Raw genomic sequence first — 72,089 nt, forward strand, 5'->3', positions numbered from 1 at the left:
TGGTGGAGTATTGATACAAGAAATTGGTGGAGTATTGATACAAGAAGTTGATGGAGTATTGATACAAGAAGTTGGTGGAGTATTGATACAAGAAATTGGTGGAGTATTGATACAAGAAGTTGGTGGAGTATTGATACAAGAAGTTGATGGAGTATTGATACAAGAAGTTGATGGAGTATTGATACAAGAAGTTGGTGGAGTATTGATACAAGAAGTTGATGGAGTATTGATACAATAAGTTGGTGGAGTATTGATACAAGAAGTTGGTGGAGTATTGATACAAGAAGTTGATGGAGTATTGATACAAGAAGTTGGTGGAGTATTGATACAAGAAGTTGGTGGAGTATTGATACAAGAAGTTGGTGGAGTATTGATACAAGAAGTTGATGGAGTATTGATACAAGAAGTTGATGGAGTATTGATACAAGAAGTTGGTGGAGTATTGATACAAGAAATTGGTGGAGTATTGATACAAGAAGTTGGTGGAGTATTGATACAAGAAGTTGATGGAGTATTGATACAAGAAGTTGATGGAGTATTGATACAAGAAGTTGGTGGAGTATTGATACAAGAAATTGGTGGAGTATTGATACAAGAAGTTGATGGAGTATTGATACAAGAAGTTGGTGGAGTATTGATACAAGAAGTTGATGGAGTATTGATACAAGAAGTTGGTGGAGTATTGATACAAGAAGTTGATGGAGTATTGATACAAGAAGTTGGTGGAGTATTGATACAAGAAGTTGATGGAGTATTGATACAAGAAGTTGGTGGAGTATTGATACAAGACGTTGGTGGAGTATTGATACAAGAAGTTGGTGGAGTATTGATACAAGAAATTGGTGGAGTATTGATACAAGAAGTTGGTGGAGTATTGATACAAGAAATTGGTGGAGTATTGATACAAGAAATTGGTGGAGTATTGATACAAGAAGTTGGTGGAGTATTGATACAAGAAGTTGGTGGAGTATTGATACAAGACGTTGGTGGAGTATTGATACAAGAAGTTGGTGGAGTATTGATACAAGAAATTGGTGGAGTATTGATACAAGAAGTTGATGGAGTATTGATACAAGAAATTGGTGGAGTATTGATACAAGAAGTTGATGGAGTATTGATACAAGAAGTTGGTGGAGTATTGATACAAGAAGTTGGTGGAGTATTGATACAAGAAGTTGGTGGAGTATTGATACAAGAAGTTGGTGGAGTATTGATACAAGACGTTGGTGGAGTATTGATACAAGAAGTTGGTGGAGTATTGATACAAGAAATTGGTGGAGTATTGATACAAGACGTTGGTGGAGTATTGATACAAGAAGTTGGTGGAGTATTGATACAAGAAGTTGGTGGAGTATTGATACAAGAAGTTGATGGAGTATTGATACAAGAAGTTGATGGAGTATTGATACAAGAAATTGGTGGAGTATTGATACAAGAAGTTGATGGAGTATTGATACAAGAAGTTGGTGGAGTATTGATACAAGAAGTTGGTGGAGTATTGATACAAGATAAATATGGTGTGGATCATCCAGTGTGTTGTTTTTCTAAAAGGCTAAAAAGCACCAGATCTGTGTTGTTGATATCAGAGAGAATCCAAGAGGAATTATTTATTTAAAATATTCATTGGAATTACTATATGGCTCATTAACTGTTAGATTTATACTACTTCGGATTTTTGTGAACTCATTCAGAGACATTCTGGATTGCATCATTGTGTTATACCAGGACATTCAATACTACTGGAATTCATTCTAAACATTTTGGATTAGTGACAGAATATTTATGATTATTTGGAACTTAATTCACTATATTATATTAGTGTCTTTTGAATTTTCATTTTGTATTGTATGGAAATATATTGTTTCTTGATGTTACATACAGTGTTGGTTTCATTTTCTTTCTGTTACATAATTTAAGACCCTGAGTCATAACAGGTGAAAGTGAGATGACATAAATGGAAGTGTATATCAAATTGGATAAAATAAGACTTCCATCTTGAATTTACACTGAGGTGGCACTATACAGTTTCGCATTTTGCATAGGTTAAGATTTTAAAGAAAAAGAATTTCCCCGGCTTTCCTCACTGGTTATACTGGCTATTTAAAAAAGACCTTGTATACCTTAGGTATAAGTAAAAGAACCTTTAATTCCCTTTATTTTGATGTATGATTGATGGGTGTACTATGGGTTATAGAGTATACAGCTTGGCCTTACTTCAAATGTGAACCTTTCAAAAAAGTGCTAGCTCTACTTGGTCATTTTCACTTCCTGAACTTCAAAGGTAAATTGTAAAAAAAAGAGCCAATAACTTTTTTTACATTTTATATATTTGGTAATTCATTCATTGCACTTTCAGAAGCTGGTATTGTCTAGTCTGGCAAAATTCATTTTCCTTATTTTAATAGCTGCTATGTATAGTGTACTTTAGACTAATTCAGGCTGATTTTTTAACACAAGGGAGCAGTCATTTTAGTTAGCAGTGTGCTTAAATCATGTAAAATTTCCAAAAGTACAATATCCAAAGAAATATCATCCACATTACATTACTGTAGCATATAGGTATGCCAACATTCTCTCCATTGTGCATGTTTTAAATGCAAACTACTTCACCTTACATACGTCACTTTCTCTAAAGTACATATTAATTGGTGAGCGCCCCCTGAACCAGTAATGCCAATGAAAAAAACAAAATGTCATATGGCTGAATAAACTCTATCCTTTATATACATGATATCTTTGCTAATATATACTATATTTTAACTTCTTCTATCAAAGTTCCAATTACACAAAATTCAAATTAATGAAAATGTATTTTATTTCATATTAGATGGTATTTTGATACTATTCCAATGCAGTCTAAAACAAGTTTTTCTTCATTTAATAATAGTTTTAAGTCTTTGTGCAATGCAAGTGACATGAAAATCTTGATTATAATTTAATTGAAATTATGGTCATTTGGGGGAACCTGATGGCACTATTGGGCAACTATATAATTTGCAACCAAGGTTTTTGAAAATCTGTCCAACCTAATTGTAAGAAAATATTTTTTTATTGAACTGTGACTCCAATCTGTCACCTTAAAATCAAAGTATTTTTCTTATGCAAGGAGAAATTTGTTTTGCTTTTTGTTCAGTTTAATGAAACTTTTAAAATATTTTTGCTATGTCATGCCTAGGACATGCCGTCCACAAAGTTTGATCAAGGTGAATGTTCCAGAACTATAGTTATTATTTGCAAGCAATTAAATTTGCTCACATTTTTTAAACTTGCAAAATTGTTTTTCTTTCTTTCTTTAATAAATAAATGATAAATATCTTACAAGTAAACATGCATAGACTTTTTGGCAACATCTTACCAGAAGTTATTCCAGCATTAAGTATGGTCAGAATGAAAATGACCCAGGGTAACTTTCCTTCAGTACAAAAAGACATTCTCATATGCATCTCATACTGGATTCAGTCCTGGAAATGTCAAAAGAATTCTAAAGTTAGTCAGTGCACATCAGTTTAACTCTTACTAGTTACTGAATATCACATCTTAAATTACTGTTTAGCATTTAACCCATGTGAACTCCTTTGAAAGTATAATAAGGATAATGTATAATATTCCAGAAATAATGGTTATTCATGCACAAGTGAATGGTCAGCAGTTTTCAAAAAGTTCTTTTCAAGTTTTCATACTGTCAGTAACAGCAGCCTAGCAGCACTATTGTGTGATAAATCAGCCTCAGTTGTAAAACTTTGAAAGGTCTCCATACCAGAATGTGTTCTGTCAAGTTTATTATAATTATATTCATCAATTTTGTACAAGACGTCATTTACAGGTCATGTTATCAACAATGCCATTATATCTGATGGCAGACTGGCACCATTTATATAAAATATAAAGGCCTCCTTGCCATTATGTTTTCTGTCAAATTCAGTTTTTGAGAGTAATCTGTATTTTTATATTCGAGTAAATTACAACCTTGTTTGATGGTAGGTTAAGTCATCATTTGTATGAATTGTAAGACCTTCTTTAAGATTTGCGTGAATCTGTTCAGGCAGTTATTTTTCTTTCAGAAGAAGCCATTCACCTGCACCTTATAATAGTGGGCTTATCTGAAGGTGATTCAGTATCATTTGTATGAATCTGAAGGATCATCATGCTTGAATGCCTTTTGTCAAATTTTATCAAATTCTGTTCAGATATTTTTTAAATGTCATCTGAATATAGTTAGTAATAGCAGCCATACATAAATCTGCATCATTTGTAAAAACTTGAAAGGCATTCATGAAGTCTTTTGTACAAGCATTTGGTCAATTCTGTTCAGCAGTATTTGAGAAAGTAATTTTGTTATGTATATTTAATTTAATTGTTTATTAGTTAGTTATATTATTTTTTATTACATGCTGTTGTAATGTAACATTGTATGTTGGACTTGACCTTGTCCAAAACTGAGTTCATTTCTGCTTGACCCAAGTTGACTTTTTTATTTTATTCATTATAAACAACTAATACAGTACATAGCTAAATTATTCTCTCTGTGTATGGGTTTAATATCAGGATCATTATTAATAGAAGAGGTAAATATGTTTATTTGGGTCAAAGTTTTGGAGTTTCCTATGTGAATTATACATGTGAATTATACATAATCCAGGTTATTGTTTTGTAAACATCAGGATCATTTTAGAAGGTTATTTTCTACTAGGTACCGGTAATGAATTTGTTAGAAAATGCTAATTATAGAGAACTATATAATCTTGTGATTGTGAGGTCATGGTCAGTCATGCTTTAACATCTAGCACTTCAAATTGTATTATGTTGTGACAAGTTTGGCTGAATTTTATTTTTTTCAAATTATTGAATTCAAGTGATTATTTTCTTTGGAAATACAAAAGTGCTCTGATAAAATTATTGGATAGAGACATTCAATGGAATTTATACTGAATTGAAACCTGGAATTATATTACTGTCATTCCACAAAAGACTGTTGACACATCAACACTCTATAAGCTTTAACAGACATGTCATTGCTTCAGTTTTTGATTTCTTCGGGGACTTGTACTGAGCTTTATTATTAAATTATTAGAACCTGTATCTGTAACTCTTGGATGATTTGGGGATTTAATTTGCAATACCAGAAGTTCTTTTTTTTCTTATTTTCACTTTGTATTATAGGGAAATTAAATTTGTTAAATTTTACAAATCTTGTTGTCTTTCACTCCTTTCTGTTTCTTATTTTAAGAGCATAGACTTGTAACAATTTTAAGTTATATTTTTCTTCTGTTGTAATAACACTGGTCATATTTAACAGCCAATCTACTTTTACTATATAAATCTGAGAGCCCTCCATGATTTCTTTTAATTCTGATTAAATTATGCTCTTTATTGTGGGAAAGTCATATCAAGGTTCATCTATGTTAGATCAAGCAGCCATATTTTTGACAGTTGATTGTGATTATTTGAACAAATTTAAAAGTTTTCCAAAACCATCACAATTTCCATCATATCTGGTCAAATTGTGTTAGGCAGTTTTAGACTTTAGGTGGTCTGAAGATTTTTCTATTTTTATTAACTACATAGAGACTTGATGACTAGTCAGCATTATTTTCACAAAACCTAACGTATATCTCCATGCTTTAATATTTTCAGTCAAATTCTGTACATGGTCTTTTGAGAAGTAGACATTTACAATTTGCTATTTTTAGTAACAACAGACATAACTAATGGTAGATTTGCAGAATTTATATAAATTAAAAAGAATTGTGTTGTAGCTCCAGAGATATAATACATTTTGGTTTGTTTTCAAAGGTATGCAAATTATTGTTGATTATCTGAATCATTATGTACACCAAATAAAACAACAACCAGATTAATGTTATTCAAGAACCATGAAACATGATATATCCTATTTTACATAAAGTTATGAATCCTGAAAATCAATTATGCACTGCATGAGCATGCAAAACAAAGTGACCGACATTCAAGCTTCATAACCTTATGGCCAAAGGGATTTTTGTGTGAGAAAAGGCAAGATGAATAAAAATATCAGAATCAACAGTTACCATTATCAGGTTTCAAATTAGCAGCAGGGAGGAGGAATTTGGAAAACAAAGCAACATTAGAGACAGCCGAGTTGTGGGAGTGAGGATTTCAATGTCATTTGTGGAAATGGAGCCATTTTCTTCTTAAATGCTAGGTCACCATCATTTAGTTACTGGGTGTTCTTAATGGCCCACTGGTCATTTAGTGATCGGTAGCCAATTACATTTTGTATTTAGTGGAGGGATGGAAAAGGATTAGTCAATCATGCCTCATGCAAGCGCCCTTGGACTCCTCTACTCCATTCACATGGAAGCACCTTTTGATGCCTCTACTTCATTTGCATGGAAGCTCCTTTTGACGCCTGCTGTAAACATCAGCCATTTTAAGCCGATTTTTTGAAGCGCCACCGTTGGGGAAAACCCCCCATTAAATGCTACATTCATTTCTGTGAATGACAATTACGTCAGATCACGTGGTCACTGTTTATGCTCTGGTAGACATCTGCTATATAAAGTAACTGGGTCGTAATCTCCACTCTCCAAAATGGAGGTCGCGGATTTCATTCAGGACTTACAATTTTTAACACATAGGCCTATGGTTGTAACCTCTTAAACCAATGATTTCTTAATTTGAAACATTTTTTTTTTCTGTTACTTGTTTTAAAAGAATAAACTTGTAACAATGCTAAGGAAACAGATCAGAAATAAAATTTAAAAACAAAAAAATTATTAACACATATCATGATGATTCATTGTTATGTTTTCTATTACTGGTATTTTATGTCTCATTATTTTACTCATCTAAATGATGGCTGCAGGTGGCAAGATAATCAACTGTTCTGAAAGAAATTGTTACGAGTCTATGCTCTTAAAATAAGTAACAGAAAAGAGCAAAAGGCAACATGCTTTGTGAAATTCAACAAATAATTTATTTCCCTAGAATACAAAGTCAAAATGAGAAAAAAGAACTTATGGTATTATAAATTAAATCACCAAATAATCCAAGAATTACAGACACAAGTCCAAGTAATTTAAAGTCCTGAATAAAATTCAGTAGAAGTCCAGAATAAATCCAAAAATTGAAGGCAATGATGTGTCTGTTATAGCTCCTAGTGTGCTGATGTGTCAACAGTCTTTTGTTGAATCACATAAATGTAGTTCCAAATTTGAATACACTATAACTTCCAGTGAATGTCTCTATCCAAGAATCTTATCGGAGCACTTTTGTATTTCCAGAGAAAATAGTCAATTGAATTCAATAATTTGAAGAAAAGATTCCAGCCAGAAATTTTTAAAAATAATGGACACAACATACAACTTGATTCTGCTAAAACTAAAAGCAAAAATGATAAAATCCGCTCAGTTACAATATATATAGTTCCCTACTTGACCTCAGGTCACAATTAACATTTTCTAAACAAAAAAAACATTACCTGATGGAAAATGACCTTCTAGAACAATCCTGATGTTTACAAAGTAAAAAAGTAACCTGGTTTACACTCAGAAAATTCAAAAACATAGACCCAAATAAACATATTTACTTCTTTTATTAATAATGATTTTATTAATAATGATCCAGATATTATTTTCATATACACAGAGAATAATTTAGCTATGTATTAGTTGTTTACACAGAATAAATAAAAAGTCAACTTCGGTCAAGCAGAAATGAAGTCAATTTTGGACAACAACAAGTCTGGACTTTGAGTCCTTAAAATTATGCAGCTGAGAAATATCATAGACTTTTGCTAAAGAAAATAAATAAACAAAAAAGATCCAGTCTTAAAAGAACCTAACATTACAAATACATCCAGTAGAAAATGCACATCATGTGAGTGAATAATGTTTATTCTATTTGGATTAGTACTTTTTGTGAACAAGTGTGCTTTCTGCATCTTGAATCCTATACTTAATATTGTTTCTTCTCACTCTTTTCTATTACTTATTTTAAGTAGTTTAGCATCATGATAGTTTTAATGTTCGTAATCCATTTAAAATCATTGAAATTTAAATAGATTGCATACATGTATGTAAGTTTTTCTTTTTTTCTATTACTACATGCTCTGGAATTGCTGAAAGCATGCTGCATGTGATGTCATCTATTATTTTGAACTGTAGACAAGATATTTTATTGATATAAAAATTACATTGCTAAGCGCACTTGTTACAGACAGATGTTCATTTATTTAATTGCAAATGGGTGTAAATGTTTGAGATGCTTGTAGATAGGGTTAGGGTTACAGTCTACTTCTTCTGTAACATGTAGATACTCCATTTTACACTTTCTCAGGACCAAAGTAACTCCAATATGTATGAAATGTACACTAGAACTGTCCCATCATCTACACAAGGATCATGCATTTCACCAGAGAAGATCTACACTGGCAATATATATATTTCCCAGAACACAACATGGAGTGACAACAGTGACAAGACTGTCACCTTTGTCTGCAGGATTGGGTACTATGATCCATCAAAAAACATCACCTCAGGAGCATCAAAAACTGTCAGCTTTGCTGGTAAGGAAATATACGTATTGCAGGGTTTAAAACATTTTGAGAACATTCATGTAAAATGTTATGGAGATATCTAACAAGTGTGTTTTGACATATATATCCACATTTCAAGAAGATGCTGATCTCCGTCTGTTACAGTGTTCTGTATCATAATACATGAATGTTACTTGTATGGAGTGCTAAGTTTGGATATGTACCTACAACTAATTAAGAAAAGACCGCATACCCATTATTCAATAGTCAGCTGCTAAACATAAACCATAGTGTTGCAATATTGCCTGAGTTCATCATATTTTCTCACTTTGATACATTTTTCTGTTAATTATACAACAATAAGTTCCTTTCTAATGAACAGAAAATAAACCTGTATGTGTAAATATTTTGCCAGCTGTGACTTGTGGGAATTTGAAATATTTTGTATTATTTAATCATTTCAGTCCGAGTTACAGAAGCATTTTTACAGCAAAACAACCAGAACATCACATCCACCCTGTCTGCCACCTCTGGAGAACAATTTATCTTGACGTGTATGACAGGAACCAGTCGACCTGCTCCTAATATTGGCTGGTATATAGGACCTCGATCAATGGGCAGTGGAACCAGTCTGATCTTGACTCCCAGTAATACAGACCACAATGAAGTGATCTACTGTCAGGTGTACAACATTGGCCCAAATCTTAAAGTTGACTCAAACAAACCCAGTTTGTTTGTTAGAGGTATATATATCTTGTGATGAAATTAGATACCCGGGGAGTGGAAAGCCTTAATGATAGAGCAGTTGTGTTCTTCCTGTAGCATTGGTTTGAATGGTCAGGGTTGTCATTTATAATGGGACTTAGTGGCTGATGGCAGCAATCCTAGAGAGAATTATATTGATTTTTCTGCTGAATGGATGGTGGCCATATCAAGATGGAATTTTACTAAAACACAATCTTTGATGTCTGCTTGGTTCTAAATGATACACATTTTATCACAGTGTGTAGATGTTAAGGAATAATGCTTTCTATTAGCAGCATTAATTCCCTTACACCTTTCTAGCCCCTAATTCCTTCGTTAATAATAATAATAATACTTTATTTACAGAGGGTTACATTTCAAGATATCTGGAAAATTACCACTCATTAGGCTTAAGTTTATGATATGCGTTAATGATTTGTTTTTACTGGTGCAGCAATTTTAAGATACTCAGTTTTACTGATACTCAACTTATTGGGCATATGAAAAACATCAGCATCACTAACATTTTAGCTACTACAAATATTTCAATCAAACATGTGTTTTACGTTATGACACTTTGCAATTGTGCACCATCCATAACAACCATCTGCTTGTGAACATCCTTACAATCAGATTTTTGCCGGACATGAATCCACTTGCCCTGTGACTGGGATGAGTTCAAAGTTGGCTTGGGCAACCTTATGTTTTGCAACGTGCATGCCTGTAGGCAAGTTCAAAACCTTGTGAGAGAGATTTTGTTCAGTTCATGTTTTATGTTCTAGAAGTTTATGCTCATTTATTTCACTACATTACATACATTAGCATTTGTATTTCAGTTTTACATGTACAGCATGTTTAAATTGCATAATTTACAGCAATTTCTTTCCTCTATCAGAATGTTATTTCACACTATATGCTGTCAAAGTATGTCATTTCCATCTTGTAATCAGTATCAAAGCCTGTCTTGCCTATGGTCATGCAGATATGATAATGGGAATATTTACTATTCAAAGCAAGTTTTGTTAACAGTCCTAGTATAATCATATTTATATGTATACATTATTCACTGACTTTAAAGTTCTAACCATGCTATGGGGAGTTTGTGAGGTCCAAATGTACCAAGTTTGCTGACTCTGAACAATCAGTTTGTCTAAGATTGTTTTGATTCATGTCACTGATTTTTATGATGACTAAACGATAATTCCAAATAATATATATTTTAAGCATTTGTTGACATGCCATTTTTTAAATCAGAGGCATATCTGAATCCTGTACCTAATTATTACAGGAGACTTTCCAGTTGGTAAATAATTGCTTTGGCCCATACTTAGAGATATTTTAAGAGTTGTATAAACAAATACTATAAGGTGCACAGCAACTTTGCAGAGGTGATCAAACTCCTTCCACTGGATGTAATATTAGTATTAATGCATGCTACACACATTCCAGGGCTTGTGGCTTGGAGACTTTATGTGCATGCCTCAAGAAAGAAATACTAGTCTGCTTAGAGAATGTCTGGCTAGCTGCCATTATTAATTACAACTTTAAATGTTTATACACTGTGATGCACACATTTTGTAATGGCACACACACATCAAGCATGCATATTGCATGACATATTTGAAGCACTGATGGGGAGTTTACCTTCCTACCACAGGAATCACATAACAGTGCAAAATCTCTGAAAGAAAATTGGCTCCAGTAGCAACTTGTGCACAATATACTTGGCTTGAGAAAGCAGAGTACACTGAGCAGACTGTGGCCACTTGGGCATTCCTTAACTTGAGCATCCCAAAGTTCCCATTGACCTTGACAAGATAGTGCCATACCCTGCTTCCATTCCCAAAAACCTAGACCATAAATGTTATCATCATCTTCATGATGCCAGGGAAGAATTTCAAGTTGGCAGAGCTGCCTGTAGCTTTAGAATGTTTTCATGGAAGAGGATGATCCACTCATACTTTGTGACCCTGATATTATATGAGTGTACCATGTTCAAGGTAATTCCAAGATCTTGAATGGCTAAATGAGCAATATACATGCAGCTGCTAATCTTGTGGCCCTTCTTTTCATTCTGACAGAAAAAGGTATTTCATTGTCATTAGGTCCACTGTAATGTGTAATGATGATAAGGATGAGTGGACAGTAGAGACAGTCATGACCCAATGAAGACACAACACCACAAAGGCATAAATATTGTACTGATAAGCCTTAATATAAAAAATGGTTACCTGGTGGTGGCAATGGTGTATATCCTCTACCCCATTCAAGAGCCTGACCTTGACAATCTGTTCTCATTGAGAGATAGTGACCTAAGCTGTATTATGCAGCATCAAGTAGAATCCTTTTAGATTGACATTAGAAGAAAAAGCCAAATTAGGGGCTCAGCAGCACAAGTTTGTGATATGGGTGAAGAGAGTGCATGGTGCAACCATCAACAATGTGGTCAATCTTGAACAAAATCCTTAAGCATGCAATTATCTTGAAGTACAATACTAGTAATGATGTGTATAACAGTGGGAATTTCTACTCAAGGGTAGTTAAGTTCATTGTCCACAACTGCATTATAAATGTTTAAAATCTATCTTTACATATGCTTGAATGTGTTACACTTTTGTAACTATGGGAATTCAAATCTGTTTATCTTTTATCATTTCAGTCAGAGTTACAGAGGCATTTTTACAGCAAAACAACCAGAATATCACATCCACCCTGACTGTCACCTCTGGAGAACAATTTACCTTGACCTGTTTGACATCAACCAGTCGACCTGCTCCTAATATAGACTGGTATATAGGATCTCAGTTGGTAGGCAGTGAAACCAATTTGAGCTTCACTCCCAGTAACACAGACCACAACAATGTTATCTACTGTCAGGCATATAACCCAAGTCCAAAAGTTGACTCCAACAAAGCAAATCTATTTGTAAGAGGTAAGTCAATATTTCTGATTATCTCATTTGTGCATCAGAGACCCTCCAAATGTTTAATTTAACCTCAGTTCTGACACAAAGGTTTGTTTCTGAACTCACTCTGACTTCTAGTTCAGACAACAATGGGATTTTGGACTCACAATCATGCAGCCTCAGGGAAGCATTGCAAACATTGATGCTGCTGTGTCTGTTTGTGCACATACATGAGCTATTCAGAAGTAGATTGCAATATCAGTGTAAATAATGTGAAGTTTTGCTTTAAAGTTTTGTTTTTTTAAGTTCTCAAGCAGATGTATGCTTGTCACTCTTGTTTATTTCATATATTGTGGAAAAGAAAATTATTCAGCACCATTATTTTGCTCTGTAAAGAAACAATAACATTTGAAAAATAGATTTAAAAATGAAATATTTGAGATCTTGCACATTCAACGGGGAGACCACATTGATAAACAAAATACCAACAAAACTGAGGAATGTATAGTCAGAATCATGATGTGATGTTGATATGCCAATAGGATTACTTTTTATTGTGCCATGATCCTAGTAAATCCCATTGGGATATGGTGAGATTTTCTCAAAGGACAACGGAAATGACTATGATGCAAGTCATTTTTAAGGCATAGGCTTCTGTATCATCATTTACCTGTCAAATTCTAAAATTCCAAATGTATTCATCATCTGATCAAGCCAAATCATTTAGACTTGTTGTTTGTTATCTTCCCACCTTTCAGTCTTGACAAGAAAATGTTAGTGGCTACTGAGATGTCTGTACATGTTTATAAAGTCTGTAGCCAGGTAGATCTAGGGTGCTGAAAACAGTAGAGCAGTTAATGGATTTATTGAAAAAGCAGAAAAGATAAGTTCAGATTTTTAGGTCTGTTGCCTGTCACTTTTCCTCTTAAACTACTTGGAGGATTGCTATGAAATTTTCCACACAAATTTATCGCACAGGGTAGTTGATCCTACATGACAATGGTGTCACTTAGATATCCAATATGGACACTACAGTGGACATCTTAGAAATTGAATGACTGGTCATATAAACATGGGGTTTTCAACGAAAACTTGTTATCATATCTAATTGGTCCTCAATGAAATTGGTGTTGATCTGATGTCCAGTTTGTTGGCTACATTGGTCATCATGAATGCTTTGTTATTGCTACTCATCTTGAATGGTTAATCATATTGCCTTTCATCACAAAACATTTTAGGATGTCAAGTTAGTCCTAACTGAAAATTGTGCTGATGTTATGCCCAATAATAGCTCTGCTACATTGGCCATCTTGAAATCCTTGTTATCACTACTCTTCCTGAACAGATAGTCATTGCATTGGAATTTTCACCAGAATTGTGCGGATGTCCATTTAGTCCTAAAGTGGCCACCAGAGTGGTCATCTTTCATTACAACTATATCTTCAGAATGCATTGTCACATAAACATCAGGTTGTCAGAAACAAAATACTGACTATGACTGTTGTCCAAAATTGAAGAGTAGCTATCTGTAAAGAGGTCAGTTGCGACTGGTGTATAATTAGAATGCTTCAAAAGCAGTATCTTTCTTAGACATCAGTGAATCTCAATTTTAAAAAGTTGAATGTTGTTGACTTTGTTCAGCTAGTAAGAAGTACATGGAACAAAAATGTTTCTCAAGTTGTCAACTGTGGCCTTCTTAGGGCAAGATAATAAAAGTGCCTTTTGAAAATGCAGTGAATCAATATAATGGTTTGTTTGGAAAGTCTTTCTTCTGTACTTATGAATGTTATGCATATTTAATTGATATTATGTGCTTGACTTTAGTCCATGATTGTGGATATATTTTTATGTGTACCTGACTTTTGCCATGTTTGAAAGTTATAAATAGGTTGTTTACTGATATTTGAGTTCATAGTCTGGCCTTATTTACAAACTTAGAATGTTCTGACAGTGAAAACAGTATCCTGGGTATTTTATTATGTCTTAGATCAAATGAAATTAGTAAAGAAGAATGAAGTAAACACTATTATTCATTCATCTTTTCTGTTCAGTCTGTGGAATCATTTACTCTAGTGTATTACTGGATCTCTTAGGCCATCATGCTGTACCCAACCCTGTAGGGTTTTGAGTTCACTCATATTCAGTATCAATTACAAGTGACTTTGGATAAGTCTTTTGTGTCAAGGAAGAAGCCATACCCTAATATAGCGGGACATACATATTTTTTAATTTATTATCTAAACACCAGTTGTGGATTTTTATCTTTGTGTACTGATAATGGCTTTTGAGACTTGTTTATTGTGTGTGTGCTTGCAATTGCTTCTTAATAAATAATTAACAATTAAAGATCTTATTTTACTATATACAGAAAAGACAGGTAAGTTTCCATTGTTTACCTTGTACACAAACTGAGGCCTATGTAGCACACAATATAAACAACAGAACAAGTGAGTTTTCTGTGATGTATTTTAACATGCTGTCATTATTCGTTTTGTTTTTTATCGATTAAATTGTATTTCAATAAACAGAAGTTGAGGCAGTTTATAGAAACATGTGACCACAAAGGGCCCTTGGAGAGAGGTCAGGTCTTTTAGGAATGAGGGACTGAATACTTGAGGAGTGTGTTGCTTCCTACTTAGAGAGAAAGGGGAAAAATTGAGCACAACTCACAGAGTAGCATGTTCCTCCCCCTTGCAGTGGAGAATGACCACATGCCACACATCATGGGTAGCATGCCAGATCCTCCCATAAGGGAGGATTTGTACATCATACAGCACTTCTGGGATGGTGTGTTGCACCCTCACAAATGGAAGGAGTAGCACTGCACCACGTGTTGAATGGGACAAACAAGATTCTGACATACCTCTGTTGTCTGATCAGATGCTGATCAGTGACCAGTTAGTTCACCAAGGTGAAAAGTCAATGTCTTGTGACTAATCACTTGTCAGGCCATCCTGTTGACCAGTTAGATTGTACCAGTTATAGGTCACTTGCCACTGATTAACTTGAATTGGTCATCAATTGTTAGCCATCTGATCAATTTCCCCTATCTTCTCTATCTATCATCACATCCTATGTAGGAATGGAATCTACCTACAGGGTTCAAACTAAGGAAGTGGATGGAAGGGTTAAGGTGTCGCCCCTTCCTTCTTATCCCTATGAATCCTTATGGGATATGGGGCCCTCCATCTCAAGAGAATTGGTCCTTTTTCCCTCCATGGAATACAGCACCCTGGACCTAGAGTAGAGCTCATCCTGTGGCTCATGTGCGATGATCACCTCCTCATCAGGTGCCATTAGTCAAGGAGGCTCCAGACACAGCATAATCTGCACCATCCAGGAAAGATGAGCAGTCTTGTCTTACCATTGGAACTTCACGTGCTGACAAAATCTTACTCAGAATGATGGGATGTGGGCAGTGTTACCTCTGCCCCCTCATGTAACATAGTACTGCCTAGCCACTCTTTTGTTTGGAATGTGCTAAACAATGATGATGCCCTGTCTCTTCTTGTCAGCTGCAGTAAAATCAGTCTAGAAGCAGCTCCACTCATGCCTAATAGCAGTACCACAAAGTCCTCTCAGTTGGAAAAAGAGGATATGATCTTGTCCTTGGATAAGATGGCAAATGACAGTATGGTATGGAGGGTTTAATGCCATTTTCAGCACACTATTGGCTGGGCAGCATACTTTCTGGAGGAAGAACCTGAGAAGGCTCCAGGAAGATCACCAATCCATATGAAGTTACTGCAGAGAATTCTCACGTGCCCATGTTGGTTGAACCAAGACTTGAACTTATACACAGACAGAGGTGGTAAGTATGAGTGTTCTCCAAAGGCTTTAGATCACTGTGCCATCAAGGGCACTACAAGTAAAGATATTGTCGGTTTTCTGTTATATATCCCTCTTGGGAAACTTGACTGTCCTCGTATTGGCTTCGCATAGGATATCTCCTTTTGCGTCCTCTCCAGTTTCTTTTTCTTGCAAGGTGGAAACTACACAGATTATTTTTGAGATTTGATTTGTGTCACCCCTTGCATTAATGAATGAATGGAGCCTCATACATGCACCCAACTCTCACTCCTGTCTGTTTCCCAATGTGTCGAATTCCAGAAGGTTTAATTCTCTATGGTCACTGGACTCTGTCAACAAATTGTTCCACCACATCAGCAATCTAGAAAATGTATGAAGGCCAAATTTCTGGCTTTGCAAGGAGCATCAGCAGAGTAAGGGGTCAGTGTGTCTAGTTCTCATGCAAGAATATGTCTGTCATAGCATATCTCCAGTATCAAGGAGGCGCACTTGCTGCTTCATTTTATACAGAGGTCGGGAACCTTCTCCACCTGGCAACCTCAGAGAACATCACCTTCTCAGTTTGCCACCTTCTGGACAAGAAGAATGTATTACTAAAACATTCCTTATGGAATGGTTTCTACACTGCATAATAACAGAGTCCTATTTCATACTGTAGGAAAAGCCTCTTGTGTGTTTCTGTGCCACCAGGCTCAACAACAGACTTCCCTTTTATGTTCTCCAGTTCCAAATTGTACACTGTTCATATCATTTTCACCATGGTCCCAACAATCATGGTTTTATGTTCTTCACTTGTCAACTAGGACCCTATCCAATACAGGGGCTGTCTTTTACACAACGACCCTCACATTCTCTCTCCTCACTCTTGGCTCTCCTCAGGTGATATATAATATTCAAGTTTTCAGCCCATGTTACCAGTTGCATAATTCAGGCTGTTAGATCCAAGATCAGTGATGCCAGGTGGAGAATCTTTTGTGAAGTAGCATGCATGGTGATCCATGTTGGCCTTCTATGAGTTATGTTGCTGATTTCCTTTTTTTTTTTTTCAAGAAGAAAGGATGCTTAGTATGGACTATCATGATCTGTAGAGCTGCCATTTCTAACAAACTTGTACTCTGTCATTTCCATGGTATTTGGTTCAGATTCATGCCTTGATGGTCTCATTATTTTGATTCGTGTGGATTCCAGAAACCTGTCTACCACTCCTATGCTCAGATGAAATCTGATGTTTTGTAGTCTTTAACCAAAACTCCCTGTGAATCACTGAATGAAGCTTTATTCTAAGGCCTCAGATTATGGACCCTATTTTTATTCACCCTTGTGAATTGTGATTTTATTGAAAAATCAATTACCTTTGTTTGCTTCAGTACCTAGAGAGATCCCCACTCTCAGTCAAATTGGTGCTGGGGATGATTAAAATAGACTTTTATGTCTTCTTATGGTACTACGTTTCTTAATTAAACTAAAATTATAATCTTAAAGATAATAAGATTCAAGCCATCACTTGTTCATGGGCCTATTTTAATCATTCTTTATTGGAATCATTTTGGTAGCACATACTACATTCTTCTACCTCCACTATCTTGTACACAGAGTAATTTTTACTCTGTGACCCATAGATGTGGCACATCATGTGGAAAAGAGAGACACCAACATTGAGTAAAGTGTATCTTTGTCTCTCAAATGGTGAGTATATTCCATTTTTTCTGTTTTTGATCTGTATTTAGCACATCAGCCTACCCATCTGACAAATTAAGATATGCAATAGCAATGGGTTATATATTGCTGTTATTAAAATGTAATTTTTGGAGGTGGGTCAGACTTATTTTAGTTATGTAATACTTACCTATTACTATTGCAGAATGCCCTCCTCCCTCCTAACTATGACCTACTGTTGTAATAAGGATCTATGAAAAATAGGTTTGTTCTGGTCATGGGCATATAAGGTGCACAAGTGGACTATGTCTCATGGACATTTTCTCCACTCTGTGGGAGACATATTCATATCAAATAGATGTGCTTTTCTTGGTATGAGAAAGAATATGCTACACAATAGTGATGGGTAAGTATTGCATAATTAAAATTAGTTCTAACTCCCACCAACCCCACACAAATAGCTACATTTGTGTATAGTCCCCAAGAAGTCCTTCATACATTTACTATTCAAGCTTAAAAATAGCATGCATAAATAGTTACCTTATCATGATGCATTTTTTAAAATATAGTTATAACAATGTTAATTTATGCTATACACAAAGCAAGCTATTATCTTTGTACAAGTCATTTAGCTAGATTGTTGCATTTTCTTTATTTGAATCAAACATGAAAAGCAATTTATGGTTGTTGCTGTTACCACCCAGATTTAATTTTCATGTGTTGTCTTGTTGGCTGCCAGATGTATCTTGATTAAGACCTGTTTGGCTGTTGTCTAGATGTATTTTTACCACAACTATTAAATATCTTTTAAGATTGGTAGACTACATGTAAGGCACTTTAAGCCCATACAACATTTAAAAGGATGACATAAAGAGTCTGTAAATGAGGTTAATTGCCCCACCATGCAATGTTGTTAGGATACATTGTAAATATCACATAAATCAATTAGTTTTGATAACAGTTTGCAGTAATTTATGTCTAATATATTGTAGGTATGTTACTTGTATCATTTGCCATAAGTTTGTTTTCTTTTGTTTTCTTCTCAGTTGCTGTGTCCTGGATCATTTTGGATGGTTCAACGGCTGGAACTATTGTGTTTAATGAAGGATATCCTCAAACACTGAAGTGTATCAGCAGTCCTTCAAGGCCCATGCCAATAATCAGATGGTTGCTAGGCAACAAACCAGTGACAGATAATATTACCAACAGTGACATACTAGATGCAAATGGACTGCATATTTTGACCAGTGAGATTACACTTGCACTAATGAGGAACAGCTCAAATCAGAAAGTATACTGTGAGGGGTTCATTAGTGGTCAGGGAACCCCAGCAATGTCCACTCAAGTCAGTGTGGATGTCTGGTGTAAGTTGCATATTTTGTTCAATTATTTACAAATATTATAAATAAAAACCTATAGATTTTTTATGATTTTGCTACAAAAGGGTCAAGTATTTAGTGCATATGCTCACAGAAAGGGTTTATTCTGAAGTAACTTGTAATTATGTCATTCTCTTTCTGTAGTATTATCATACTACACAGGATTGCTTAACATAAATTATTGTGTCAAGGTGATATGTCTATTGCTATGACATCAAAAGTCCTTGTTTTTAGATAAAAATGAAAATAAAAAGTTCAAATTCAGAATATTGATTTTAGAGTTGTGAACTCATGTCATGAGTTTTTATTTTAGTAATATGGGAAAAACTACAGCAGATTTGCTTTCTTTTATATCTCCCAGTCATTTAAAATAGATTTTGATGTTGGGGACAGTATAAAATGTACTACCACTGAGTGTTAGCAATAATTGGAGTAACACTGATAATGCTGTAGCATTCATAAGAAGTAATTATATGTTTAAATTAATTGACTAATGGAGATGAGGAAGAAAGAATGAGACCAGAAAAACCAGCTATACAAATGCAGAAAGAAACTATTCAGTGAATAAACACAGACAGCAAAATCACTATATTGCTTAAATCAAAGATTAAGAGATCACATTTGGATGCACAGTATTTAAAAGAAAATGGATGGAGATTTTTCCCCTATATTCATCTAGTAGTTCAGCTGCCACTATATATTAATGTAAGAAACTTGATAATTGCTACCTGCCTTCTGACAAACAGACATCTTGCATGTACATTCAAACCTGTGTGGATGGTCACCTTTATATAGTGGTTACCTGGTCTCAACAATCATTATAATTTATCCCTGGCAAATGTCCTATATAAATATCATGTATATAATGGTTACCTGGTTTCAGTGGTCATTGGCCTGGTCTTTCCTCATCAAATAATGGTTTCTCACTGCTTTAAGTGGTCGCTGGAGCATATGTAAAGTTACCACTCAGTGTTTGCGAACTAAACCTTAACTTCATGATGAAGGCATTGTTTTGATAAATGGATATGCTGTGAATCAATGTGCATATATCTCTTTTCTTGCTTGTACATAATATGCTTAAATCACATTCTCAGTACAACTTAATGATGTCATTATGTCAAGCACAAAAGCAAAGAAGCTTTATCGTTAGGATGGAGGGTAGAAGCAATTAATTTGCTGGATGAAGAGAAAAATAGTTGTGTGCACAAATCAAAATAAAATCAATAATTATTTTCAGCATCAGTGATGATTTAGTTTATATTGTTTATTAAAGTGAGCAGGACACAGTAAACCTATATGGAAATGTTTTTTGAATAGAATAAAATATACATGTATTAAATATCAGTAATAATGACCTGGTGCTGTTGAATTGTTTTTGCATAAGTTAATATTTTATGGATGGAAAGCACAATAGACCAAATGATGAGAATTCACCCTCCCTCAGGATGACTTTTGAGAGAGATCTCTGGTCCAGTTACCCAATTGGCCCATCCTCAATGTTACTTATATTGAATTTGCATTTCTTGGCTTTTCTCCATGAATATATTATGTATATCTATATGCTGTAACTGACCATGATTAGTAATCAAGATATTATTGAATTCCACTTGTGACTAGGAATCAGCATATAGATGTCAGTTTAAGAAATGGGATCAGATTGCCCACCTGTCCTGTAATCTTACTTAGTTGCAATGGTATGTTGGACCTTCCAGCACAGGGAAGTGATTGGCCTTTCCCCTGCATGCTGTCATAGCCTTCCAGGTCTTGGGTCCATGGTAGAGAGGTTGATGCTGTAGTCGATTGACATCTTTCTCATATGACATGGAGTGAAAAAAAAGAACTAAGAGGGCATACCTCCCCCTAGCATCTCAGGAGGGTTGAAAGTCTTTTTCTCCCTCCTGCCATGCTTGTTACTTTGGACAGTCCCTTCAAGTTATGAGAGTAGTTGCAGGTCAACAGCCCACTTACCCTAAAGATTCCTCTCCAACAGAGAGACATTTTATCACATAAACCTGCCTCCCAGGAGCAGAGCAGGGTGGCATCCCCTTCCTTTGAGTTCATCTCCCTCCCAACCATTGGTCAAGGTGACAGCAAAGGAAGTAATATGAGGCTTCTTTTGATGAAGTGGTTTATGAGATGTACCAATTTTTGTCTGCCAATTTATGTGTCCTAAGTTTTCAGGCTCCAAGTACACTAACAATTATCTCCAGCTTGAAGAAGCACTCTGGAGCTACCTCTCAATTTGCTCTCTTACTGCTACCTCATTCTGCAATATTTAAGGAACTTTACCAAAAAAGTGAGTGTTGCTTTCATAAGCTGGAAGCTGATCATCCCACATGCACTGGCAGATAAATTTGGAAATATCACTTAAAATTAGATCTGGCTTATGAAAAAGACAAATACAAAAGCAAAAACCACAAAATGATAATTCCCGGCTGTACTTTTTCCATCGTATACTCTGGAAAAGGATGGAATACGATGGAAAAACATGGAAAACCCTGGAAAACGATGGAAAAATGAAATACTCTGCAGAATTTAGCATGGAAACCCTGGACATTGTGCATGGAAAATGCTGGACATGCCTGGAAAATGCTGGACATTTTGGACTTTGAAATTTTTCAGCATGGAAAACCCTGGAAAACGATGGACATTTTGGACTTTGATTTTTTTCAGCAAGGAAAACCCTGGAAAATGATGGACATTTTGGACTCTGAATTTTTGTCAGCATGGAAAACCCTGGAAAAGCATGGACAGTTTAGACTTAGAATTTTGGGGATAAATTTCAGCATGGAAAACCCTGGAAAAGGATGGACAGTTTGGACTTAGAATTTTGGGGATAAATTTCAGCATGGAAAACCCTGGAAAAGAACTTAGTCAATTTTCAAGATTGGTACAAAGAATTATTTTGAATTACCTAAAGAAAGAGCAGTCATGACTAAACTGCGCTGTAACACAGATTTTTGAACTTGAAACTAAACTAGTATTTCAAACCTATGATAAATATATACTGAGAAATAGAGGATACAAGTCAAATAAACAAACTAAACCATACACACACACACACTTGACCCCTGCTTTAAAAAAAAACAAACAAGTGTTGAAGTAGTACATCATTTATTGTATGTACCACATATGTAATTAAATGTTCATTATCAAAAGAACATCACTATACAAAAATGTTGGTGTAACACAAACTATACATGTATGAAAAGATATCCTGAAAAATTAGTTAAATCCTGACCAGAAAATATCTGGTGCATATAAAATCATAAATATGTCCAATCTGTTCACCACTTGAGCTTGACACTACAGTGTATAAGTATGAAATTCTGCTGTGCAATGGTGACAGCAATTTTAGTCCTTTTCATGATGATTGGGGAGAACAGTACCATAAATTGCATTTCCAATTTCAACAACAATAATAGGTTCTCAAAGACACTTGATCCTATTTTTGATGATGAAAGGAAGCCTTCTTTCTTCTCAGAGCCAACTTCATTCCAAAGAGATGTTTGCTCATAATTATTAGTTATGTACACCTGTACAGCCCCCAGTTTCACATATTTCTTCTTTATCGGAGTACAATTTTTTGCAGATCTCACAATAAAAATTGTATTTGAGATACTCCTTACTGAATTCACATTTTTCCTTCAAATCTTTGACAATTGTCAATCCTGTGTTTGCTGAAGGAAGATGCAACTGAATTAAGTCCAAAAAGTCACATATTTAGCATCTGACAAATTATGTCTTGTTGGCAAAGCCCCAAGGACAATAACATGTTCAGACTTTGTGATTTCACTACAATATATATCTTGTTATGGGGCTATGACATAAAGTGGGGGATCTGTGACATGGGATGGGTAAGACTGAGTTGCTTCATTCACCTGATGATACTGTTCATCGTCTGAACTTGATTAAAACTCTATACTTTCTTCTGAGTCAGATGAAAAACTCATGTCACTGTCACCATATCTAGTTGGTTCATCTGTTGATATTCTCATTATATTTGAAGATTAGTATTACGTACTGTCACCAATTTCATAATATCCAAGACCAACAGAACTGGATTCACCTAGATCAACAACACTGTAATGAGAAATACAAATTTTAGTGAACATGTATAATTCATATTAAAATCTTAACATTCAAACATTATTGTTTTGTTGTGGGAATTGAATATGTACAGTTAATATTACACTGTTACAGTAGTTTAGTTTGACAAATCCAATGTTAATGCATGCATCATTTAAACATGAGTAATGCAAACATGATACACAATGAATGCATGTAAATGACAAGTAATTGATACACAATAATATACTCAATCATACAAAGTACATGTGATACAACATACACTTCATAAATGTATGTGACGTTTTCAGAAAAACTACTCAAGTTTCATAACGTTTTAGGGCATTATAAGAAAAATGAAAGTAAAAATTATATTTAACATTTTAAATAATTAAAAACTGAAGTATGACAATGCATAACAATACATTATTATATCTTGTTCTGCAAGAATCAATACTGATCAGATATTTCCTGGAATTTCTGTAATTGGCTGATTTGGTTAAATATGGTGTACATTGTGCATATATCGTGTATGGTGTGTTGGATAACCCATGCAGAGTGAATGTTCTGTTCAAACACGTACATTGAATATTCTGTTTGTAAATACTGAATGATTTCACCATATACTCAGAATTTGTTGAACTCTGAAAATTCCACTTAGTGTTGTATAGTGAAATTTGTTTATTCCTTAAATTATTGATATGGTAATGAAACTGTGTTTAAGATATGAGCCATGTTAAGCTGTGAATGTACTAGGTAAGAACAAATGTATAAAGAATAATGCTTATCTTCACACAAATAAACATTGTTGTGGGAGACAGCTGCAGACATTATTTAAAATGTAAAAAAACTCTCTATTACTCCTGGAATTACCATTGTTTTCTCTTCCTCCAGTACATGGTGCTTTTAGGAATGGACTTTGTGGAATTAACTTCAAACTGCTTATATATTTTGTCCTGAACACCAGTACCTGTAATACACAAACAGCATTAAAACATTTACAGACTGATTAAAACATTAACATATCGTTCAAAAATCATCTTCATGGTAAAACTTGTGTACATTTTAATCTTGCGAAGATTAATGTGAAATTTTTCAAAATTTCTTTTTCCAGGACTTAAGTTACTTAAGTTATGATTTTACTTATATATGTAGCAGTCTGAAAATTTAGCAGTAACCTAAAGACCTTTTTGGACTAGATCTACAAATACTCAAGAAATTCACAACTTTATCATAATACCAGAGCAGTCCCTGTTTGGGTTTACATGTATCACTGGAGTTAACATTTCCAAGACTGACAATTACAAGGTTATGGCTGTTAAAATACAATTCCACAAATTAGGTTGCTTTGAAAGTTATATATACATATATATTGAAAAACAAAAATACCTACTCTAATTTTAAAACTGGTGCAAAAGGAAACTTGTTTTTGACCTTGTATATCTTTTCACATTTATTGAAATACTTGCTTACAATTTAATTATCAATCATACATATAAAGTGTTGGGCGGTTAATCATATAGTCAGTTTATACTTGGGCAAACGAGATAAAGTCGAGACTCCGTTTATTTCATACTCACCTATAATATGTGGGTGTCCAATTTGTGTTGTCTTTCCATTTGTGTTCCACACCTCGACACGATATTGCCTCTTGGTCGTAAACTTTGTCTTCTAAAACCACTTTACTGTAAACCAATCATTCCCCAACATATCCAAATCACGGCGTTGGTATCCGATGTATAGATATTAACTCTTTAGATAAATCATAAATTAAAAGAGAACAAAATGTCTGATTTTTCTGTCGAGTATTCGTCATCACGTATCGGAGTCACGTTTTTGTCACGCAGAAATAGCCGAGGTTGTTCCGTATGATGATGGCTGATGAAGCTGACTATGATGGGATATAAAATTATGTACTTATCTTTTTTAACCAATTACTACATTGAAAAAGCCGGCATATTTCGATTTCATGCGTTAGAACCAAATTTTCTGTAAAAAGAAAAAAAAAAAAAAAAAAAAAAAAAAAAAAAAACCGTTTATGTAAAGTTTGGTTCCAAATTTGGCACCGTAAAACGCTTTGGATAACCAGTCTAGAATTTGGGCGCAATTTTCGATTGGAGTGTCATTGAAATTGTAAAATATAAAATATCCCAGGATTTTAAGATGACCACTGAACCAGAAATATCACTGGTTATATGGGTGAATGATCGTCCCATTCAGGGAGGCATAATCTGTATGGCTGATGTACACTCGCCACGAAAAGAAATGAAGGAATATCGCACGGGAGAGAAAGTGATGGCGGTTTGTCGTGGATTCAAGGGATACCATGAGTGTATTATTGCGAAAATAGCAGGTAAGTCATTACTCAGTCCAGTTGTAGCAAAATTATTTGCACGGCCGCCAAGTACCTTAGCTGCGAAAGACTTCGCGTGACGTAAATTTACGGAAAGCTATTACGAAATATATCCTATGGAACAATTTCTTTTTTTTATGCTGTTTGAAGACTGATAAATTAAACGTCAAACTTGTAAGGATATTGAAAGGTATGTGTTATGTTTTAAGCTTTGTTTACATAATTGGCAACATTTTTTACTTATCCTAATGCACAATGACCAGTCATCTCGTGTCTGTCTTTCAAAAAAGTTGGTACGTGCCGGCCTTGCGAATATATATTTCCAAATTGTAAATTTCACTTTAAATTTTATTCACTCTTGATATTATTAATGATCTGACTGGTATTTGTATTTTTTACATTTTCGTTATTATTTTCCAGACAGTGTGCTATTTGTAGCAATAAGTTATATTTGTTTTAATTAATTTTAGACTGTGACTCGGAAATATACCGGTAGATCTCTTTTCCAATTAATCTTCAATTCAGATTATGGCTTGTTTCTGTCTATCCAATTTATATTCAGCCATTTCAGTAATATTTAATAGTAACTTATTGTATAACTAATAAGAATGTACAGTTGTAAACTGTTGGAAATGATTATCAATTTTCCTCACCAAAAATACTTGTTTAGTTTGTGTCCTTCAATTTCAGAAAAAAAGTGGCAAGGCACAGTTATGTAAACAACTTGATGGCGACAGCTTCATTGAAATTCTTCGATCTTTTAATTTTGAATTAAGCGAGAGGTAATACCACATTTGTTTCAAATTCAAATGTCTAGAACATTAGCTGTAACCTGGAGTTGTGTATGTAGATAAGTAAATATATCAGAAACTTAGCGCATAATGAATCATGGTGAAAATTTGGATTACATTTTTTTCTCACACCCAGCATGAGGCAGAAATATGTCAAATTTTGGATTTTAACAAAGCTGCTAGATAACTATTCAGAATGCTGTACAGCTCAGGTGAATATATTGGCAAGACACTAACTGGGGCAAGAGCCAATAATAAGCACACACAAAGCCACCTCTCCAAGACCAGTCGAGAATTCAAATAATTTATGGTATATTTTAAATTATTAACCATGCATTTTAAACTTTGTTAACCTATGACAAAATATATGCCAAATTGTAACAAAATTTTTTTATGAACTAAGGTATACACAACTACTACTTGAAACATTATAGTGTAGACGGACAATATTCAAATGGACAATGTAAATCTACTTTCAGTTTAAATGGTATAATCACAACTGCATGTATATGGTAGCCAGTTTGTGCGTGCGTGATTCAGATGTTTAGTAACGTAGCTTTAACAAATGTTTAGTCACATCGCTACGATGTCTGCAGTGTGGCAATTTATAGTGATGTCTAGCACTGGGATATCTTGCCACAGACGTGTAGCATAATGTTTCCCACCCATTCACATTATCTTGACACCAGGTTGACCAGTCCTAACACTAACCTCTTAACCGTTTACCTTATAGAGCATAATTACAAAGTGCAGCATGCTATAAATAGAGCACCTGTTACCTATTCGACTCCATACGCATAGGCCTGCCTGTTAACTGTTAAGCAGTGTAGTGTATTTTATGTTAAACAGCAATTGTAACCATTTTACATTTTTGGTACACATCTATTATGTGTGGAAAAATTTAAGATTAAAAGTCTGATTGTTATAGCTGCGTAATTATTTTTCACTGAAGAATTTTTTACGTTCTTTAAAATCTTGAGAGGACTCATTCACCGTCATGTCAGTGAGGCCGCGTGACCAATCGTAGCTGCCATTTCTCATACTTGAAATCTACAATTTGTCGTCTGCATCTACACCACTAAGTCATCTGAATTTGATAATTTATGAAAACTAATTGCTGCCTGCATCAATATCAGACCCTTTACCTAAGTTATTGAATCTTTCGTAGTTCTGATTCTAATCGTGAAAACTTCGTAAGTACTGAATGAAATCCGCGACCTCCATTTTGGAGTGTGGAGATTATGACCCAGTTACTTTACATAGCAGATATCGACCAGGGCATAAACAGTGACCACGTGATCCGATGTAATTGTCATTCACAGAAATGAATGTAGTATCTAAATGGGGGTTTTCTCCGAAGGTGGCGCTATGAAAACCAGCTTAAAATGGCTGATGTTTACAGCAGGCGTCAAAAGGCGCTTCCACGTGAATGGAGTAGAGGCGTCAAAAGACGCTTGCATGAGGTAAAGGGTTAATGCTGAGCACCAGGCAAGGCAGCTAATAGTACCATTTTTTTAATAAGTCTTTGGTATGACTCGGTTAAGGGTTCAAACCTGTGACCTCTCACACCCGTAGCAGGCGCTCTAACCACTTAGACTTAGGCCACAGGAGCAGTTAGGTAGCCAGTTTAATTTGTGATGGAAACCACAGGTTTTTAAGCCTATCAAGTTAGTCATCAAGCCAAGTGCCTCATTACAATTGCCAACCTCAGGTATTGTAAAAGTACTGTAATTGCATGAAATGTTTCAGGCATAACTCTCATTCTCTCACTCCCATCTCTCTCTCTCTCTCTCTCTCTCTCTGTATATATATATATATATATATATATATATATATATATATATATATATATATATATATATATATATATATATATATATATATATATGGGATTGAAATAAATTTGAAATCTTGCTTGATTCTATTCATTAATATACAATGATTTGTATTTCAGAAATCATGAAGGAGAAGTATAACATTGGGGAGGTGATGGTGAGACAGAAGCTTTGCGATTTGGTTAAACCATCAAGAGTACCATCACTTCCACAGACTCCAGTGGTGACAACAGAAAAATAAGAAATGTGGTGAATGAACTATGAAACAACACTTGTAAAAAAAAAATATTTTAAATTTTTTTAATTAAAATTGAGATAGAAATTTACGTGAATTTCTGTTATTTTGTTGTTAAGATTGCTTCAGAATAAATTCAAAGTATAACTAGAGTAAGAGAACATATTTTTAGAAACTCTGATGATGTTAAAGAGCCAGTAATCTGGATTTTATGACACACCAGTAGAAGTGTAGCGATATTTATGACAACTTAAGCCATGTTGTCTACTGAATACTAGTGCACAACCTATTAAGCTACCAGTGACAAGTATAGTTTTTAATTTTTGTTTCCTTGTTTAAAAGTTACTAAACATCACAGTCAATACAAGGAGTTGGTTGGGGTAATTTGGATCATGTTCTTCTTGAAATTATCATCAAATAAAAGTTGCATCACTGTTAAAAATCTCGTTTTCATAAAATATTTCAACAATTTTCAGCTAAATTTTAGTGTTGTCCAGGGTTTTCCAGCCTACCCTGGATAAAGACTGGAATATTAGTCCAAATGCTCCAGCATTTTCCATGCTAGAATTGTCCAGGGTTTTCCATTGTTTTCCATGCTAGAATTGTCCAGGGTTTTCCAGCCTACCCTGGACATAGCCTGGAATATAGTCCAAATACCCCAGCGTTTTCCATGCTAGAATTTTCCAGCGTTTTCCACGCAAGAATTGTCCAGGGTTTTCCAGCCTACCCTGGACAGAGGCTGGAATATTAGTCCAAATACTCCAGCGTTTTCCAGGCTAGAATTGTCCAGCGTTTTCCATGCTAGAATTGTCCAGGGTTTTCCAGCCTACCCTGGACATAGGCTGGAATATTAGTCCAAATACTCCAGCGTTTTCCATGCTAGAATTTTCCAGCGTTTTCCATGCTAGAATTGTCCAGGGTTTTCCAGCCTACCCTGGACATAGGCTGGAATATTAGTCCAAATACTCCAGCGTTTTCCATGCTAGAAGTTTCCAGCGTTTTCCATGCTAGAATTGTCCAGGGTTTTCCAGCCTACCCTGGACATAGCCTCTAATAATAGTCCAAATACTCCAGCGTTTTCCATGCTAGAATTGTCCAGCGTTTTCCATGCAAGAATTGTTCAGGGTTTTCCAGCCTACCCTGGACAGAGGCTGGAATATTAGTCCAAATACTCCAGCGTTTTCCATGCTAGAATTTTCCAGCGTTTTCCATCGTTTTTCATGGAATATGATGGACATTCTACAGCCGGGTACAAGGACAGGTCTTCTGACTTGCATGAAAATGGAAGCAAAACACATATTAGTAAAGACTTATAGTAAACAGTGAGCAATATTTAATTTAGTTTTATGAAATTATAAAATAATTCCCCCAACATTTAGATAACAAGTATTATGTAATGAATATCATAATGGATAAACACAGTGCATGCCATATATCCCATTTCTGGATGGGAATAGTAGGAAGAAAATATAAAAATATTTTGAAATTATAGCATTTTTTACATACTGTCAACATCTAGAGTTTCCAGTATTACTCCGAGATTTATAAAACGGTTTGAGTTGCAGTTATAAGGTGACTCCTATGCTGCATGTATCAAATTTATCAGAATTACACAATGTATGGATTATTTGAGATATAAAATGGAAAGGATATAACCTTCTAGTAATTCATGATGGGGGACAATATAACATTGTAAACATTTTAAGAGAAAGAAAACACCAAATTTGTCCATTCAGATAACTTGAAAATAGCCAAACAATACCCACTAGGGACAAAATTAGCAATACAATGAAAGTCCAATGAAAGTTTCATCCCACTGAAAAAAAAAGTGTTAAGGTGATGTTATGTGATTTAATAGCATTTGCACCGGTAAATTAATATGTCAGTTTTGTCTGTTTATATTGAACTTAGAAATAGTTATAAAATCATTGTGTATCACATTCTAGTTTTCACAGTGGTATTTCAGTAGTCAGTGTCTAATCATAAACTATGTTGTTGTATGATTGCCTTGCAGAAGTTCTTTTAAAAGTTGTTGCAAAGTTGAATCTTTATGTTCCATTACCTTTTCTACAATGTCTAAAATAAAGGGAGATTACGATGAAATTAGAAAATTAAAACTTATTTCCATGCTTCTTATAGCCTGTAGTTTCCATGCTTAACTTGTGTAAGTGATTCATATATGTTTTGCAAGACGTGCAATTCGAGTTTCAATGTTGCTAATTGTAGGAGTGATAATTGTCGTCGACATCTCCAGTCACAAAAGTAGGTTTATAATCTTACTGTATATAGTTCTAAATTTTATGCCTCAAAGTGTAATCATGCTTAAATTAATTGAAATCTCTCTGAACAGTTTTAAGTCTCCCTCGATGAGGTTATTGTTTGTTCCTTTTCCCATCTTTCGGTCTGGTCAAGTAATTGCTGGTGGCTAATGAGATTCCTGTACATGTTTCTAAATCTTGTAGTTAATTTGTAGTTCAGATTTATGGGATGGTCTATTGTCCATGATCAGTTGTCTGTCATCTGTTTGGTATTGCTACTGAAAGGATTTGTTATGAAATTTTGCACACACACATTGATCCCATGGTCTGTTTCAAGTAAATTGAAAATGGTGCAGACTGGGCATCTAGTTTTGTATCACTACTCCTGAATGGATGGTCATATGAATATCAGTTTTTCAGCACAAGATTTATTATGATGATTAGTTGATCCTAAATGAAGAATGTCTTGTTCTCATGTCTACTGTGGCCACCTTGAAAATCATGTTAATGCTACTATTTCTGAATGTTAAGTCATATCACCAGGGGAGTTTGGTTTTCATGACAAGACTTTTAATATGTCTAGTTAGTCCTAAGTAAAACTGGAGCTGACCAAATGCAAAATGCTACAACAGCAACAACCATATTGAAAGTACTTCACCTGAGCGGAAGATTCCTAAGGTTGTCTTGTTAGTCTGAATGTGCCCACCACAGGGGCCATCTTTACACTTTAATTGTTGATATTCCTCCTGACTGAACTGTCATGTCAAGATGGTTTTTAATAAAGACTGCCCAAGATGCCCAGTTCATCCTAACTAAAATCGGTGCTAATCTGAAGTCCAGTATGCCAACCACAGTGGCCATATTGAAGATCCTGAATTATTTAGTAATACTGCCACAGAGTTTTTTCTTTTCTTTATGTCCACATTGTCATAAATGAAAATGATGCCAAGCTGGCATACAATATGTAAACCACAGCAAGAAAATTGTAATAATGAAGAATATCAAAGATGGTTGCAACACTCAGCAGTTAAAAGGATCATTGTTCCTATAAGTTCTTTCCAATCACTTTAGTGTCCGTCCTTTCGAAGGACCCATTGTGATTATTTGACTGAACCCTCAATAATGAGAATGGCATACAAAGCCTAGATTTAACACTGAGAAATGTCTTCTTAATTTTGAAAAGGTGATTAAATAGGTCAACTCTGACAACAGTCAACTTCGCATTATAGGTGAATATTAATTGTAAAATATTTATGTGCAATTTGGTTTACTATTGTTCTGCTGGCACATGAAATTACTTAACCTGTTTCCAAATTGAAGAGCATTTCTTCTGCAAATTGTCCAGTTGAAATTTGTGAATGATTAGAATGCTTGAAAAGGAGCATCTTTCTCACACATCAGTAAAGTTTATGAATCTGAATTTGTTCACTTTGCGAGGACATTTAACACATACACTCTTGTTATCAATTCTGGTTTTCCTTGGGCAATTAAAAATGGCATTCCATTAAAATGTTTTATATGGAAAATGTTCTTGCTTCTATATAGTCACAACCTGTATAATAGAAAAGCCATGCAATGTAGCATAGGGATTATCATTTGTTATGTTATCAATTTTGATCTTCTTTGGACAAATTAATAATGGCATCCCTTGCACATTGTTTTTCATATTGAAAAGCTTGTTGTATATATTCTCAGCCCACAAAATGGAAAAGCCATGCAATGTAGCATACACTTCTTTATCCTTATGTCTTGTTAGTTCTAAATGAAAACGACACCAATCACACATCCAGCACAGATGTAAGTGATGTCATTATGAAAATCTTATTATAGCTACCTATTCTAACTCATTTTAAAATTATCATTTCTTATATATATCTATATTGTGTGTTTAGCTTTTGTCCATGATTGTTGCTTGTAACAGTCATTTTGTAAACATCATATTATATAACTTTTGTCTAAGATTTTATGTGAACTTTAAGATAATTTTTGTAAACATATTTACTTTGATTTAGAGTTCTGGACATTGGTGGTTCCCCTTTGAAATTTACTTGATTTCTGACAGGTTGGCTCCTAAAATTTAAATATGCAGACCTGACCTTGTTTACAAATTAATGAAAATTTCCATGAAGACAATTTAATATTATCAGAAAATAGTTGTTGTGACATGGGTCAATACTGGAATTCATTTTGAACTTTACACTTTTGAACTTGTGATGGAACTTTTAGGATTATTTGGGCTTTAATTCATAATACTGTAAGTTCCTTTTAAATTTTCACATTGTATTCTTGGGACATAAATTATTTGTTGAATTTTTCTAAACTTGGTTTCACTTTTTTCTTCTGTTACTTAGTTTAAGACCATAAAGACATAACAGAAAATATGGTACTCATCCAGGATAGAAATTTCTTTCTTTTTAGAGAAATTAAAATTGCATTTGAAATTTACATTGATTTTGTTTTGGTAAAGATTTTAATATCACATATTTGATAAATCTTGAGTGAAACCAGCATGCTTTTACAATGCCATTTAATATTGGAGAACGTTCTTTAAAATCCTATCCAGGCAGTGTTAGAGTCCTTGAAAAAGGACAAGTTCCTTGCGCTTGACAGACATTATGATCTTTCTTAAGTGAAGATGTCTTTAATGAAGAAAGAAATATTTTAGCCTAGTATTTGGTAGAAAAGAATTGTTTGGATAAAAGTGCTTTTGATTTGATTAGTAAATCTCTATATGGCTTTTACAGAAAATTAAAAGCGATGTAGTTAAAAAAAATCCAGATGGAAATAGTTTAGAAAGCTTCAGCTTCAGAAAGAAATGGAACTGCAAATTAAAAAAGATAAAGCAGGTGAAATAAAAGTGCAGGAAGAGGAAAGGGATGGGGAGAGAGAAAGAGAAGAGAGGCAAATGAAAGTGTAAGTGAGGAAATAAGGAGAAATACAAGTTCAGAGAAAGCAGAGGGAGAGATTGTGTAAAAAAGAAGAGGGAAATGCAGATGCAGAGAGAATGAGAAAAAGAAGAAAGGGCAATGCAATTTAAATTACAAGAATTATAACTGACTGACAGACAGAAAGTACTCTTCACTTTTACATACAAGTTCAGGTTTTGATGTTACCAGAAATATTAGGTTAGTACCTTTTTTAAAGAAAAATAAGTAGATCAATATTTTCCTCATTTTGAGAAAAATGATGAAAATTTGCAAGGGCAAAACAAGAGCATTGAATTTTATTATAACAAAGTGCACTTATTGACAAAGTTTACAAAGCCTGCAAGTCAGTATCTTTCTAACAAAGTGCTGATTATGATTTGGTTAAGGAATATATCTTATAGGGTCATGAATTGGTACCTGAGGCATCTCCATAAAGGTTTAGAAACTGTAAAATAAATTTCACAGGCCCATGTCAAAGTTGTGAGGACAAATAAACAAGAGAAAGACAGTATTTCATAGGTGGTGCTCAGCCAAGAAGGTTGATCAGGATTGCAATAATTTTGGACAATTCATTAATTGAAGAATTGAAAAATTGCTTCCATGGTGATGTCAATACCCACCTTGATGAGCAAAGGGTAGAAACATTGAAAAAGACTGCTCAAACATCTGGTGACTATTCCTTGACTCACATAATTTCATTTGTCATTAAGTCTTCCTCTCAGCACATTAGCCCTAACCCTAATTATCCCAGTCTCATATGAGAACTTCCAATTCTCAATCTGGCACAACATTTAGGAATCAAACATCTGTTAAGTGTGACCAAGAATCATTTTCTTTTCCTGCGTAGACTTATTGTAAGAAGATAAGGAATATTATTTCTGATTGTTACATGTTTAAAAATAAGCAGTAAAGTAAAGATAGTGTTATTCCAGGTGCTCTTATTTCAGTGAGGTCAAGGTCAGGATCATTTATTGAAAGCAATACATTTGTTTGGTCAAACAAACCCCAGTCTGATTAATTATGGATAATTATTGAACCGTTCATGTTGATAGATTCTATATCACATATTGGTCATTCTGCCAATCTTATCTATACTAAATATTAAGGGATACATGAGCTTCTCAGAGTCTTTTAATTTTTATCATGTACTTTGCCTTTGTCTGAAAAGTCTTCTTGTACTAATAGTGTTTTTATTTAGGGAATGAGTGTCACTTTGTTAATATTCCTCTACATTATGTAGATTTGTCATCAGCCTTGGTCTCAGGAAAGGTGACATAACAATGTCAACTTTACCCATCAAGGGTATTCATTTATTAATAGGCAATGACCTAGCATGAGATAGGGCTGTGGTTAATGCACTTGTAACTGACAAGCCATGTTTGGGTCATAAAGTTGATACTATTGAAAATGGAATCCCTGATTTTTACCCTGTTTATGCAGTTACTGGAGCTTTGGCAAAAAGAGAACATGAGAATGGTATTGATCAGGAAATCATTCCTAAGCTGACACATTTGTTGGTCAGTCTTTAATGAGGTCACTTTCACTTTCCTATGATCTGTTTGCTTCAGAGGGCCATTAGTGAAACTGAAGGCACACAAGTACCAGTCTCTTGTTTTGTGACAAATGGTTTTCTTATGAGAAAGTAGAGACTACCTGAGGTACCCACTGGTGATGAGAAGTCAGTGATCTATCAAATTGTTATTCCAAAGTACAGGAGATTCTTAGTTTACAAATTACATTCAGGAGTCCATAAGACTTTCAGCAAGATATCAAATCATTTTTCCCCAAAAACTTACAGGTGATAAATGTAATGTTTCTAAATACTGTTGATCTTGTCACACTTGTCAAATGGTAGGAAAACCCAGTCAGAAGATATCTAATGCCCATCTGCAACCTATTCCTGCATTTAACAAGCCATTTAGCAGAATAATGGTAGACTGTGTCAGTGCCTTGCTTAATGCCAAGTTGGGCAACCATTACTTTTGTTGACCATCACTGTGCATGCACAAGATTTCAGAGGCAATTCCTTTGAGGAATATTTTTAAAAAAAAGCCTACTAAAAGCTTTCGTCAACATTTTTTCACAGTTTTTGCCTTCCCAAATCTATCTAGTCTGATCAAGTGTATAATTTTATGTTTGGAATTTTCCAACAAGTTATATATGAATTATGCATACAACAGTTTAATTCTTCTGCTTATCTCCCTGAAATTCAAAGGGCTTTGGGAATATTTCATCAAACTTTAAAGAATATGATCTGATGATTTGGTCATATTGTTTTGCTGCAGAAAAGATTTGGCTAAAGTGTTGTTTGTTGTTAGGCAGTCAGTTTAAAAATCATTAGGTTTTAGTCATTTTGAACTAACTTTTAGACATACTGTCCGTGAACCATTAAAGTTATTAAAAGAGATATTTATTTCAACCAAAAATTCAGAAATTAATTATATTGACTATTTATCTGATTTCAAATATAAGTTGTCAAAGGTTTATGAGAGAGCAATAACTAGTCTTCACTCAATTCAGACAAAAATGAAATTAAGATATGACAAAAATACAAAAGAAGAACTTTTTGGCCTGGTGACAAAGTTCTTTTTTCTTTGCTCACACCTCAGAATCCTCAGAGGGCTATGTATTATGGTCCTTTTGCAATTGGAAAGAAAGTAAGTAACTTAGATTATATCATTAATACTCCATGGAGGAAAAACAGAAAAAAAATTCTCATATAAATATGTTAAGGAAGTAGGTTGATAGAGATAGCCCTGTTAACCATTCAGTTGGTTTAATTGTACCTGTCCTACGCAGTGGGGATGTAAATGATGGAATACAATCTGACTTTAATGACACTGGTGTAACAAGTCTTCAAAATTCAGAAATACTGGGAGAAAATAAGGACCATAAACTTTTACATATATCCATCCACAAGATAAGGGTGAACTAAGGCAGTTATTATATGAATATGAGCACTTGTTTCTGGATGTTCTTTCATGAACAAATAAATTCTATGATGACATTACAATTGTAGATTCTGCACCTGTGAAGCAGCATCATTACAGTAGTGCAAATCGGACAATTAATTTTAGGTAAAACAGAGTTTTGCCATTCTTGTATTTCATTTTTAGAACATTGTGGAACATGGTGATTTTGAACCAGTCAACACTATCTCTGAATTCTTAGTGCCAATCAGTAAAAAGCAGCTGATACAATTTTAGGATATGGCCAGATATTATTGGAAATTTTGCTCAAATCTGTATTTAATTATTGCTGAATCCCTAACCGACTTGTTGGGTAAGAAAACCAAGCTTCATTGGTCCAATAAATGGCAGGAGGCTTTTGGTAAATTAAAGTCCATACTGAAGAGTGCACCATTTCTAAATGCCCCTCTAACATGTTTTTGTTTTTTAAAAAGTTTTGATTTTCCTTCTTTCTGTTATTTAGTTTTTGATCATAGAGCCATAAAAACACCCTTTGCCAGCAAACATATACTGAAAACATCAGTATCACTACTCTGTCTGTAAGGCTAAACTCCTACAACTTTTAATTATAAGGAATCTGTCAATGAGATAAATGCCCCTCGATGGTTTTTGTTGATTAATCAGTATCAGAGAATAATTTCCATTTGAAATATTCACAGTTATGTGATTTGTATCACTTGCTGTAATTTTAATTTCTTTTGTTTTCCTTTAAGCTAATATATCAAGAGTCTATTTTGATGGTTCAACAGATGGAATAATTGTGTTTAATGAAGGATATCCTCAAACACTGAAGTGTATCAGCAGTCCTTCAAGGCCTATGCCAATAATCAGGTGGTTGCTAGGCAACAAACCAGAGAGTATACTGTGAGGGGTTGATTAGTGGTCAGGGGACCTCAGCAATGTCCACTCAAGTCATTGTGGATGTCTGGCCTAAGTTGCATTATTTAATAAATTATATATAAATATTTTTAAAGAGATCCTATAGATTTCTATGATTTCTACCACAGAAGGCTAATGTATTGAGTACATATGCTTAGATTAATAATCAGGGGTCTAAAGCTGTTTCCACTCAAGTCAATGTGGATGTCTGGTGTAAGTTATATATTTTGTTCAGTTATTTGCAAATATCTTAAATGCCACAAAAAGGTCAAGTACTCAGTGTATATGCTCGGAGAAATGGCTTATTTTGAAATAAATTACAATTAGTTGTTCTCTTTCTGTATGATATCATACTACATTGGGTTGCTCTAGCATCAGTTAGTGTATTTTGATAGAATTTACTTGTTAGCAACTTGCCAATTTGTTGAGTTGAATCCATACTTATGGATTAGAGTGAGCATGCTATTTTAATCAAGTATTTAATATCAGTAATAATAATCTGTTGCATAGATTACCCATTTCCAGATGTAATCAGTGATATGATCAGGATTAATTCTTTCATAGGGTAATTTTTTAAAAAGAGCAAAAGATCTCATCTGCATTAATGTTCATTCTTTTTCTGGTTGCAGTCATTATATAGCTGCCTGAATATACATTGACCTGAAAATTGTTGTTGTTTTGAGATATGTATCATGAAGTGAGTATGTTCATTATATGTATTGTTTTTACCATGTCAAATTATTCTTACATTAATCTCTGGAGTTTTTCACCTTCTTGGTTACATTTTTTCCTTCATGACATTACATTTAGGTTATTCCCCAACATGAGCGTCAGCTTAACTGTAACTGTGTTTTGATTTCTTTTCATTTTTATAACTCAGGTAAATATTTTTTTAAACATTCCTGTCCTTGTCCCTGCAAACTCAACATGATTCTGTTCAATTGTTCTAATACTGTAACATCAGAAATCAAATGCCAATTTAAGCTTCCTTCCTTTTGATGTATTTAATGAACACTTTTGATCTTGATCACATTAGGGTAGTCTTACTAAGATGGTTTTATTGGATGATTTTCATCTTCAGTATTTAGTAATAGTGTTTGTTATGACTATGGTCATAAACTAAGTTAAAGAAAGAAGCAAAAATCAATAAGTTTTGTAAAACTTAATAAATAATTTAATTATCATAGTTATAAATGAAAATATAAGAGGAACTTACACTATTATGAATTGAATCCAAAATAGTCCTTAAAAGTTCTATTTTTGTCCAAAATGATCAAATGTTCTGAATGAATTTTATATAACAATGGCATGGCCCAGAACCACTTTGAATATTTCACAATAATCCCAAAATAATGTCCAATTAGCACTAATTGTAATTCCAATGTTAATCATATCATTTATATTTAGATGACTAGCTGATAATTGTAAATAAAATATATGGTAAGCTTTCTTTGACAGGTCATTAAATAAAATTAGCCTCATCTTTATGTTTTATTACAGAAAAATTTCCATTTGACAAATAATTATTTGAATAAAAATAAGTGTTCTGAAATCATTCACATATGTTGGCTTGTCAAACATTGTTTTAGATGAATGTCACTGATTTCAAGGTGAAAACTGGATGAAGTGAAAGTGGAAATAAACATATAAGTGAACACAACATTGTGTAGAGAAAAAAAGAAAACGAAACAAACTTGGCAAACACAACAATTGTGTAGAGAAAGAAAATAATAAACAAACTGTGAATTTATTGATATTATAACAACTCTATGATCATAACCTATGTAACAGAAAAATGCAAAACTAACAAGTTTTTAAAACTTGACAGTTTAATTATCAGTGTTATAAAACGAAAATTTAAGAGGAACATACAGTATTATGACCAGAATCCCAAAAAATCCTGAAAAAATTCCATCAAAGTCCACATGAAGGAACTCTTCATATAATTTTTTCATCCAAGAATATACTGGTCTGCCAACAGTCCTGAAATGTCACAATGGCTCAAAATAATATAGCCCGATGAGTAAATTCTGTAAACAACTAATACATAGTGATTATTTTCTCAGTGTGTGTGGGTTTTATATTAGGATCAATATCAATAGAAGTAAACATTTATTTGGGTCTGGATCTAGGGATTCCCTTATAAAATACATGGCCTACCTGATGCGTACCATATTTTCTATAGTCATTTTAGCAATAGACCTTCTAATTATAAAAAAGATTTTATTTTATATTGTAAACATTTGCAACCTCGAAGAATAGAATTTTTGATTTAGCAAAATAAATTCCTTTCTTTTAAAAAATGCTAATTGAGAACAGTTGTATTATTTTTGCCTCCAGTTTTTTATTTTGGCTGGAATTTATTTATTCAAACAATTGAAGTTATTCTTTGGTAATACAGAAGGCTAAAAAATAACATTCTTGGAAAAAGATACTTGGATTCATAGTGAAATTACAAATAAGGGTGTTTCTGAATTGTATTATTTTGATTTAATAAGAGCATGATGGCACAATATTATGACAAAGGCCACCACAAGAACATCAACACTTCCAGCACTGGATTATTATTTTGGAATACCACTAAAGTTTATTCAGAACTTTAATCATTAAGACATCCATTAGCAATTCTATGATTATTTGGCATTTAGTAACTTCTTCTACATTTTTCACTTTGTATTATGGGTAAATAAATCATTTGTTGAATTTTATGAAGCTTGTGCCTTTTTACTCTTTTCTATTACCACAGAGTCATAATAGTTTTAATCCATACATATGTGTGCAGGTGCAATTTGGATTTTAATGTATCTTTAAAAAAATTTCATTCATATCACTACAATGCCTGCAGTCTGGCAGTTTACAGGGATATCTAGTACTGGAGCATTATGCCACAGACATGCTGCATCATGTCGATTCCAGTGATATTATCTTGACACCAAGCCAACCTGAGTCGTAACACTAACCTCTTATTGCCAAGTGCCAATTGAGGAAGCTGCTGTTATCATTTTAATTAGTCTTTGGTATGACTCAGCTCGGGTTTGAACCTGCAACCTCCTGCATCCAAGGCATATGCTCTAACAATATATAATTTTAAATTCATATAGTGAATAACATACTTTCATCTGAATGTACTTAATAATTTATCCATTGAAAGTTTTGTTTCTTTATTGTGATCTTTAAATTTCTTCTGTAATCGAGATAATTCAGCCAAATCTGGTGCAAATTATTCAGGTACTAAAGATTAACGTAAATTTAAATCTGCGTGTACTTCTAATATACCAACACATTTGTGTCATCTTTTGCTATTCAACTTGCTTCAATGGCTTTTATTTGCTTATTTTTTCTTATTTATAGCATATGACAGGCACGTATTGACAAAAGTTTCTAAACTGAAATGTTTCAACATATTTATAATCATCTATTCCAATTCCTGATCCTATTCAATTTGAATACAATTTTGAAATTTTGGGCTTTAGTAATGCTTTCAAATAAATCCATGTGCTTACAAGGATGAAAATTGTTTCCTATATATTTTGGTATAATTACTTTTGCTTCTATGAACCTATCATTTTTGGATTTATCTGCAAATTCATCTAATGACTGACCCATAAAAGAAAACCTATCAACAAATTTATTTTTCTTCTAGTTTCATTTCCATTTTTTCAAACATATTTACTATATAAATGAACATTTTCACTTCAAACTAACTAGATGATGTGTGCAAAACAAGCCTCCGAGTATTTTCAAAGGAGTACTGATAACAAGCCTATGCTATAATGGTTACGGTTAGACAGACAATATGCACTGGATGCACAATAGACAAAATTAAGTATATTTTCCCATTTTTAGTGTGGTAAACCTGAGATCACAGTTCACATGTGGGAAAAAGAAGCCAGACTTTTAATGAGCATATTTTGGCTACTATTAATCGCAACTTAAATTATAAGAGTACAATAAATGGTACATTATATGCCTTTCCCATGTTTAGGAATCTTATTTTGAACATTTCTCCACAAAAACCACTTTTTTTTCAATCAGAGTGTTATGTATATTTAATTTGCATTGTGTGTTTGTAAGTTCTTGTCTAAATCTTTCTATTTCGTTATATGCCATGGATTCAACCTTGTCCAATATCAAGTTCTTTGTGTACCTGACCAAAATCATTGATTATTTTTTTATTCTGTAAGCAAATAATACATAGCTTATATTTAATATGTGTTTGGGTTTAATGGTAGCATCATTATTAATAGTGGTAAACATATGAATCAAGGACAATGTGTTTTCCATGTTCTTTATTATAATTTTAGAAGCAGACTTTCTAATCATAATTAAGAATTTATCTTGTAATGATGTGGGACCTTCCAGAATGAAATATTCCATTTGGTATTATTTTTTTTTAATTTCAGAAAATGCCAATTGTGACCTGAGGTGAAGTAGAGGACTATATAATCTTGTTTCTCTAGAAATTATGTATTCATGCTTTAAGATCTGAACAGAATCAGTTGTATTGCTGTGTGCAGAGTTAAATTTGGGTTGGAACTTATTTATACAAATTATTTATTGACTGGAAATTCAAAATGCTCATCATACAAAATATTCTTAGAGACATTTACTGGGAATTAAAGTGAATACAAACAAAGATGTATTCTTGGATACTATTACTGTAATTCAAGAAAAGGTTGTTGACACATCTCAACAAAACATGCCACTATATGCACACCAACACTTCCAGCATTGGATATATTTTGGAATATCACTAAAGATTATTCAGAACTTTATTAGCCCTTGTGTTAGTAATTCTAAGATTTTCTGGGATTTAATTTGCAACACTGAAAAACCATAAGTTTTTTTTTTTTACGCTATCACTTTGTATTCTAGGAGAATAAATTATTTGTTGAATTTTACAAAATTTCTTGCTTTTTGCTCTTTTCTTTTACTTGTTTAAGACCATAGAGTCCTGACATAGAGTACCTTAATCTTCTGACCCCAAAATTTATTAGTCTACTTGCTTAGACCATGTGCAAGACACCCACAAAGTTTGGGCCAGGTTTGTTTTGTAGAACTAATGTTTCTGTTTGAAAACTATTTCTCTCGTTTCGATCAGTGACCTTGATCTTTAACCCTTTCATATCAAAATAACTACTCTTCTTCATTGCAAGACATCCACAAAGTTTGTTTATGTTGTGTTGAACTGTCATTATACAAAAAACATTTCCTTTAGTCACAGTAACCTTGACCTTTGACTTTCTGTCTCCAAAAAGAATTACATTCTTCAATGCATCAAGTGAAAGTCATCCACAGTCTGCTAACTATCGAAAATGGTGGAGAATTGAAGCTTTTGTGCAAAAAACATTGTTTTTTCTCTCAGTCACTTTGACCTTGACCTTTCATGTCTGAAACTGATTAATTCTTCATTACCCAATTTCAAATTATCCACAAAGGTTGGTAACTGTACATAGTGAAGAACATGAGTTATTGTGTAGAAACCATTCTTCTTCTTTCAGCCACTGTAACCTTGACCTTTTGCCTGCAGACTCTGAAATTAATACCATTCTTCCTTACTCCATATACAAATTTCCCACACAAGATGGTAACTGCAAATAGTGGAGAACTTGAGGTATTGTGCATAACCTTGTTTCTTCTTTCAGTCACAGTGACCTTGATTTTTGTGTTTGTGAGCCCAAAATCAACATAGTTCTACCTTACTCCAGGTGCAAGCAATCCACAAATTTAAGTGTAGATGGGGGACAATTATAGTTATTATGCAGAAACTAAATTGGTAAACAGACAGAAGGATGGTCATAAGACAATACACTTCACATTATGGCTGACATGCATGTAAATATGGAAAGAAACTTTTTTTCTTCCCTTTGATATATATTTCATTTAAATTTAAGATGTTAATTCAAATTTGGAGTTGTTGATGGTACACATCTTTTATTAGAACAATGTTACAGCAACAGGTAACTGCAATCTCTAGCCTTAGTAAGTACACGTGTTATGTATGGCCCAAGAACACAGTATCTCTCAAAATTCCTTTGATAGCAGGGTTAGACAACCAACTGGCAGCCTCATTTGCATATACAAATTGGAATGGGTGGTATGCGAGTGCTCAGTGGAGTTTGCAATCTCCAAAGTAAGTTAGTCCCAAGGTTACAGTCCTTTTGCAAAATGAATGTCATACAACAGTATTGGATGAACCACGCTAAGAAAAATGTTTGTTCTTTTATTGAGTTAAATGATATTTATTTTGTTTATAATCTTATTTGACTCAAAGTTGAAGCAAAATACTTCTATGAAGCAGTGTTTCTAACATCTAAAATTTTGACTTCTCCATGCCACTTTTATTTATTTTCTGATAACTATGCCTTAAACTTGTTAGTCTCCACCCTAAAATTTAAGTCCAGTAAGAATCCTCATCATCAGCTACTTTTTCAAAGTCTCTCTCTTGTGGATTATTTGGTTAATTGATAAAGGTTTATATCAACCACCAATAAACTAAACATTGTTCTAATAAGTTCTGTTTGGAAATAAAATGTACATGATTAAGTCCCCCTTCATTGATCTGCCATATTGTTACTTACTTGGTACAGCCACTCTATGGATGGCACTGGGTAAGTGCAGCTTGTTGTTCTACACTGAATAGTAACAGACGTAATGCCCAGATCAACATTCACGTCAGGTGTTTGAATTAAGTCAAGTCCTCTGGGAATAGCTTCAATGACAAAAATACATGAATTGATTGTGGTGTTTGAGCAGTAGAACAAACAAGTGGACCAAGTGTGCTTGATATTGCTCATTTGAATAACTGATGAATGAAACTTTGTGAAATTAAAATCGTACAAGCAGTGAAACTAGAGAGTGAAAAGAAAACTTTGGATCACTTTATTGCCACGTCGTCTATTAGACCTACCAAGATGAATGTTTCAAGTTTAATGCCAAAACAAACAGAGCAAAACTGGATTGGTTGCTTGGGATATAGATTTTAAGTCCATTTAAATTTACTGAAAGTGATCCACAGTTTGCATTACTTAATTATATTCCTATGAGAAAAGACTCTGTTGGTAATACTACACAAAATGATGTTTTACAATAGATATACACTCTTATGCAATTAAATAACTTGCATTTCATGTAACTTGCTATAACTTTGTACTGACAACAATCAACAAACAGCATGCAATAGAAACCATGGAAACTGAATCATGCCTCTTAGCACATGCCAAAAAGGCATAAAAAATAATGGGAGAAGTAGCAAACATCTAAATGAGCATGTTAACTAATGCTGTTACCAATTAACAAAATAAAGTGTGGACTAGCCACAACATTCATTAAAATCTTCATGAAATGTAGTGGGTTTTTTAAAATACCTTTTTACTCTCAGGAAATGTCTATGCATCTCATTTTAAAACTGGAGGATCTGTATATTTGGGTTAATGATGGTAATTAAGTTTCTAAGCCGTTCAGAGTTAAAGCATTGTTATTTGTCTTTATCACAGGCCAACACTACCAAACATAAATCTAAAATAGTGTGTACCTAGCAACCAGAAAACCACCTGTCCTCTCATCCTGACTTTACTGTGTACTCACTTCTGGGCCGAGTAGATGCAGATTGATTCCTTGTGAATAAATCTGAATGCATTTTGTACCCTTAACAAGCACTGGCAAGTTCAACATCACTTAACATTTGGTGTGGACAACTGTAAATAACATTTCTGCATACTTTTATACTTAGTACATTTTGTTACGAGTCTATGCTCTTAAAATAAGTAACAGAAATGAGTGAAAAGCAATGAACTTTGTAAAATTAAAAAAATAATTTATTTCCCTAGAATACAAATTGAAAATAAGAAAAGAGCTTAATGGTATTGCAAATTAAATCCCAAAATAATCTTAGAATTACAGACACAAGTTTTAATAATTTAAAGTTCTGAATAAACTTTATAGACATCCAAATTAAGTCCTATGCTGAAGATGTTGATGTGCCAGTGGTGGCCTGTATTGTGTTGTTGTACCAACAGTCTTTTTGTTGAAACACAGTAAAATAATTTCAGTTTTAAATTCGCTATAAATGTGAATGTCCCTGTTCAAGAATATTAATGTTTTCTGAGCACTCTTTATTTCCAGAGAAAATACTCACTGAATTAAATAATATTAAGAAAATAATTCTAGCCCAAATGAACACCAAACACAACAATAATACAAATTGATTCTGCTAGATCCTAAGCATGAAGGAATAATCTTTCCAGTGACAAGATTATACAGTGCTAAATTGACCTCAGGTCACGATTAACATTTTCTAAACAAAACAATTACCTAATTACCTTCTAGAAAGTTCTTATGGTTTAAATATTAGTTATTATTAGAAAGTCCATTACATGTACTAAAATTATAATATATAACCTGGATAATGTCAGGCACACCAGATAAGCTGTAGAGGAATCCCAATAACCTAGACACAGACCCTAAAATAAACATACTTACTTCTATTAATAATGATCCAGTAATAAACCCATACACACAGAATAGTTTAGCAATGTACTAGTTGTTTAAAGAACAAAATTTTAAAAAATCTATAATTCAGGTCAAGTAGAAAATAAACTTGATTTTGGACAAGGTTAAGACGAACATACAATGTCACATTTACAATAGCATATAATGAAATAAAAAAAAATATTTAAAAAAACTATCAAACAAACAATACAAATTACATATACATAACATTGTCTAGAACATATCACAAAAGAAATGACTTCATTTTCTACACAAATATCAGATATAAGCCTGAGACTGAAAAAGGGAAATACAATGAAGATATTATATTGCACAATTTCCAAACGGTGTTCACATTTACGTTGATACTATCAGTAATTAAGACATCATTTTGATATGGAGAAAGATTCTCTTTAAAAAAGTTATCATAAATATTTATGAGTCAGATATATGAAAACTTGAGAGACAAAATGTCACATATTTAGGGATTTTTCATCTAGTCAGGAACTGCTACAGTTGCTATGGTTGCCTCCAGGTCACCTATATTTTCAAGTCTGAAGTTTTATTGAAGGGAAGATGCAAGAAGATATTGCTATTATACATGTGTGTAATTACTTTTTGAAAGAAGAATGTTACCAACTTCGATTTGAAATAACTAGGTTAAGGATCTTAGTAAATTCACACCAAAATTTTACAAAATCCATGCTGTTAAAATCTATTTATGAAGAAGACAATTTCAAGACAACAGCTCACTTGGTGAAATCTCACACAAGTTTTTAACTCTCAAGAATGCTTGCTTAATTGACCAAAACAGAAGTTAGCATGTGTTATCTATGTATTGTATGTATTGTCCGTTGAGGGAAAGAGTTGGGGCCTACCTATTTTATTTTTGTAAATAACATATTACATAGCTAATTTTTGTCTATAATTGTAGATTATGTTTTAAGATTATTATTATTTGTAGGTAAATATGTGTACTCAGATCTGAGTTCAGGACATTGGTTTTCCCTTCAGGAATTCCTGGCCCACCTGATATTTACCATGTTCTTTATTAAAAGTTTAGTAACAGACCTGATCTGTTTGACAAATTAAAATGTTCTAGAAATGAATAAACCTTTGACCCTCATTCTGGTCCTCTTATTGTGTCTTAGGTTTTTATATAATGGAGAAGTAAGCAGAATCTTTAATTTCAGGTTGTGTTCATGTGTAATTTGGGAGGATTTATTTAAATTAGTCTTTGAAATTACAAAGTGTTCATTAATAATTTATGATTTAATCATGATCTGGGCAATATTTTCAATTCATTTAGCAACATTTTGGATTAAAACAATGTGATAGATCAAGACTGTTAGCACATCAACATTATTCCAAGTTATCAGCACTTTCAAGATTGAAATGTTTTCATAACATTAATAGAATTCATTCTGAATACTCTGTACTTTTGGGCAGAGTATTCAGAATGAATGGAACTTGTTATGGAACTTTTAGAATTATTTTAGATCTATTTCACTGATAGCTGTTCTTCCAGTATTTTGTGTTTATTCCTTGCTGACTACTGTTTGGTTTTAAAGACTCACATTTGTTTGACAGTTTATTTGCTTTTGCTGTCATTTGTGCAAGTTCCTGTTTAAGAAATTTGTTTTCCCTCATTAGGTCTGTTATGTCTTTTTCAATGCTTTTAATCAGTCCTTGCAGTTCAGATACTTCTTTCTGAGTATCAGCCTTTATGATGGGGGGCAATACATTATTATTGCTTTCTCTAGCTAACTCAGCTGAAATTTCCTCACCACTTTGGTTTTCAGTTTCTGGTTCCTGAAGGAAGGAAGATAATAGGTGAATTTCACCAGAAATATTTGGTATAACCACAATTATTTCTGTGTCTAAATTCCCAACAGGAGAGAGTTGCACATGACCCTTTGTTAAATAACAGTAGACCCACTAGAGGCTAGCAAATACTCATTTCGGATGCTAATGGCTTACAAAATAATCTGATTGTTTCCATGATAACATGTTTCAGAATTCATGTCTGGAGATAGTAGTTGAAAATTAGTTTCAGACCATTCATTATAATTAGGCTCCTGAATAAGTAAAGTGTTTGTGGAACTATGAGATGGAACTATAAACAGTAACTGTAACTTCGCAGAACTGCAGATATATGGGTTAATTCATAATTTTGATGATCAGACTTATTTAGGAGGGGGAAAACACAAAAATGAAAGAGAAAGAAAAGCAATTAAATAAAGACAAATATTAGCTCCTGTCAGAAATTATGAGTTTAAATATGGCAATACTGCTTCAAATAATTTGCTTCAAGGCATTTTAACAGCAGTGCAGGAAGACATTATAAATATGAAAACAGAAATGTTCATACTCTGATAGAAGAATCACAAAAGTACATCAGTGAAATAAGCAGCTTATGAAAATAAAGAAAATGCCCAGAAAGAAAATAATAATTCCAAACCCATTCAGAATATAGGCAAAAGAACATACAGTCCCTCAAACTACTTGGAAAAATCTTTACCAAGAACTGTCACAAATAGCAATAAAGTATCTTCTCACCTTAAACCAAACAGCTTCAGATTTCATAATACACTGGATTCTGCCAAAGACATCAAAGGACATGATAATTCCAGAACAAACACTCTCAAAATTGGAGACTCCTTTATTACATATGTTAATGAAAGAGGTCTGAAACCTTGGGTTCAAGCTAAGTGTGGATCTGGAGCAAAAACTGGTCATATATTTAATGCCATGGGAAAATCGTATTGACCAGATTGAATTCAATTTTATAACATCCTAATCAACATATACTTGGATAATCTTAACTGTGCAGCCTTTTTATGCAGTGCATAGCCAAGAATTGACACACATTCATGAGTTGAATGCTCTAATTGAACATCTATATCATGTTAAGCATGGATTTGTGACCAAGTCTTGATTAGTCCTGGAACACTTAATGTCAAAAGACAAAACCCGTCTAAATAAGAAGGTTTTATTCCACTTTCTCCATGCAATAAATGAGATTTTGTTGATACTAAAGGATTGCTATGACGCCTCTAAAGGCATAGAAATGAGGATAAAAAATTCATGATTGGGACCATGCATACTGTTCTAGTCGTAATTAGAAATCAAGATGTTTCTACTGTTTTGAATGAGGGTATAATGTGCAATCTTGCAGGCATAAACAAAATACAGTGTCACGACTCACTCACAATATGGACATAAGGCAAAACACTGAAATGATTGACTTAAATATGCAGTATTAGGATAGTGGCAATGAAGAATGGGGCCAAAAGTTTAACAACCAAACACATTTTTCCAGAAAATGCCCAAGGAATTACCTCTGGTGCAATCCCATTAAGTGCCTTCATCAACCAATGTTACTGCTGAATGTGTTAACATTTCAAAACTTATTACAAAGTCTTCTGAAAAAACTGTTGGTCATGGTCAAGGATACTGTATAGAAGAAAATTTAGAGGAATATCATGGTTCATGTATTGATAGTGAAAATATTAATTCAGATATTCCATATCATTCATCTCAAAACCATCAAAACTCAGAATTCTCTCAAAATCAGTGGCTTAAGCAAAAAGGTCTAAGAATTTGCCATAGAATCTTACATGAAGTTTTTCATGATGATGAACTTAAAATTGCTACCTACTGTTTTCAAAGAAAACACAGGCTCTTCCAAAAGGGCCATGGACTTCTCGTTTACATTAAAGATGGCATTTCATTCAAATGTCAATATGATCTGGAGGAAATTGGTATGGAAATAATCTGGCTAGAAATGAGACATAATGACCAAAAACCATTTGTATTAGGCTGTGTATATACCACCAAACACTGACAATACTTGGTATACTTTATTTCAAAATAAGCTTGAAAGTCTCTATTTAGAAAACAAAGAAGTCTGTTTAGTGGGTGACTTCAATTACAATTTGCTTATTTGACACCAAACCTGGATTAAAACTTTGAATTCCCAGAATTATCAAGAGCTAGCACATGTACCCACTAGGATAACAGAGGTATCTGAAACACTAATTGATCACATCTATACTAACAATGCTGAAAATATTATAGAAGCTGTAGTTCAACAACATTCTATGAGTGATCATTATCCTATATTCTGTGCATGAAAATTAAATAAAAAACATAAACTTTATCATCACAAATATATCAAGTATCAAATGAAGAAAAGATTCAATTCACAGATATTCCACTCAAATATCATTAGTATTATGAAAAGGAACCCTAGAAAACTCTGGAAAACATTCAATGACTTTAGGGGCAAATTTGTCAATAACCTGCCATTTACATGTATCAGTGTGACCCTACTATAGTACGCTCTATTATAACATGAATTAGGATATAACATGATTGTGGTGTGGCTCCTGACATTTCACATGCATGTACTATCTTGGACATTAAAATGTATTATTTTCTTCTTAAAAGTATGAAAAATAATGAGTGAAAAGTTTATTCTGGGTTTGTACTGGGCTTTGTTAATGTTGCAAATTGCAACACGTTTTCCTTATTGGTGACAAGATATACCATCTGGCGACGTTTTTGGGACAATATTTTTGACATTTTAAACTTATATAGGCAACCTTTGGTTTTGAGTGGATACATTTAATAATGGAAGCTGCAAACTTGATATAAAATGCACTGGAATCTGTCTGTTATTACATAAACAAATTCTTTGTTCATACTGACAAGCACATTTTATATTATAATCTGCTTATGCTGACATCTGGCTTGAGTTACCTGTATGCTGTGATATATTCAAATAGTCATGCTACTGGACCAGCTACAATCAACCAACCTTTAAAGGTAGGAACAGGAACAACAACAATAGTCAAAATGATGGCTAATTTTATTTATGTACCCATAAACTTCAATGAAAACTGATTACTTTTGAGGTCATGCTTCTGTATAAATAGTAAGCAAATGAAAAAAAATCAGTCTCAATCAATGTTTTACAACTAACTGATGTTACCACCAGAATAATAAATGGGAATTCATTTGGTCCTCTAAAGTTATTCTTTAGCAGTGACTTAAATCAAAGCAAACTGACTACAACCTTCAATAAAAAAAAGAAAGCACCTTTCATCAAATGAAGTCAGCACCAAACTTCAATACCTTTATTTATTCTTTAAATAAAGTTGTTATTGTTATTATTATTATTATTATACTGCAAGTTCATTTTTTAATTTTCACTTTGTTTTTGAGGAAAATGAAATATTTGTTAAATTATATAAAACTTGTTTGTTTTTCCCTCAGTTCTGTTACATAGTCTAAGATGATAGAGTCATAACAGTATGAAAGTTGGTGAAAATCAAGATGGTTGTAATTCATCTTTTAGATGTAAGAAACTGACATTTATCTTGTAAAGAGTAATTACATACTGAAATAAATATCTGCTTGCATCTTTACTTTGGTGTGACAAAGCATTATTAAAACTGCACTGTCTGAAAATATTGGTGATCTGGGATAAGGATAATAATGCCTGACCAGATGAAAATTATATAATTTTGATATCCTTTGCCTCTTGATCTCTCCCAATTATCTAACTCATACAGATGTATTGAAAACAAAACTTTACTAAACCCAGATTAATGAGGGTTTCACTGTAAATGCAAATACTACTAGGAAATAAGAACAACTGCAATTTCTCGAGCTACAATCTTTATTTTATTCTATATGTTTATCTAATGTGTCATGTATTAGACCATAACATTTTCATTATTTTTAGCCATTTTAGTAACAAGCTTGCAGTAGGTACATGTGGTTCTTCAGTAAAAATATCAGCTGTGTAGTGAAGTGTATCGTGTTGAGTATAATGACAACAGGGACAAGTAACTATTGTAACTTACTCATCCCAGGGATGAGTGCTTCGGAAAACGTTTTAATATATGAAAGACATAAAATGATGAATATACAAGCAATAAAATAAAAGTAAACATTTTAAGCATTTTTATAAAGAGTCCCAAGTTTAGGTTTTAGTTTTATTGAGCAATGACATGTACATCAGAAAATCACAAAAAATAGCTGCCTGTTTTTAAAGCTCAACACAGCAAATTTATCCCCAGCAATACATAATATAGATTATATATTAGTTTACTTTTACAAAAAGCTTTTGTTTTTATTTTATAAGATATATTCTTCCTCTTCTATTAACACCATTCATAACTTGTTTGATTGAAATTCATTTGTGCTGTATTTTTCAATTAATTTTGTCTGTTGTTATGCTTTACAAGGGGGAGAACCCTTCACAACACACATCCTGTGATTCTCAATAGTCCTGATTATAGGTTACTCACTTGGTAAAAGGCTGATTCGGACCAAGCTTATTTGGCCCATATTATGAGCTGATTTGTACCATACGAAATATTATTAAATTTCATCCGAAATTTAAATGTGACATTTACATTTGTTTAAAACATGATAGTTTTCATTATTTTCTGGGTACATTGACCAGTTTAAACAAAAGCCCTGGTTGTATACATGATAATGGGACTGTTATCTATAATGAAATGAAATAACGTAAAACTAACATTGTCCATAAATGGTGCCAAGTTGGTATGTCCTGAGTTTATCATCAGATACCATCTTAACTTAAATTATCACCTTTTTTTAATTACTCTGCTTGATCATTGCATTCCTAATTTAACTGCAAACACTAACAGTGGGATCATTTGACCATGAACAAAGCCACTAAACCCAAAGCATAACTGGATCAATTTATATGCATTGCTGTTTGATAATGTTTATCAAGGCCTGATTTATGAAAAGTTAACTTTATATTTTCTTTATTGAAACATTGTACATTAATTTTGGTCTAACAAATCTAAATGCAATAGCTCATATCTATTTTATTCTGACTTTTGCTATTAACACTCTGATGTAAATATTGAAGGCTGAAAATCAACCTTTTACAATCACTAACTATACTTGTGTTAACAGTAATAACTACCAAAATAAATCTGGTACATGTATTCCATTGGTTTTCTTTTAATATTTCATATGGTCTGAATCAGTCATGGTCTGAATCAGCCAGTACTAACTTTTCTTGCCTTAATATGCAAATTGCTAATTTTGCTTCCACACAGGTAGGAAAGTGAACCAGTCAGATGAAAGATTACCTAATTACCAAGTGTTCTAAAGCACATACCTTTATCAAGTCCTGCCATCTCGCCTCTGTCAATGTGTGTTAGAGTCTTGCACTCAGCCAATGTAAGTATGTGAGAAAGCTTGCCAGCAGCACATATTTCAAATAAAAATCAGTAAAAAAAATGTAGATTTGTGGCTTCCAATGTGATAACAATCTCAGCCAATCAGATACAAAATGATCTCATTAATATAACTGGATCTCACCAATTCATAAACTCCTTGGAGTCCTTAATGGTCTTTGCATATATTCCTGGTTTGTTCCAAATTGGAACAATAATCTTGTATCCCATAGTGGAAACAGAGATAATTAGATGCAAGATCCTCTCCTTAATATATACAAATTGAGATTTTATTGCTATAAACTCATATTCCAAATTCAATGCTGACATGACTTTCTGTTCAGTAAGAGTAGTTATAAAAAAATTTTCAAGATGGCTCCATGGCAACCATATTTTAGGTTTTAGGTTAATTAGGTTTTAGGTTTTAATTTTGTTAGCTAATCTACTTCTTTATATCTTCTCTCCCCCTCTTCCTTGTTTCTTCTTTCCTCCTCCTCTCTTATCCTTCCCTCCTCCACAATGGCTTCCGCGGCCAGTTCATTTAATATGCGCCTGGCATATTCCAGATGCACATGAAGTTCCAACAGTTTCTCCAGTCTCGTGTTCATTTTTGGTGCTGATCAATCAACAAGGGTAGCTGGACTGCCGAACGAGTTTCAATTTATAGTGAAAGCGCGGACGTGAAGGAAAACATCCCCTAAAAACATAAAATTGATCTTACCTACATCATGACCAAAAAACAACAACGCGCGGACCTAAAAGAAACACTCACTCACTTTTTATGCTACCCATCACTATTTTAAAATTTTTTATAAATCACTTCAATAAACTATCCACATACGCAAAGCAATCCAATCTAACCACAAATTTACACCTCAAACACCAAAAAAACGACATCATTTTAATCTACTATCCATACCAACTTACTTAACCACTTACAAACACAAACACACAAACACATACCCTCACATTTTTTTAAAAAAGAGTTAGTGTTTATTTTCACACTACTCTACCTACACACATTGGCAAATCGATTGTTATTTCTTTTTTAGAGTATTGGGTAGCCCTGAAAAGGGCTGTTTTTTTTGTTTGCTATGGCATTCTTTTTAGTTTCTAAGAATGCGATGTCCTCTGAGGATAGACTTTCTGGCGATAGGTCTGCTTCTTCGGAAAGAGAAGAAGAACTCTTTGGTGTCGATACGACAATCGACAAAGCCTCTGTCAGCTTCAGGTTGCTGCTGCTGCTCTTGTTGTTGTTGTTGCTGCTGTCTCTGAAGTCTGTACTTCTCTGTCCATTCTTCTTTTTTCCTGTTCATTTCTTCTCTGAAGAGCTCTTCTATCAGGTCTTCAGTGATTTTTAACATTCTCACATTCTCTATTTCTTCTGGCTTCGGTATCAGACTGTGTCTGACCCTATGCAAATTCACGTAGGCTTCGTTGAGTTTAGCTAGTTTGGAGCACATCTTCTTAGGAGGATGAGTCGACAATGGATGGTTAGACTGGAAACAACCCGGTTCTTAAAGTCAAAGCGCGGACGTGAAGGAAAACATCCCCCACACGGTTTTTGAGTCGCAGCGTTTAGTGAGTGTCATGAGAGGGATAGTAAGAAATGAAAGAGCATCAATCCAACATTCTTATAGCTAAACAAAAGACAAAGGCATTTTTTTCAAAACAACATTTTTTATTCAAAAATCACTTAACACTAAACAACAACTCTAACATTTTTAACAATAATCCAACAATATAACATCAAACAATTTTTTCAAAACACAACATTTTTTATTCAAAAATCACTTAACACTAAACAACAACAACTCTAACATTTTTTAACAACAATGCAACACTAAAAGTTTCTCCACTAGGTAAAGAGGGATAACAGTCTTCCATGGTTTCTAGTAATCTAGGATGACTTCTCTCAAACTGTTGATTTCTATGGTATTATCGAATTCTGCATACAGGATGACGTTCACCGTTTCATCAGGGTCTCGGTCTTTAAACTGAATTTCCACACGAATCTGGCCGGATTTTATAGGGTGGAAATGTCCCTCGTCGCTGCCTTGGTCTGGAGTGAAATCGAAAGCCCACAAAGCGTAGCCTCCTGCATAATCCTCGTACGTAATACCGTGACTGGTATTGGTTCCTAACTGTCCGGTGGCTTCGTACAAGGACAAGTACGATCTCAAGTAATTCTTCTTTTTAAAGTCAGGTTCGAAAGGTCGGGTACACAAGGTCTTGCCATCGCGACTGACTTCGATTTTGGACACGCCAAAGTGTTGAAAGTAGAAAGGATTTTTTTAGGCAGCTCCGTTGAAGGCTGTATTCTCGACGATACCGACGATCAAACGTTTGGGTAACTGTCCTTGGAACAGATAATTTTCGATCATGGATCGCTGTCCTTTGGGAATGGTGAAGGTTTTCACTTCCACGCGTAGTACGGGATACTTGGCGGTCGTTCTGCTCAACGTCTGACTGATGTCGTTTCCCACTTTAGGTAACACTTCCACACGGCGTACGTAGAGTCTGGCTTCTAGGATTTTGGTTTTGTAACCGTCACTATCAGCCATCAAATGGAAAGCGGCACTGCTACGATTCAGTCTCAGGCGGACATCCACCCCGTTCAGCAAATACTTTTCTTGCAACCACATGTCCAAATGCAAACGATCCATCAGTTCTAAACTTGTGTCGGCTCCCGTGATTCTCTTTCTTCGTTCTACAAATCCATCATTGTTGTCTTTCTTTTCATCAGTTTCCAATATTTCAAACTTGGTAGGTTCGTCAGCTTCCCATACCACACAGGCATTGAGATGAGTATTCTCGGCATCTATTCCGTACGTCAAGAGATTTTCCAGGTAGGCACGATAAGGGTAAGTATCCATGCTGCTACTGACCAGTTTGTTATTCAAATACAAGTCCACTCCACTGAACAAGGAATGCATGAAATTGTTGACGGGAGCTACTGCTTCATCGTCTATAGCACCTCCAGTCTTATCTAGAATTTTGACTTTCAGGTACAAGTAACTGCTATTCAGATCGATGTAATCTTCGGGCTGTCCTTTGATTTCAAACTCGATGGGAGCGGAATCGGTCAATGAGGAGACGGGGTGAGATTCCACCCACTGGGATTCTTGCATCGTCATCGTCGTGGGGTTATGGCAAACAGATCCAGTTCCGTTTTGGAACAAGCGCAAGATTCTCGGTGCATCATTTTTTTTGTCTCTTTTCTCAATAATCGAAAACGTCTAAGTCTCGAACGGTTCTTCTTTTCTTGGCCTTTCTCGCTTGAAGTCTGGTGAAAGGGTATTTTCTTCGTCGTCTCTTTCTGCCTTGTCCTTGCTGAATGCTTGACTCAGTAGCGTGCAGGGCATTTATAGGTGTTTCTCGTTGGCCTAAAATGTCTTTGCCCGTTTGCAGCAAGACATTTTTGCCTGCCCTCATGAAGGCTTCTTTAGGGTTTTGTTTGTCGATGATGACATTTTGGAGAAATTCTTTGCCTTGCGTCAGTGCCGCATCTTTCAAGGCGTGCAATCCGCGTGTCACCATCGGTTTCAACACCGGGGCCACCGAACGAAAGGCCGATTTTAACATATCTCCTAAGCCGTGTCCTCGCTGTCGAGCAACCCCTCGGTACACTGGATACATGACTTGAGAGTAGTGAGAGAACCGTTTTCGAAAATGGAGTTTCACCGTGACTTTTCCTTTGGTGAATGGAATATTTTGTCCCAGATCTCCTTTTATAGCAATGTTGACCGTGTCCAAATACGACTTACTGACAGGCAAATAGTGAGGATGGTCAAATTCGCGGTGGACGTGGTAAGTCTTTCCACCTTCCTCGTCAGTGTTCGTGGCAGAATCCACTTTGAAAGGAATGACACGCAGTAACGGTACGGAGGTGTGTCCCACCACGTTGTACTCCACCACATCGGAATACACGAACATCAAATTCAGTCCTTGGTTCAGTTCTACCGGGGTACGAAATAACTTGCTAAAAGACTCGTTGTCGTAAACGATGGGTAATTCGTTTTTCTTGATCATGGTCTTTCTCATGTCCATGTCTCCGCCCAACATGTCAAACAATTCAGGACAAAATAAAATGGACAGGATTTTACTCCGTTCAAATTTCATCAAGAAGCGACGAGCTGCTTTGTGGTACTCCATGGTGACATTTTTGTTGACATGCTCCAAAGCTTTCAGAAACACGACATTAAACCTGGAGGTTATGGTGCTGACCAAATGTTGACCACTAAAATAATAGCCTGGGGGAATGAACAAGTGATAGGTGGTGTACTTTTGTGTACGGGTTTTCTTGTCATATTTGACATTTTTATCCATCCACTGTTGCATTTGCTCGTCATGAACTTCCACATCAAAACAAATTTTGATTGGGAAGGACATTGAGGACTTGGGTCGGGTGAATCATTTCTACTAAAGCCACTTCCCAATGGGCTTCGTGATCTAACTGGATGGCTTGAGGTAATTTGGCCGTGTAACAGCACAACGTGTTCTTGGGAAACACCTCCATGGAACTGTCACTGGGTAAGGTTAAGTAAAATTGGTTTTGGTGACTCATAATTCCAGAGTTCTGTGGCTGTCCGAGGGGTTACTGGACGTCAGAGGCGTGTCTCCGTCTAAAATGGGGTTCTGGTTGTGATTGAAGTGGTGACTGGCACTGGCACTGGACACAAGGTTCCCGGGGTTCCCGTTCGAGGTGAATTTTAGGGAGGGATTAGGAAGCAGGTAACCGATGCAACTGCTCAATAAAATGGTCCACAATTGTTTGTCTCCTTGTTGCAAACTCAAATTGGCGATGGCTGCCCCGATGACACAATACACCACGAAGATTTGGCAGAAAAAGACGATTTGCGTTTTAGGCACACGTTCTCCACACCACACCCACAAGGGTTGTTTTTGTAAATCTTGCACAGAAGAACTAGGTGAAGGAGGAGTGGTCGACGTAGCTGCGTCTGCTGTGTGAAAGGGCATGATGGCCACTTCTTTTTATAGTCGATGACTTGCGAAGCGTCGATCCAAGAATCGAAACTGAGTGGATATCCTTTCCAACGTACTTTGACTTCTTTGACACGTCGTTTGCCCACTTTACGGGTTCTGCGTTCGAGAATGCTTTCGATGTCGTACACGTCGTCTTCTTTTTTGGTGACACGTTGTAACTCGGGCAAATAAAACGTTCCTTTGAGCACTTCTCCGTTCATGTCTTCCAATTTATAGACGGCAGGATGACGGCCATGCACTCGTCCAGTGACGCGAAACAATTCGGTCGTCCAGTTAGGTAAGTAACCTTTGTCGAAAGTGCGTTTGGTTTTGCCAATGCGCACCCAATCTCCTACGGCCAACTCTCCACTTTTCTTGGGGACAGCCCTCGTCGGGGACGTACCAAACAGGCGCTCAAACACCAACACTTTGTTGTCGGGAGTCACGTCTTGCGGGGCACGTCCGATGCTTCGATGGTAAGATTGGTTGTACGCTTGCACCAGGTGCGGTAAGATGTCGATGTACTTCAGAGTGTGGTGATGCGTAAAATATTTCCACATGCGTTCTTTCAAAGTGCGTTGAAAACGTTCCACGATGCTGGCTTTGGTTTCGGGATTCTCGGTGGTAAAAAAATGAATGTCACGTTTCTTTAATTCTTTTTGGAAAGCTTGGTTCAGAAATTCGGTGCCTTTGTCCGTTTGCTATCGAAGAGGGTGACGACCGCTTTGTTTCAACACCCGTTGCAGGGCTCGCACTAACTCGCTGCTCGATTGGAAGTCAAGGGTACGACCCAAGCAATTTTGGAAAAGACGTCAATGACACAAAACAAATATTTGTAGCCACGATTGTAGCTGGCCAAATGAGAGACATCGGCTAAATCGGCTTGCCATTGATGATCGATGCCTTCCACTCGGGTGCGACTTCTGGCAAACTTGCGTCGAATGGGTTTGTGTAAAGTGTAGGTAGCTTGTTCTTGTAACCATCGTTGCACTTGAGGTAAACGGAGACTTTTCAGTCGCGTTTTGGCAGCACGATACAATTTTTGAACTCCTGCGTAACCTGCAGGATGGGAGGGATCGTAGTAAATGCTGGCTAAGACTTTTTCCATTTTTATTTGTGTTGGTTGGTGTGTTAATAAGATACCCACTCTTGGAGGATGCTACTCTTTTTCTCTTGGGGTACTTTCTTGGATTGCAATGCTTTGCGTGTGCGGCCGGCAATAGGTGTCGAAGAGGAGGAGGATGTCTGAGCGGGGGATATCGGTTCTTGTTTCACTTCTGTCTTCACTTCTGTCTTCACTTTCTTTTTCTCTTGTGATGAAGAAGGGGTGGCCATCATCTTTTTAATCCATCCAATTCTGGAGGTAGGTGGTGTTGTTAACTTGCGTACTTTTTTGGTGGAGTTTGAAACCCTTCCTCTTCTTCTTCTCCTTTTTCTGTCTTGGTCACTGGTACTGGTGGTACTGGTACTGGTACTGGTGATGGTGCTGGACTTTTCATCAAGGTCTTAAAATCTTTCAGAGTGGGTAGAGCTGTTTTGTCTAAAGCTTTCTGGTGAAAGAGTTGCAGTCGTTGCAAGAGTTGACCGTACTTTTGCGATTTTTCTGTTTCGGACAAATCTTGGCGATCCATCAAGGACTGCAATTCGTGTTGTAACTGGGACATCTCGCTCAAATGGGGATTGGGAGGTAAATGCGGGGTGCGTTGTTCTTGCCACCGATGGTATTCCATCCATCGTTTGTAAGGCACTAAAGCTAGTTTTCGTCCTTCCATGGGGTTGTCAGGGGTCGATTCTGAGATCTTGGGACTTCCGAGGGCCTTTTTATCTTGCTCCCACCAGTCCTCCCAACATGGTTCCCAAGACTTCTTTCAGTATGGGGCCTAACAAGAGAGGTAAAATACCTCCACGTTGCACTAACATCTTCTTTTTTTGACGAATGGGAATTTTCTTTTGAACCATTTGGCGAAGAACGTGACGATGTTTGCCTAAGCATTGTTTCTGGTGTTTGGACAAAGGGATCGTGCCTTTGAAAACGTTCAAACAACATTCGCACACGGTATCGATGACCTCTTTGGAGGCTGTTTGAATGAGTTTTTTTCGTAGGGGTGGAGAAGCTTTGGACAGGACAGATAACATGTCCCCATGTTTGGCTAAACGTGGTGGCAGTCCTTTCCTTTTCTTTCCTTGGGGTTTTCTGGAGGGTGACATCTTTGAGTCTTCAGGAGCACCAAAAAAACACTGATACCCGACTTGGTCACAGGCCTTTTTTATACTGGAACGCGTCGCCACTGATTGTCTTTACGTCGTATCAGTTTCAGGACAGGCATGACACGTCGTGCAGGGGTACGTAACGGACTAAATCGAGCCAGTTCTTGCTTGGACAAATCCAGCAAACTTTGTAACATGTCCGATCTTTCTTGAACTTTGATTTTGGGAGAAGGTACTTTGTGAGCAGCAGCCACTGCCACTAAATTGGAAGGTCCTGCCACTGGGGAAGTTCTTTTGGGGGTCATCAACGGAGAAGTTCTTGGTGTGATCAACATCTCCAAGGACTCTTCAGTTCTGGGTGTCATTAACGGAGAAATGGACAAACATGAAGCTGCCGGAGACGCAGTCACGGCCGTGGCAGGTCGTGGTTTGCGAGTGTAAGGTTGCGTCCTGGCCGAAGTGCCTCTCTTGCGACTAGTTTTCTGTGGTCTTTTCTTTTTCTGGGGGCTTCTTTTCTTTTTCCGGGGTGTTGGTGGTGTCTGGTCAGAGGAGGGTCCTGCCACTGGAGAAGTTCTCCTTGGGGACCTGGTCTTTTTCTTCTTGTGGCTTCGTTGGACTTTTGTCTTGGGGATAACTTTGGGGGCATTAGGATCCCATCTTAAGAGTGAGCGAATGATGACCCCTCCTAGAGTACCGCTCCCTCCAGGTTTCAAAATGATTTGCTTTTTGGTTTGAATGTTGATGCGGGAATCGGCCAGTTGGACCAAAGCGACTTTGCTTCGATCGAAAAAGCGTTTGGTTTGATGAGGAATCTGAATGATTCCTTGGAGTAATTGACGTGCCGTCACCGTGAACCATCGTAAGACTTCTTTGAGACTAGCTTCTAAGACACGAGCCCGTGTTTGTGGATCTTTTTCTCGACTGATGCCATACAAGGCACGAATCAATTTGACGGGAAGATGCGACTGAAGGGACGTCATGTTCAAAATGTGTGTGAGACAGACGAAAAGGGTCTGAGGTTTTTATAGATTTTTTGTGGAGTGAAATTAAGTCGAGGACGGAGACGCGTACAGGACAGGCCCTCCGTCTTGGCACCAGTGGTGAAACAGGTGGGTACGAAATTGCAAATCATCGGGGTCGTAGGTTTCAAATCGACGAGTAAATAGGCGTGTGGAGTTTGAGTGGCATCGTCGTACGCCTGAGTCAACCAAGGCGTTCCTAACTGTTCGGCTAAGACTTGCACTTGCGATTTATCTCGAGGGCTTTTAAACAAGACCACGTAATGCGCATTGAGACTGATGGTGCGATGGGCTTTACTTTGTTGAAACAAATTTTGGGTGATGTAAACGACACTGGCATTACGGTGATGCCCTTTGCGAGTGAACCACAGCTTAATCTCTTCTTCGTCTTCTCCTAACATGTCGTCGAAAATGACCAAATGGGTTAGACGGGAGTCAGAGACGATGCCATCGTCTTCTTTAGGAATGCCTTCCACAAACACGATGGAATCGCCTTGACTTTCTCGCAAGAGGCTGTACGCCGATTGCCACTCTTTGTAACACCACACGATTCGTTCAGGGGGTCGATCGATCAAATGATGTTTATGTTCGATCAAACGTTTGACGAATTCGGTTTTGCCTGAACCGCTAGGTCCAGCAATGAGCATGTTAAAGGGATGGCGAAGATACAAAGCCTCCCAACTGGCACGATCTAAGTGTTCGTCGATGACTTTGACAGTAGAGGAAGAGGGAGCAGAGACAGCAGAGGTAGCCATGGTGTGAGAAATGTCACTTGTGACACGAAAAACAAACAAGACAAGAGTTTATATACTTTTTCAGAACAAGTTCATTGAATGTTTTTTTCAAACATGATTACGAAAGACAAAAATACATAAAAGCCAAAGGCTTAAGTACAAGAATAAAAGGCACATGATAACCATGAACGTGGAATAAACACAAGTGTCTGTACAACATGTTTTGGGTAAAGTTCTAACCAGTTCTATAGTAGGGGTAAGGTCACACAAGTGTCCTCCCGAAAGGGACTTTCAGGCCTGTCCACGACAGTCCTGTCCTGGGTGACGGGTTCTTCTGGCACCGTCACTAACACAGGTTGAAAAGTAACTTTTTTCCTTGAATAACTCTCGTGCATACTGGGCCACCTCTTGTGTCCAAGCCTCAAAACCCTGGTCTCGGTGATGTCCAACATTTGACTCCTAACCAATCTGGTTTCTTCTTCGTCAACGACATGGTAAGTTACTTCAATGAACAATGAACTGTCGATCTTGCCTAGGGTTCCTTTTTAAATACAGACCAATACCGACCTGACCGTACGGTAAGGTGAAGTGATTGGGAAGTCGCACTCGCTTCTGGTATACAATTTGATAGACTTTTTCCAAGGGTCGACTGACGATGTGGTGAGTGGGTAAACGTACAATCTTGTTCGGTTGATAGGTGGTCACTTTAAAGTTTCCATCCTCTCCCGATTGCAAGGCTTCTTTCAATACCCCAAAGTTGACCACTCGACTGGTACGATGATTCAGAGTCAGTCCTTTCACTTTGCACGTCGTGTGCACTTCTCCTTGTTTGTTCCGGTATTCGTAGCCGTAATTTTTGGGACCACCACTGACGAAACTTAGAATCTTGTCGTCGGGATGCTCGTCTGTCCAGGCTCCTAAACGGTCTCCTTCGATGTCAGGGTGCTGTTGAATCGGGTGATGGATGTAAATGCAACTGTCCGTGTCAAAGTACAGGACGCGTTCTTCTAACAGTTCTAAAGCTTCGTACAATTTTAAGCGAGCATGAGCTGTCACGTAAGCCGCAATGATGACATTTCCAAAAGGGTCGTCTTGTACAAAGTCCAGATCTTCTTCGTAATTGACCAAGATCAAATCCTCTCGAACGACGTCCACGTGTTTCATGTATTTGGTTTTGTCGTGAATCATCTGGAAGTAGCGGGAAGGTTCTGTCAAATATTCCGTCTTGGGTAAACACGGTCGTTGTGCCATTTTACCCCACAAGCAATTTAACATCACTTTGGCAAACGATCGCCTGCCTTCGTTTTTTTCGATGTGGTCTAAAGAGATGCCTTCTTGTGCGTAGTATTTCTCTTTGAATTGTATTTGGTCTTCGGGAGTGTGACACCAGGAAGGATAGCCGCTGGCTTCTTGTTTCAGTTTCAAAAAGGCATCCACGTAGTCGGCGAAAATGCCTTTCTGAGTAGGGTCACCCTTGTGGTACTGTTGTGTCTTGGGAACGTGGCAAATTTCGTACACTTCTAACAGTTGGTATCCCATGTCCAGAGCTTTGAACAATTCCACGCTGACCCAGGTTCCCATCAAGGCACGTTCTTCCTGGCTGTGATGGCAAGGTTGGTCCTGGTTGCACGTTTCGGCACAAGTACGGCACAAGGGAAACATCAGTTTGCCTTGACAATGGTGAAGTAAGACGGGATGGTATAGATTCGTGGGAGGCAAAACCTTACACTTGATCAAGCCTTCGTATTGTCGAATGTTTTTCAGGTCGATGTGTTCCGTGAACAACTGCGGGTGCCCTACAGGAAAGCGACAATATTTGCACACGTAGGGATACAGCGAACACACGTCCAAGTATTTGATTTCTTCTCCTTTCTCTTCGTCGGATTGGTACAGCAAACAGGTGGCATTGGTCCTTCCTCCGTACAAACTATCCCTCGGGTTCAGCGGGTCCATGAACTGGTAACTTTCCACGAGGCGTTTAAACTCGGTATCGGTTTTCAAACGGTGATCGTACTCGTGTTCCCACATTTCCACCACTTGGTATCCTTCCTGTTCTAACTTTAGGCGTCGCTGACAAGTGGCCTGGTACAAGTCTTCGATGGTTCGTTGCAAAAACTGAATTTTAGTGTCACGGTCAGGGTAACAGATGGGACATCCGTGAAATAAGCAACCGTTAAACTCGTACACGATCTTGGGGTTTTCTAAGTCCCAGCCATCTACCGAATACGTTCCGATGGTCTTTTCGCCTCCTCCGTTGCGGGCATGCTGAATCCATTTGTCTTCCTTGTCGCACAAGTAATGTAACCAACGTAGGGCTTTGACCGAGTATTGACGCTTGACATAGTGAGTCGTTTGAGGACTGATGACAGCCACGGTGATCTCAGGCATGAATCGTTGGCGGTACACTAAGGAACACGCTTTGGCAATGGTGCAAGCTTCTTTCAAAGGATCGACCCCTCCGTGTTCCATGAACAGTTCTCGAAATTTCCCACAGCAACGTCGTAAAATGTCCACGTCGGAACGACAATACTTTAACATTTCTTCCTGAAAGTCGAAGGGGTCAGAGGCATGAGCCTGGTACCAAGCGTAGAAAGCTTCTCGTTGTTCGGTACGCATGTTGTCGGGGTCGTAATAGTGAGCCTCAGGTAAATGGGGTAGAACGGCATGTTGATTGGCTTCTGTATTGAAAAAGTGTGGAAAGTACCCTTTAGCCATTTCTGTCATTCCAAACGTTTTAGGCATTCGACTCAAAGGCATGGCCAAATAACTCATCGAATCTTTAAACTGTACTTGTCCCACTTGCATGAAAATGATTTTGGCTGCGTTCAAAGTGACTTTAGGACGTTCGGTGCCTTGTTCCGTATAGTATCTGAGAAGAAACTGTCCATCGTATCCGGAGAAATTGTGAGCCATCACCGTGGCATGACGATGACAATCTCCGTAACGTTCGATGTCCTCTTGGCTCCACGTCTTGTCGATGGGGTCTAAGACCCATTGGGCAAAATCGGCTAAGGTGTTTGGTCCTCGAAAGATTTTTTCACGTCCTCCGGGAATCTTGCTGCAGTGAGGGCAATGACTGAAGATAGGTTCTTGAATGCACTTCTCGCACGCTCGATGAGCCACGCAGAAATTAGGAATGTGAATGCCGGTCTCTTGCATGCATTCGAAATCGGAAAAGATGAAATTGCCTTTCTTCTTGTGACCGTCCTCTTTCTCTGGTGGGGGTTGGTATTTTTGCACGGAACATTCGTGTTCCAGGTCCACGATGTGGTGACAAATGTGACATTTTTTCTTTCCTCGACATACGTGTGCCTTGGTACTATTGGTACGTATGCCTTGTCCACACGTAGGGCACAATCTCAGCAGTTGACAAGCACATTTGTTCTGTGAACCTTGTGTTTTCAAATGTTGCTGGGAACAGGTAGGGCTGACAAACGTGCGCAGACAAGTTGAACAAGGCACTGGTTCTTCGCTCAGACAGGGTGGAGAGGCCAAACATCCTGGGCATTTCCATCCACAAGACTTGTGTTGCTCTCGATTGTTATAACCATAATCACATTTCTCACAATAATAACCGTATCCCAGGAATCCAGTGATACTGGTAATGGTATCGAAATGTTCATCGTGATAATAGACATGAATGTATTTTCCGTCCTTAAAATCTTGGCCTCGAAACAACAGAGTTCCACGCATTTCTTGAGGGTGCACTTTCAAGGTGTAGCGTGGAGCTAGGGCATCTTGCAATTTTTGCGTCTCAGGAATGCCACAGGGTGTGTCTTTGGACAGTCCGGCTTGTTGTAACAGGAGTTCTGCTTCATTTCGTTGTTTGGCTCGATCGGATCGTTGAATAGTTTTCCAGGTTCTTTTCCATTCTACCGTGTCGTTCTTGTTGGCATAGGTTCGTCCCACCACGATGGCACGGGCTAAACACATCTGGTCTTGAGGATTGTGAATTTGGACAAGACTACGCTTAATGCTGCGAAGCTCGTTCACCAATAACATCTTTTTGCGTCCTGTCCCTTGAGGAAGAGAGACGTGGGTCATTTTCAGTGTGGCTTTACCATCGGTGATGTCAAACTGGTCATTAGATTGTTGTACGTGTTGAATCTAGTCCATGATTTTGGAAGGGGTTAGTTCTGCAGGTCTGCTAAACTCGATCCAAACAGGGGATTTCAAACCGTCGTGATCTATGGATAGTGTCAAGCGATCGTCTTCTTTGGGTTGACATTGTCGCTTGAGTGCGGTGAGCAAAGAATCCCACATCTCGGTGATAAACCCTTTTGCTTTCTCCAAGGGTACGTCGGCCTTGAAATCTTTAAACTTCACCGTGTAGGTGTAAGCCGTGGTTCTAAATTTTCTAGAGGAGCGCTTTTCCGTCTCTCGAATGGAATAGTACTTTTCAGGGTTGACTAAGGGTGGTGAACTTGGTTTAGAGGTTTCAAATTCTGGTTCACTCATGTCCTCTTCAAAATCACTGGCATGAATTTGTGCCAAGATTTCAGCTCTGGTACGAGGCGATAGATCACGTTTCTGCCTCTTACTTTCGTCTTCTTCTTTCTTCTCGAATGAATGGGATCGTTTCATCTTGAGTGAAAAACGTCAAATGACTCAAGTTTAAACACCACAGACTAATTTATAGTCATGGCAAACCAGCGTATATAAAAAGGGTGTGTGTCTTGTCCTTTCACTATTCATTTCACTCTCAAACCGAGGAGAACGATGGAAGAGACTACCCAGATGGAACGTTTCGTCAGAGCTTTGCGAGGGGTCATTAGAAAATTCTCTTCAGACCAGCCGACGGACTACTCTCCTTCCTTTCGAGATAAAAGTCAAGATACTTGCTATATCTGTCAGAAGAAAGGGCATTGGTCTTCAGAGTGTCCAGACCGTCAAAAAAGAAAAAAAACAGGGGCTAAAAAGGATAAAAGTCAAGATACCTGTTATTATTGTAAAGAAAAAGGACATTGGTCTCCAGATTGCCCAAAAAAGAAACAAGAGGAGTCAGAAGAAAAGAAGGATTCTTCAGAAGAAGAGAGGGATTCTTCGGAAGAAGAGAGGGATTCTTCAGAGGAAGAAGAGGAAGAAAGAAGACAATTCTATTTAAAAGAAGCAAAGAAACAGGAGAAGAAAAGAAGAAGGGAAGAAAATGAGGTAAAAACGGTGAAGAAGTTCAAAAAACAGAGAGACTAAACAAGGAGAAAGAAGAAGTCAATGAACTTTTAATTAAAGTGTTGTGCTGTGAATTGGATTGTAAAAAATGGATAAAAGAATACATGAATGATATAAGGTAAGTGTCTTTGAGTTTTGATTTTAAAATAAGAAGCTACACTCACGCACTCATACACAGACACGTACTATAAGGGTAAAATGGGTGGGGTTTATTTTTGAGTTATTGGCAAATTGAAATTGTATTTCTTTTCGAGAAATGTGGGTAGCCCTGAAAAGGGCCTTTTTATTTTGGTGTAGGGGTGAGTTTAACCAATCAACTTTAACTGCCTTAAACCTTTGCCACGGCCAAGGCCTACTTCTGATGATTGGGTTGAAATCACTAAGGGTGGTACGACAGGCTTAGTCACAGGGTTGGCGTGTTTAGCTCGGGAAGGTCGTATTCTCTTCGGTCGTGATAAAGAAGTCTGATACATTTGTTTCAGACTTCTTAACTCCGCTAAAATGTCCAACAGTACCGTAGCCGTTTGATTTTCACCCTCTTGTTTCTTTGCTGCTACTTCTTCTTGCTGTTGTTGCTGTTGTTTTTTTCTTACCTCTTCTTGTTGCTGTTGCTGTTGCTGTAGGAGAAAAGCTTGTTCCGCTTCCTTTTGTCGTTGCATAAATTTCTCCAATTCTTCTTTCTGTCTCTGTCTAAAATTCTCCACTTGCGGTAATGAAGAAGGTAACGAAGGTTCCGGAACAAATTCTTGCGAGGTAAGAAAATCCACAAAATCCCAATGTACCTTTTCTGAAAGTAAGTCCGGGTTCCCTTGGGCAGTCTCCCCTGCTGGTGCACCCCAATGGATCGTTTTCTGAGTTTCCGTCATGTTGAATCACTGTCGCATAGATTGACTGCACACAAGCGCTAACGAATCTATATAGACCACGTGACGTCACAGACTGCTCTCTTCGGATTGGATGCGAGCTGACTGAATTTTGTAACGCGTATTCGGATTGGTGAATGAATTCAATCCGTTTCAATCCTACCTCTACCTATAAATAAGCGCAGTTCACTGCATTGATTCACCTATTCTCGTCGCTTCAAGATGTGGACCACAGTTGAGTCATCCACCCTTGTGTCTTCCATGATGTTTAGGACGGACATGCTCATGTATGTCAGGTCCAAGTGGACTGTTGTTGATAGGACAGATACTAGTCAATGGATGAGGAGAGTTTACATAGAAAGACAAGGATGTCTCAAGAGGGTACTTGTGTATGGACCGGCAGTTAGAAGGAGTTTAAGAAGAAGAAGAAGAAGATGTTACAGATGCCATCTATGTTAATATTAATATTAACATAAACCCAAAGGCCCTTTTCAGGGCCAGCCATATTTCTCGAAAAGAGATAGCCTTTCCATTGCCTACCCCTTTTTTAAATTTAAATTTAAATTTAAATTTAAAAAAAGGAATCCCATATTCAATTCCCCTTGTCCCTAGACAAACCCAAACTCTATTCCCATGTTAATTTCCCCTTGTCGCTAGACAGACCCACACTATAATTCCATGTTAAATTCCCCTTGTCGCTAGAGTGACCCACGATTTATTCCCATGTTAATTTCCCTTGTCGCCAGATTGTCCCACGATTTTTCTCCATGTTAATTTTCCCTTGTCGCCAGATTCTCCCAGGGGTGTTTGTAATGCTAATTCCCATTGTCGCTAGGGTATCCCCATTTACTACTCTCACCCTCTGGCAAACTATTGCCATGGTTAGTGAATAACAGCACCATAGTAACAACACGTTTGAAACATCTGGGGACAGGGATCCTAGAAATACGGGAAGTAAAAGGTGTAGATCCTATTGGGTTATGCTAATAATAATAATAATAATAATAATAATAATAATAATAATAATAATAATAATAATAATAATGCTTTATTTAGAGAAGGTGACTCATTAGTCAAGGACTATTTTCCCTTGAGGCCCTTTTAAGGAGAGTATAGCAATGCACATTATATGAAGATAGCAATAATTATTGTTTATTTTAACATGTTTAGCATTACAATTCTAAATTACATTATCAGAAAACATACATGCTCATTATATCTCTTCTTCAATACTCCAATATTTTCTGCAGATTTTACATGTAGTGGAAGCATCTTCCACAGAACTGTAACCAGAGTATTGGAGGCTCTTTTTAAATTGTTCTGTTCTTGGTTTTGATGGTAGAAGGTTTCCATATGATATTGGTCTCAACTGGTATTGTGTTGAAAAAGGCCTGAATAAGTCCAGAACATTTGTATAAAAGAACTTCCTTGTGAAAATTTATCCTGTCATATATTGTGAACCAGTTGAGTTCTGTAAAAAGAATGATTTTGAGAGATGATCAACAGCTGCATCTAAAATTACACGTGCTGTCCGTTTCTGAAGTTTATAAATCCTGTCAAGCTCAGATTTAGCAGTTTTCCCATACATCTGAACAATAATCTGTTGTTGGAAGAATATATGACTTGTAGTATAATTTGCGAGTTTCCATAGGTAAATATTTCTTGATTCTGCTGAGTAGGGCAATTTTGGATAACAGTGTTTTACAAAGCTTATCAGTAGTGAAGGGGGAGCTATGGGGACAATGGGACTTACCATTAAATGACCCCCCTCCTTGGATGATATAGGGACATGGGGGAATTTAACATGGGGAATTTTAACAGGAGTGGGACTATACAGGGACAAAAAAGTATTGGAACTGTATAGGGACAAGAGGAATGGAACAGGGAAGATGACGTCACCGTAGTGACAATGAGCAACAATGTTGCAAAGAGCTGACCTCAGTCGGAGCAAACAGCGGAGAAAAAACAACATAGAACGCTTGACGGGATTGGCGGGACAGCGACAGAGATAACACATACAACAAACAACATACAGTCACAAACACGTATACAACATACCAACAAAAATAATTTGAGACAAGAATTCAATTCTTTTCGAGGCATATGATTAGCCCTGAAAAGGACCTTTGGGTTTATGTTAAAATTATTCATTTAACATAGAGGGCATCGCATAGGACTTCTTCTTTTCCTCAAACTTTGTCTGACTTCTGGTCCGTAGATAAGGATCCTCTTCAAACAGCCTTGTCTCTCCACATAAATTCTTCTTTTCCAAACGCTACTATTCGTGATCCTGATAATTGTCCATGATGATTTCACATGCATGGGTAAGTCCGTACGGAACAGCCTTGACGATACAAGAGTATATGAAGGGAATGCGGTGAGCTGCGGTCATTTATAGGGGAAGGGTGGATCGAAACGGATTGAGTTAATTCACCAATCCAAACACGCGTTACAAAATTCAGGCACAACACGGGACCAGTCTTCCAATCCGAAGAGAGTGGTGTGTGACGTCACATTCCCTATATAGATGAGCTAGCCTCTGTGCTCAGTCATCCATGCGACACAGTTTTTGATCATGACGGAACCTAAGAAGACGAGGGGGTGCACCGGCTGTGGAGAAAACAAGTGATGGTATATCAGCGGCTACTCAAGTTAACACAAGCCTACTTCCAGAAGAGGTTGATTTGAATTGGGATTTTGTAGATTTTCTTTCTTCTTCGCAAGAATTTGTTCCGGTACCAGTACCTTCGTCACCTTCTCCTTTACCACACGTGGCGATTTTTAAACAGAGACATAATGAAGAATTGGAGAAATTTTTACAGCAGCAAAAGGAAGCAGAACAACCTTTTCTTTTTCAACAACAGCGAGAAGAAGAAGATGCAAGAAGGATACGACAAGAAGGAGGAGAAAATAAATAAGGTCTAAGAGAGAAGGAGGACAGTGAAAGTCAAACGGTCACGGTACTCTTTGACATATTAGCAGAGTTAAGGAGTCTGAAACAAACGTATCAAACTTCGTTATTACGACCGAAGAGAAAAAGACCTTCCCGAGCTAAACAACCCAACCCTGTTACTACGTCTACCATAACACCCTAGTAATTTCTACCAAATCATCATCGACAGGAGGCAGTCCAGAATTAGGCCTTGTTGGTGGCAAAGGCTTAAGGCAGTAAAAGCTGATTGCTTCCCGTTCCTGAGTTTTTTTTATACACAAACAGAAACCCAAAGGTCCTTTTCAGGGCCACTCACTTCTCTCGAAAAGAGATAGTATTTAAATTGCCAACATAAATTAAAACTCAAAAAAGCCCTTGTTTGCCCATCATGTCCATGTGTGAGTGTGTGAGTGTGTGAGTGTAGGTTCTTATTCTAAAAATCAAAACCAAGAGACACTTAAGTTTTATGCCTGGTCTATTCTGGTACAAATTGTTCAATCCAATTCACAGCGCAACATAACACTTTAAAAAGTTCATAGGATTTTTCTCTCTCTCTCTGTCTTCACTCTCTCTGTTTTTTAAATTAATTCACATTCACAGGTTTTTCCTCCACTTCTTCCTCAATTTCTCCTCGTCTTCTTTTCTTCTCATGTTTCTGAACTTGTCTGGTTTCTTCCTTTAGGGAGGGTACCTCTTCTTCCTGTTCGGAACCCCGTTCTACTTCTTGCTCCTGTTGTTTCTTGAGGCAGTCTAAAGACCAATGTCATTTGTCTTGACAATGATAACAGGTATCTTGACTTTTCTCCCTTCTAGCACCTGTTTTGTTTTTGACTGTCTGGACACTCTGAAGACCAATGTCCTTTCTTCTTCCAGATATAGCAAGTAACTTGACATTTATCTCGAAAGGAGGGTGAGTAGTCCGTCGGCTTGTCTGACGAAAATTTTCTTATGATACCTCGCAAAGCTCTTATCAAAAGTTCGCTTTATGTTGGCTCTTAGATCGTTCTGCTCAGTTTGAGAGTGAAATGAATATAGGAAGGGAAGTCACACACCCTTTATATATACGCTGGTCTGCCATGAATATAAAGTGACCCGTGGTGTTTAAAATGTAGCCATTCTACCTATCGCAGTCAAG

General features: G+C 36.1%; 2 protein-coding genes and 1 long non-coding RNA gene across 3 annotated transcripts; 2 read left to right on the forward strand and 1 right to left on the reverse strand.

The window, feature by feature from the left end:
* Positions 1-8,334: 8,334 nt before the first annotated feature.
* Positions 8,335-20,805, forward strand: LOC149773310 (nephrin-like). The gene is made up of 5 exons (XM_089946472.1): positions 8,335-8,545; positions 8,980-9,258; positions 11,919-12,191; positions 18,677-18,994; positions 20,696-20,805. Exons 1-5 carry the CDS (start codon positions 8,335-8,337, stop codon positions 20,803-20,805), a joined length of 1,191 nt encoding a protein of 396 aa, XP_089802598.1.
* Positions 20,806-22,531: 1,726 nt separating this feature from the next.
* LOC149773311 (uncharacterized) lies at positions 22,532-24,787 on the reverse strand. The gene is made up of 3 exons (XR_016417386.1): positions 24,658-24,787; positions 23,951-24,047; positions 22,532-23,092 (listed from the first exon to the last, which is right to left on the reverse strand). It is a non-coding gene; the product is annotated as an uncharacterized LOC149773311 (long non-coding RNA).
* Positions 24,788-24,938: 151 nt separating this feature from the next.
* On the forward strand, positions 24,939-28,346 carry LOC149773312 (uncharacterized). Its single transcript, XM_089946477.1, has 2 exons — positions 24,939-25,430; positions 28,176-28,346. Exons 1-2 carry the CDS (start codon positions 25,241-25,243, stop codon positions 28,295-28,297), a joined length of 312 nt encoding a protein of 103 aa, XP_089802603.1. The 5' UTR covers positions 24,939-25,240; the 3' UTR covers positions 28,298-28,346.
* The last annotated feature ends 43,743 nt before the right edge of the window (positions 28,347-72,089 follow it).

The sequence above is a fragment of the Sinohyriopsis cumingii genome, unplaced genomic scaffold, assembly GCF_028554795.1.
Source record: "Sinohyriopsis cumingii isolate HCF-2022 unplaced genomic scaffold, ASM2855479v2 utg000695l, whole genome shotgun sequence".
In the NCBI taxonomy this organism is placed as follows: Eukaryota; Metazoa; Mollusca; class Bivalvia; order Unionida; family Unionidae; genus Sinohyriopsis; species Sinohyriopsis cumingii.

Coding starts and splice junctions, on each gene's coding strand:
- LOC149773310 (XM_089946472.1), top strand. CDS start 8,335: ATGTATGAAATGTACACTAGAACTGTCCCATCATCTACACAAGGATCA. Junction 8,546..8,979: donor AAAAACTGTCAGCTTTGCTG/GTAAGGAAATAT, acceptor TAATCATTTCAG/TCCGAGTTACAGAAGCATTT. Junction 9,259..11,918: donor ACCCAGTTTGTTTGTTAGAG/GTATATATATCT, acceptor TTATCATTTCAG/TCAGAGTTACAGAGGCATTT.
- LOC149773312 (XM_089946477.1), top strand. CDS start 25,241: ATGACCACTGAACCAGAAATATCACTGGTTATATGGGTGAATGATCGT. Junction 25,431..28,175: donor TATTATTGCGAAAATAGCAG/GTAAGTCATTAC, acceptor TTTGTATTTCAG/AAATCATGAAGGAGAAGTAT.